We start from the raw sequence: 61833 nt of genomic DNA on the forward strand, positions 1-61833 counted from the left end.
TGCAGACGATTGTCCTGGTTAATGGGAGTCATCAAGATTCCAAACCACCATTAATGGCCCACACTTTGCATAATTACAATAGGCCCTCAGAGTTATATTTCATATTTCTAGTTTCAGATACATGAGTGGTACATTTATACAACTAGGATGACCACACTCAGTAGATTATAAGCTTTGTAATGATACCTTACAAGAGACCTTTTGCATGAAGCCATATTCCAGTTACATTATATTGAACTCGTTAGCCTATTTTCATAAAATCATATAGAGTGCAACATCACACAATGGATTTGGCCTGATGTGAGGGGTTCTCTCCAGATGCTGTTTTTAAACCGGTCTCAGAAAATAGCTCACGAACAAGAGAAGCGGCTAATCAAACCTGAGAGTGACAAATGGTGAACACCTGGGTTTCTGGAATGGTAAAGAACCCTTACCGTGGGCTTGGGTGCCATGAGGGTTCTCTAAGAGACGGGAAGCATCACCAAGTTAAGGGCTCCAGAGAAACTGGCCAATATTTTCAAACTTTAGGATGCCTGAATTTCAGCCCCTAAACCCACTTTTAAGCAGCTAACTAAAAGTGACCTGATTTCCAAAGGTGCTGAGCACTCAAAACTCCGAGTGAAATCAACAGGAGCTGTGGGTGCTCAGCTCCTCTTCAAATCAGGCCACTTAGAAGTTATTTAGGTGCCTAATTTAAGGCATCTAATTTTCAAAATGTAACCAAAGCCTATTTCATGCCGTTACAGGATGAGTTTTGCTAATAGCAGATATCACTGACTAAAAATCCAACACAAACAGTGAATCAATGGGAATGCTGTCATAAAAGGATGACATATCCCCTCTGGCTTGGGTAACAAATGAAGTAGCTGCCCATTGGTTCTCAGACAACCAATCAGAAAGTATGTTTTCTCTGTCTGCACTGAGGTTATAAAAGGCTGCAGGCTCAGACAGGGTCAGCATACTACTGTGGTGATTTCAAGAGGTGGCTTAGCCAAGCCACACTTTGTCAGGCCAGTCAGAATCAGGCCAGACCAGGAAGAAATCAAAGAAGGCAAAATAAGAGAGAGAAAACCAAGTGAACAGAGCCAGGAACAGAAGGAAAGAGAGTCAGGCAAGCCAAGCAAAGAAAGACACAGGCAAGTGGAGCCAAGCAAGGAAACATCCACTGAAGCCAAGCAAGTCAAGAAAAAAGCTAGGCAGGCCAATTCCTGAGTAAAGACTCAGGTAAACCAAGCAGAGAAAACAAAAGAAAGCCAAGAAAGTCAAGCCAAGTGTTGCTGGAACACTACAAGTCTGCAACATGTCTGAGACTGAGTCTGAGTCTGAGCACTCTGGTGAGACCTCAACCGCAAAAGACCCTAAGGCCAAAATCACCCGTTCTTCCCGGGCTGGGCTGCAGTTCTCTGTCAGTCGCATAGACAGATTGCTCCGCAAAGGACAATTTGCAGACCGTATTGGAGCTGGAGCCCCAGTATATATGGCCGCGGTGCTTCAATAAGTGACTCATGAGATTGTGGATATTGCTGGGGAAGTCGCTGCACGCAGCAAGAAGCGTCGGATTTCCCCACGGCACTTGCAGCTGGCCATTCACAGCGACTCAGAGCTCAAGAAACTGCTGGGAGGTGTCACCATCTCTCAGGGCGGAGTCCTGCCCTTAAATCAGCCTGTGGTTTTACCTTCCAAGAAGAGGAATGGCAGGAGAGCCATCAAGAGAAGGATTGCCCCTGCTCCTGACCCCTGTTAAGTGAGAACAGAGCAAAGGGGAGACTGCCACCCCAGATTTGGGAGAAATGACATTCACTTGATTGCAAGGCTCTTTTCAAATGCATCAGTCTGGTCTAATAAAAGCAGTTAAAATGCCTGGTCTTCTTTTGTGAATTAATTTCCTCTTTTACTATCCTACAATTTTAAGGGATCATTCAGTTGGTCAGGGAGCTGCATTGATAATATGGTATAAAAGCCTAGAAAGATAGAACTCAATCATTTCATTAAGAAATTTACATCAGAAATTGTCTAAATGGTGTCAAGTATCAGAGGGGTAGCCGTGTTAGTCTGGATCTGTAAAAAGCGACAAAGAGTCCTGTGGCACCTTATAGACCAACAGACGTATTGGAGCATAAATGTCTAAATCGTGTAGATTCTGGGAGGTGATTTCTGGGTTTTTTTCAGGCATTTCCCCAATAGATTGAAGATTAGGAACATTTTTCCCATTGTGAAGTTGATGTGTATTGCATGTTTTGTGAAAACAGAAAAAAGAACAAACTCATGACAGAAAAATTTAATCCATTGCACATGAAGGATAAAGCCTATGGGCCTGGTTTTTCTTTTGCTTTTGTTCTTTTTGTTTTGTTTTGTTCTTTTTTAGTTACCCCATTATAAAACCATTGACTCGTTTAGAGTAATATCAGATTTATACAGTATAAGTGATACTAGAATCAGGCTTTCTGAAATGATTAAATACCTGGAGGGGTTCACATAAACTTTGATCACCTTTTTAAAGGGAAAACATTACCCACTTGCCAGCACACAGGTATACAGGGAGACTTACAAGTAAAAGAGAGCCATCTGCAGACGATTGTCCTGGTTAATGGGAGTCATCAAGATTCCAAACCACCATTAATGGCCCACACTTTGCATAATTACAATAGGCCCTCAGAGTTATATTTCATATTTCTAGTTTCAGATACATGAGTGGTACATTTATACAACTAGGATGACCACACTCAGTAGATTATAAGCTTTGTAATGATACCTTACAAGAGACCTTTTGCATGAAGCCATATTCCAGTTACATTATATTGAACTCGTTAGCCTATTTTCATAAAATCATATAGAGTGCAACATCACACAATGGATTTGGCCTGATGTGAGGGGTTCTCTCCAGATGCTGTTTTTAAACCGGTCTCAGAAAATAGCTCACGAACAAGAGAAGCGGCTAATCAAACCTGAGAGTGACAAATGGTGAACACCTGGGTTTCTGGAATGGTAAAGAACCCTTACCGTGGGCTTGGGTGCCATGAGGGTTCTCTAAGAGACGGGAAGCATCACCAAGTTAAGGGCTCCAGAGAAACTGGCCAATATTTTCAAACTTTAGGATGCCTGAATTTCAGCCCCTAAACCCACTTTTAAGCAACTAACTAAAAGTGACCTGATTTCCAAAGGTGCTGAGCACTCAAAACTCCGAGTGAAATCAACAGGAGCTGTGGGTGCTCAGCTCCTCTTCAAATCAGGCCACTTAGAAGTTATTTAGGTGCCTAATTTAAGGCATCTAATTTTCAAAATGTAACCAAAGCCTATTTCATGCCGTTACAGGATGAGTTTTGCTAATAGCAGATATCACTGACTAAAAATCCAACACAAACAGTGAATCAATGGGAATGCTGTCATAAAAGGATGACATATCCCCTCTGGCTTGGGTAACAAATGAAGTAGCTGCCCATTGGTTCTCAGACAACCAATCAGAAAGTATGTTTTCTCTGTCTGCACTGAGGTTATAAAAGGCTGCAGGCTCAGACAGGGTCAGCATACTACTGTGGTGATTTCAAGAGGTGGCTTAGCCAAGCCACACTTTGTCAGGCCAGTCAGAATCAGGCCAGACCAGGAAGAAATCAAAGAAGGCAAAATAAGAGAGAGAAAACCAAGTGAACAGAGCCAGGAACAGAAGGAAAGAGAGTCAGGCAAGCCAAGCAAAGAAAGACACAGGCAAGTGGAGCCAAGCAAGGAAACATCCACTGAAGCCAAGCAAGTCAAGAAAAAAGCTAGGCAGGCCAATTCCTGAGTAAAGACTCAGGTAAACCAAGCAGAGAAAACAAAAGAAAGCCAAGAAAGTCAAGCCAAGTGTTGCTGGAACACTACAAGTCTGCAACATGTCTGAGACTGAGTCTGAGTCTGAGCACTCTGGTGAGACCTCAACCGCAAAAGACCCTAAGGCCAAAATCACCCGTTCTTCCCGGGCTGGGCTGCAGTTCTCTGTCAGTCGCATAGACAGATTGCTCCGCAAAGGACAATTTGCAGACCGTATTGGAGCTGGAGCCCCAGTATATATGGCCGCGGTGCTTCAATAAGTGACTCATGAGATTGTGGATATTGCTGGGGAAGTCGCTGCACGCAGCAAGAAGCGTCGGATTTCCCCACGGCACTTGCAGCTGGCCATTCACAGCGACTCAGAGCTCAAGAAACTGCTGGGAGGTGTCACCATCTCTCAGGGCGGAGTCCTGCCCTTAAATCAGCCTGTGGTTTTACCTTCCAAGAAGAGGAATGGCAGGAGAGCCATCAAGAGAAGGATTGCCCCTGCTCCTGTCCCTGTTAAGTGAGAACAGAGCAAAGGGGAGACTGCCACCCCAGATTTGGGAGAAATGACATTCACTTGATTGCAAGGCTCTTTTCAAATGCATCAGTCTGGTCTAATAAAAGCAGTTAAAATGCCTGGTCTTCTTTTGTGAATTAATTTCCTCTTTTACTATCCTACAATTTTAAGGGATCATTCAGTTGGTCAGGGAGCTGCATTGATAATATGGTATAAAAGCCTAGAAAGATAGAACTCAATCATTTCATTAAGAAATTTACATCAGAAATTGTCTAAATGGTGTCAAGTATCAGAGGGGTAGCCGTGTTAGTCTGGATCTGTAAAAAGCGACAAAGAGTCCTGTGGCACCTTATAGACCAACAGACGTATTGGAGCATAAATGTCTAAATCGTGTAGATTCTGGGAGGTGATTTCTGGGTTTTTTTCAGGCATTTCCCCAATAGATTGAAGATTAGGAACATTTTTCCCATTGTGAAGTTGATGTGTATTGCATGTTTTGTGAAAACAGAAAAAAGAACAAACTCATGACAGAAAAATTTAATCCATTGCACATGAAGGATAAAGCCTATGGGCCTGGTTTTTCTTTTGCTTTTGTTCTTTTTGTTTTGTTTTGTTCTTTTTTAGTTACCCCATTATAAAACCATTGACTCGTTTAGAGTAATATCAGATTTATACAGTATAAGTGATACTAGAATCAGGCTTTCTGAAATGATTAAATACCTGGAGGGGTTCACATAAACTTTGATCACCTTTTTAAAGGGAAAACATTACCCACTTGCCAGCACACAGGTATACAGGGAGACTTACAAGTAAAAGAGAGCCATCTGCAGACGATTGTCCTGGTTAATGGGAGTCATCAAGATTCCAAACCACCATTAATGGCCCACACTTTGCATAATTACAATAGGCCCTCAGAGTTATATTTCATATTTCTAGTTTCAGATACATGAGTGGTACATTTATACAACTAGGATGACCACACTCAGTAGATTATAAGCTTTGTAATGATACCTTACAAGAGACCTTTTGCATGAAGCCATATTCCAGTTACATTATATTGAACTCGTTAGCCTATTTTCATAAAATCATATAGAGTGCAACATCACACAATGGATTTGGCCTGATGTGAGGGGTTCTCTCCAGATGCTGTTTTTAAACCGGTCTCAGAAAATAGCTCACGAACAAGAGAAGCGGCTAATCAAACCTGAGAGTGACAAATGGTGAACACCTGGGTTTCTGGAATGGTAAAGAACCCTTACCGTGGGCTTGGGTGCCATGAGGGTTCTCTAAGAGACGGGAAGCATCACCAAGTTAAGGGCTCCAGAGAAACTGGCCAATATTTTCAAACTTTAGGATGCCTGAATTTCAGCCCCTAAACCCACTTTTAAGCAGCTAACTAAAAGTGACCTGATTTCCAAAGGTGCTGAGCACTCAAAACTCCGAGTGAAATCAACAGGAGCTGTGGGTGCTCAGCTCCTCTTCAAATCAGGCCACTTAGAAGTTATTTAGGTGCCTAATTTAAGGCATCTAATTTTCAAAATGTAACCAAAGCCTATTTCATGCCGTTACAGGATGAGTTTTGCTAATAGCAGATATCACTGACTAAAAATCCAACACAAACAGTGAATCAATGGGAATGCTGTCATAAAAGGATGACATATCCCCTCTGGCTTGGGTAACAAATGAAGTAGCTGCCCATTGGTTCTCAGACAACCAATCAGAAAGTATGTTTTCTCTGTCTGCACTGAGGTTATAAAAGGCTGCAGGCTCAGACAGGGTCAGCATACTACTGTGGTGATTTCAAGAGGTGGCTTAGCCAAGCCACACTTTGTCAGGCCAGTCAGAATCAGGCCAGACCAGGAAGAAATCAAAGAAGGCAAAATAAGAGAGAGAAAACCAAGTGAACAGAGCCAGGAACAGAAGGAAAGAGAGTCAGGCAAGCCAAGCAAAGAAAGACACAGGCAAGTGGAGCCAAGCAAGGAAACATCCACTGAAGCCAAGCAAGTCAAGAAAAAAGCTAGGCAGGCCAATTCCTGAGTAAAGACTCAGGTAAACCAAGCAGAGAAAACAAAAGAAAGCCAAGAAAGTCAAGCCAAGTGTTGCTGGAACACTACAAGTCTGCAACATGTCTGAGACTGAGTCTGAGTCTGAGCACTCTGGTGAGACCTCAACCGCAAAAGACCCTAAGGCCAAAATCACCCGTTCTTCCCGGGCTGGGCTGCAGTTCTCTGTCAGTCGCATAGACAGATTGCTCCGCAAAGGACAATTTGCAGACCGTATTGGAGCTGGAGCCCCAGTATATATGGCCGCGGTGCTTCAATAAGTGACTCATGAGATTGTGGATATTGCTGGGGAAGTCGCTGCACGCAGCAAGAAGCGTCGGATTTCCCCACGGCACTTGCAGCTGGCCATTCACAGCGACTCAGAGCTCAAGAAACTGCTGGGAGGTGTCACCATCTCTCAGGGCGGAGTCCTGCCCTTAAATCAGCCTGTGGTTTTACCTTCCAAGAAGAGGAATGGCAGGAGAGCCATCAAGAGAAGGATTGCCCCTGCTCCTGACCCCTGTTAAGTGAGAACAGAGCAAAGGGGAGACTGCCACCCCAGATTTGGGAGAAATGACATTCACTTGATTGCAAGGCTCTTTTCAAATGCATCAGTCTGGTCTAATAAAAGCAGTTAAAATGCCTGGTCTTCTTTTGTGAATTAATTTCCTCTTTTACTATCCTACAATTTTAAGGGATCATTCAGTTGGTCAGGGAGCTGCATTGATAATATGGTATAAAAGCCTAGAAAGATAGAACTCAATCATTTCATTAAGAAATTTACATCAGAAATTGTCTAAATGGTGTCAAGTATCAGAGGGGTAGCCGTGTTAGTCTGGATCTGTAAAAAGCGACAAAGAGTCCTGTGGCACCTTATAGACCAACAGACGTATTGGAGCATAAATGTCTAAATCGTGTAGATTCTGGGAGGTGATTTCTGGGTTTTTTTCAGGCATTTCCCCAATAGATTGAAGATTAGGAACATTTTTCCCATTGTGAAGTTGATGTGTATTGCATGTTTTGTGAAAACAGAAAAAAGAACAAACTCATGACAGAAAAATTTAATCCATTGCACATGAAGGATAAAGCCTATGGGCCTGGTTTTTCTTTTGCTTTTGTTCTTTTTGTTTTGTTTTGTTCTTTTTTAGTTACCCCATTATAAAACCATTGACTCGTTTAGAGTAATATCAGATTTATACAGTATAAGTGATACTAGAATCAGGCTTTCTGAAATGATTAAATACCTGGAGGGGTTCACATAAACTTTGATCACCTTTTTAAAGGGAAAACATTACCCACTTGCCAGCACACAGGTATACAGGGAGACTTACAAGTAAAAGAGAGCCATCTGCAGACGATTGTCCTGGTTAATGGGAGTCATCAAGATTCCAAACCACCATTAATGGCCCACACTTTGCATAATTACAATAGGCCCTCAGAGTTATATTTCATATTTCTAGTTTCAGATACATGAGTGGTACATTTATACAACTAGGATGACCACACTCAGTAGATTATAAGCTTTGTAATGATACCTTACAAGAGACCTTTTGCATGAAGCCATATTCCAGTTACATTATATTGAACTCGTTAGCCTATTTTCATAAAATCATATAGAGTGCAACATCACACAATGGATTTGGCCTGATGTGAGGGGTTCTCTCCAGATGCTGTTTTTAAACCGGTCTCAGAAAATAGCTCACGAACAAGAGAAGCGGCTAATCAAACCTGAGAGTGACAAATGGTGAACACCTGGGTTTCTGGAATGGTAAAGAACCCTTACCGTGGGCTTGGGTGCCATGAGGGTTCTCTAAGAGACGGGAAGCATCACCAAGTTAAGGGCTCCAGAGAAACTGGCCAATATTTTCAAACTTTAGGATGCCTGAATTTCAGCCCCTAAACCCACTTTTAAGCAACTAACTAAAAGTGACCTGATTTCCAAAGGTGCTGAGCACTCAAAACTCCGAGTGAAATCAACAGGAGCTGTGGGTGCTCAGCTCCTCTTCAAATCAGGCCACTTAGAAGTTATTTAGGTGCCTAATTTAAGGCATCTAATTTTCAAAATGTAACCAAAGCCTATTTCATGCCGTTACAGGATGAGTTTTGCTAATAGCAGATATCACTGACTAAAAATCCAACACAAACAGTGAATCAATGGGAATGCTGTCATAAAAGGATGACATATCCCCTCTGGCTTGGGTAACAAATGAAGTAGCTGCCCATTGGTTCTCAGACAACCAATCAGAAAGTATGTTTTCTCTGTCTGCACTGAGGTTATAAAAGGCTGCAGGCTCAGACAGGGTCAGCATACTACTGTGGTGATTTCAAGAGGTGGCTTAGCCAAGCCACACTTTGTCAGGCCAGTCAGAATCAGGCCAGACCAGGAAGAAATCAAAGAAGGCAAAATAAGAGAGAGAAAACCAAGTGAACAGAGCCAGGAACAGAAGGAAAGAGAGTCAGGCAAGCCAAGCAAAGAAAGACACAGGCAAGTGGAGCCAAGCAAGGAAACATCCACTGAAGCCAAGCAAGTCAAGAAAAAAGCTAGGCAGGCCAATTCCTGAGTAAAGACTCAGGTAAACCAAGCAGAGAAAACAAAAGAAAGCCAAGAAAGTCAAGCCAAGTGTTGCTGGAACACTACAAGTCTGCAACATGTCTGAGACTGAGTCTGAGTCTGAGCACTCTGGTGAGACCTCAACCGCAAAAGACCCTAAGGCCAAAATCACCCGTTCTTCCCGGGCTGGGCTGCAGTTCTCTGTCAGTCGCATAGACAGATTGCTCCGCAAAGGACAATTTGCAGACCGTATTGGAGCTGGAGCCCCAGTATATATGGCCGCGGTGCTTCAATAAGTGACTCATGAGATTGTGGATATTGCTGGGGAAGTCGCTGCACGCAGCAAGAAGCGTCGGATTTCCCCACGGCACTTGCAGCTGGCCATTCACAGCGACTCAGAGCTCAAGAAACTGCTGGGAGGTGTCACCATCTCTCAGGGCGGAGTCCTGCCCTTAAATCAGCCTGTGGTTTTACCTTCCAAGAAGAGGAATGGCAGGAGAGCCATCAAGAGAAGGATTGCCCCTGCTCCTGTCCCTGTTAAGTGAGAACAGAGCAAAGGGGAGACTGCCACCCCAGATTTGGGAGAAATGACATTCACTTGATTGCAAGGCTCTTTTCAAATGCATCAGTCTGGTCTAATAAAAGCAGTTAAAATGCCTGGTCTTCTTTTGTGAATTAATTTCCTCTTTTACTATCCTACAATTTTAAGGGATCATTCAGTTGGTCAGGGAGCTGCATTGATAATATGGTATAAAAGCCTAGAAAGATAGAACTCAATCATTTCATTAAGAAATTTACATCAGAAATTGTCTAAATGGTGTCAAGTATCAGAGGGGTAGCCGTGTTAGTCTGGATCTGTAAAAAGCGACAAAGAGTCCTGTGGCACCTTATAGACCAACAGACGTATTGGAGCATAAATGTCTAAATCGTGTAGATTCTGGGAGGTGATTTCTGGGTTTTTTTCAGGCATTTCCCCAATAGATTGAAGATTAGGAACATTTTTCCCATTGTGAAGTTGATGTGTATTGCATGTTTTGTGAAAACAGAAAAAAGAACAAACTCATGACAGAAAAATTTAATCCATTGCACATGAAGGATAAAGCCTATGGGCCTGGTTTTTCTTTTGCTTTTGTTCTTTTTGTTTTGTTTTGTTCTTTTTTAGTTACCCCATTATAAAACCATTGACTCGTTTAGAGTAATATCAGATTTATACAGTATAAGTGATACTAGAATCAGGCTTTCTGAAATGATTAAATACCTGGAGGGGTTCACATAAACTTTGATCACCTTTTTAAAGGGAAAACATTACCCACTTGCCAGCACACAGGTATACAGGGAGACTTACAAGTAAAAGAGAGCCATCTGCAGACGATTGTCCTGGTTAATGGGAGTCATCAAGATTCCAAACCACCATTAATGGCCCACACTTTGCATAATTACAATAGGCCCTCAGAGTTATATTTCATATTTCTAGTTTCAGATACATGAGTGGTACATTTATACAACTAGGATGACCACACTCAGTAGATTATAAGCTTTGTAATGATACCTTACAAGAGACCTTTTGCATGAAGCCATATTCCAGTTACATTATATTGAACTCGTTAGCCTATTTTCATAAAATCATATAGAGTGCAACATCACACAATGGATTTGGCCTGATGTGAGGGGTTCTCTCCAGATGCTGTTTTTAAACCGGTCTCAGAAAATAGCTCACGAACAAGAGAAGCGGCTAATCAAACCTGAGAGTGACAAATGGTGAACACCTGGGTTTCTGGAATGGTAAAGAACCCTTACCGTGGGCTTGGGTGCCATGAGGGTTCTCTAAGAGACGGGAAGCATCACCAAGTTAAGGGCTCCAGAGAAACTGGCCAATATTTTCAAACTTTAGGATGCCTGAATTTCAGCCCCTAAACCCACTTTTAAGCAACTAACTAAAAGTGACCTGATTTCCAAAGGTGCTGAGCACTCAAAACTCCGAGTGAAATCAACAGGAGCTGTGGGTGCTCAGCTCCTCTTCAAATCAGGCCACTTAGAAGTTATTTAGGTGCCTAATTTAAGGCATCTAATTTTCAAAATGTAACCAAAGCCTATTTCATGCCGTTACAGGATGAGTTTTGCTAATAGCAGATATCACTGACTAAAAATCCAACACAAACAGTGAATCAATGGGAATGCTGTCATAAAAGGATGACATATCCCCTCTGGCTTGGGTAACAAATGAAGTAGCTGCCCATTGGTTCTCAGACAACCAATCAGAAAGTATGTTTTCTCTGTCTGCACTGAGGTTATAAAAGGCTGCAGGCTCAGACAGGGTCAGCATACTACTGTGGTGATTTCAAGAGGTGGCTTAGCCAAGCCACACTTTGTCAGGCCAGTCAGAATCAGGCCAGACCAGGAAGAAATCAAAGAAGGCAAAATAAGAGAGAGAAAACCAAGTGAACAGAGCCAGGAACAGAAGGAAAGAGAGTCAGGCAAGCCAAGCAAAGAAAGACACAGGCAAGTGGAGCCAAGCAAGGAAACATCCACTGAAGCCAAGCAAGTCAAGAAAAAAGCTAGGCAGGCCAATTCCTGAGTAAAGACTCAGGTAAACCAAGCAGAGAAAACAAAAGAAAGCCAAGAAAGTCAAGCCAAGTGTTGCTGGAACACTACAAGTCTGCAACATGTCTGAGACTGAGTCTGAGTCTGAGCACTCTGGTGAGACCTCAACCGCAAAAGACCCTAAGGCCAAAATCACCCGTTCTTCCCGGGCTGGGCTGCAGTTCTCTGTCAGTCGCATAGACAGATTGCTCCGCAAAGGACAATTTGCAGACCGTATTGGAGCTGGAGCCCCAGTATATATGGCCGCGGTGCTTCAATAAGTGACTCATGAGATTGTGGATATTGCTGGGGAAGTCGCTGCACGCAGCAAGAAGCGTCGGATTTCCCCACGGCACTTGCAGCTGGCCATTCACAGCGACTCAGAGCTCAAGAAACTGCTGGGAGGTGTCACCATCTCTCAGGGCGGAGTCCTGCCCTTAAATCAGCCTGTGGTTTTACCTTCCAAGAAGAGGAATGGCAGGAGAGCCATCAAGAGAAGGATTGCCCCTGCTCCTGACCCCTGTTAAGTGAGAACAGAGCAAAGGGGAGACTGCCACCCCAGATTTGGGAGAAATGACATTCACTTGATTGCAAGGCTCTTTTCAAATGCATCAGTCTGGTCTAATAAAAGCAGTTAAAATGCCTGGTCTTCTTTTGTGAATTAATTTCCTCTTTTACTATCCTACAATTTTAAGGGATCATTCAGTTGGTCAGGGAGCTGCATTGATAATATGGTATAAAAGCCTAGAAAGATAGAACTCAATCATTTCATTAAGAAATTTACATCAGAAATTGTCTAAATGGTGTCAAGTATCAGAGGGGTAGCCGTGTTAGTCTGGATCTGTAAAAAGCGACAAAGAGTCCTGTGGCACCTTATAGACCAACAGACGTATTGGAGCATAAATGTCTAAATCGTGTAGATTCTGGGAGGTGATTTCTGGGTTTTTTTCAGGCATTTCCCCAATAGATTGAAGATTAGGAACATTTTTCCCATTGTGAAGTTGATGTGTATTGCATGTTTTGTGAAAACAGAAAAAAGAACAAACTCATGACAGAAAAATTTAATCCATTGCACATGAAGGATAAAGCCTATGGGCCTGGTTTTTCTTTTGCTTTTGTTCTTTTTGTTTTGTTTTGTTCTTTTTTAGTTACCCCATTATAAAACCATTGACTCGTTTAGAGTAATATCAGATTTATACAGTATAAGTGATACTAGAATCAGGCTTTCTGAAATGATTAAATACCTGGAGGGGTTCACATAAACTTTGATCACCTTTTTAAAGGGAAAACATTACCCACTTGCCAGCACACAGGTATACAGGGAGACTTACAAGTAAAAGAGAGCCATCTGCAGACGATTGTCCTGGTTAATGGGAGTCATCAAGATTCCAAACCACCATTAATGGCCCACACTTTGCATAATTACAATAGGCCCTCAGAGTTATATTTCATATTTCTAGTTTCAGATACATGAGTGGTACATTTATACAACTAGGATGACCACACTCAGTAGATTATAAGCTTTGTAATGATACCTTACAAGAGACCTTTTGCATGAAGCCATATTCCAGTTACATTATATTGAACTCGTTAGCCTATTTTCATAAAATCATATAGAGTGCAACATCACACAATGGATTTGGCCTGATGTGAGGGGTTCTCTCCAGATGCTGTTTTTAAACCGGTCTCAGAAAATAGCTCACGAACAAGAGAAGCGGCTAATCAAACCTGAGAGTGACAAATGGTGAACACCTGGGTTTCTGGAATGGTAAAGAACCCTTACCGTGGGCTTGGGTGCCATGAGGGTTCTCTAAGAGACGGGAAGCATCACCAAGTTAAGGGCTCCAGAGAAACTGGCCAATATTTTCAAACTTTAGGATGCCTGAATTTCAGCCCCTAAACCCACTTTTAAGCAACTAACTAAAAGTGACCTGATTTCCAAAGGTGCTGAGCACTCAAAACTCCGAGTGAAATCAACAGGAGCTGTGGGTGCTCAGCTCCTCTTCAAATCAGGCCACTTAGAAGTTATTTAGGTGCCTAATTTAAGGCATCTAATTTTCAAAATGTAACCAAAGCCTATTTCATGCCGTTACAGGATGAGTTTTGCTAATAGCAGATATCACTGACTAAAAATCCAACACAAACAGTGAATCAATGGGAATGCTGTCATAAAAGGATGACATATCCCCTCTGGCTTGGGTAACAAATGAAGTAGCTGCCCATTGGTTCTCAGACAACCAATCAGAAAGTATGTTTTCTCTGTCTGCACTGAGGTTATAAAAGGCTGCAGGCTCAGACAGGGTCAGCATACTACTGTGGTGATTTCAAGAGGTGGCTTAGCCAAGCCACACTTTGTCAGGCCAGTCAGAATCAGGCCAGACCAGGAAGAAATCAAAGAAGGCAAAATAAGAGAGAGAAAACCAAGTGAACAGAGCCAGGAACAGAAGGAAAGAGAGTCAGGCAAGCCAAGCAAAGAAAGACACAGGCAAGTGGAGCCAAGCAAGGAAACATCCACTGAAGCCAAGCAAGTCAAGAAAAAAGCTAGGCAGGCCAATTCCTGAGTAAAGACTCAGGTAAACCAAGCAGAGAAAACAAAAGAAAGCCAAGAAAGTCAAGCCAAGTGTTGCTGGAACACTACAAGTCTGCAACATGTCTGAGACTGAGTCTGAGTCTGAGCACTCTGGTGAGACCTCAACCGCAAAAGACCCTAAGGCCAAAATCACCCGTTCTTCCCGGGCTGGGCTGCAGTTCTCTGTCAGTCGCATAGACAGATTGCTCCGCAAAGGACAATTTGCAGACCGTATTGGAGCTGGAGCCCCAGTATATATGGCCGCGGTGCTTCAATAAGTGACTCATGAGATTGTGGATATTGCTGGGGAAGTCGCTGCACGCAGCAAGAAGCGTCGGATTTCCCCACGGCACTTGCAGCTGGCCATTCACAGCGACTCAGAGCTCAAGAAACTGCTGGGAGGTGTCACCATCTCTCAGGGCGGAGTCCTGCCCTTAAATCAGCCTGTGGTTTTACCTTCCAAGAAGAGGAATGGCAGGAGAGCCATCAAGAGAAGGATTGCCCCTGCTCCTGTCCCTGTTAAGTGAGAACAGAGCAAAGGGGAGACTGCCACCCCAGATTTGGGAGAAATGACATTCACTTGATTGCAAGGCTCTTTTCAAATGCATCAGTCTGGTCTAATAAAAGCAGTTAAAATGCCTGGTCTTCTTTTGTGAATTAATTTCCTCTTTTACTATCCTACAATTTTAAGGGATCATTCAGTTGGTCAGGGAGCTGCATTGATAATATGGTATAAAAGCCTAGAAAGATAGAACTCAATCATTTCATTAAGAAATTTACATCAGAAATTGTCTAAATGGTGTCAAGTATCAGAGGGGTAGCCGTGTTAGTCTGGATCTGTAAAAAGCGACAAAGAGTCCTGTGGCACCTTATAGACCAACAGACGTATTGGAGCATAAATGTCTAAATCGTGTAGATTCTGGGAGGTGATTTCTGGGTTTTTTTCAGGCATTTCCCCAATAGATTGAAGATTAGGAACATTTTTCCCATTGTGAAGTTGATGTGTATTGCATGTTTTGTGAAAACAGAAAAAAGAACAAACTCATGACAGAAAAATTTAATCCATTGCACATGAAGGATAAAGCCTATGGGCCTGGTTTTTCTTTTGCTTTTGTTCTTTTTGTTTTGTTTTGTTCTTTTTTAGTTACCCCATTATAAAACCATTGACTCGTTTAGAGTAATATCAGATTTATACAGTATAAGTGATACTAGAATCAGGCTTTCTGAAATGATTAAATACCTGGAGGGGTTCACATAAACTTTGATCACCTTTTTAAAGGGAAAACATTACCCACTTGCCAGCACACAGGTATACAGGGAGACTTACAAGTAAAAGAGAGCCATCTGCAGACGATTGTCCTGGTTAATGGGAGTCATCAAGATTCCAAACCACCATTAATGGCCCACACTTTGCATAATTACAATAGGCCCTCAGAGTTATATTTCATATTTCTAGTTTCAGATACATGAGTGGTACATTTATACAACTAGGATGACCACACTCAGTAGATTATAAGCTTTGTAATGATACCTTACAAGAGACCTTTTGCATGAAGCCATATTCCAGTTACATTATATTGAACTCGTTAGCCTATTTTCATAAAATCATATAGAGTGCAACATCACACAATGGATTTGGCCTGATGTGAGGGGTTCTCTCCAGATGCTGTTTTTAAACCGGTCTCAGAAAATAGCTCACGAACAAGAGAAGCGGCTAATCAAACCTGAGAGTGACAAATGGTGAACACCTGGGTTTCTGGAATGGTAAAGAACCCTTACCGTGGGCTTGGGTGCCATGAGGGTTCTCTAAGAGACGGGAAGCATCACCAAGTTAAGGGCTCCAGAGAAACTGGCCAATATTTTCAAACTTTAGGATGCCTGAATTTCAGCCCCTAAACCCACTTTTAAGCAACTAACTAAAAGTGACCTGATTTCCAAAGGTGCTGAGCACTCAAAACTCCGAGTGAAATCAACAGGAGCTGTGGGTGCTCAGCTCCTCTTCAAATCAGGCCACTTAGAAGTTATTTAGGTGCCTAATTTAAGGCATCTAATTTTCAAAATGTAACCAAAGCCTATTTCATGCCGTTACAGGATGAGTTTTGCTAATAGCAGATATCACTGACTAAAAATCCAACACAAACAGTGAATCAATGGGAATGCTGTCATAAAAGGATGACATATCCCCTCTGGCTTGGGTAACAAATGAAGTAGCTGCCCATTGGTTCTCAGACAACCAATCAGAAAGTATGTTTTCTCTGTCTGCACTGAGGTTATAAAAGGCTGCAGGCTCAGACAGGGTCAGCATACTACTGTGGTGATTTCAAGAGGTGGCTTAGCCAAGCCACACTTTGTCAGGCCAGTCAGAATCAGGCCAGACCAGGAAGAAATCAAAGAAGGCAAAATAAGAGAGAGAAAACCAAGTGAACAGAGCCAGGAACAGAAGGAAAGAGAGTCAGGCAAGCCAAGCAAAGAAAGACACAGGCAAGTGGAGCCAAGCAAGGAAACATCCACTGAAGCCAAGCAAGTCAAGAAAAAAGCTAGGCAGGCCAATTCCTGAGTAAAGACTCAGGTAAACCAAGCAGAGAAAACAAAAGAAAGCCAAGAAAGTCAAGCCAAGTGTTGCTGGAACACTACAAGTCTGCAACATGTCTGAGACTGAGTCTGAGTCTGAGCACTCTGGTGAGACCTCAACCGCAAAAGACCCTAAGGCCAAAATCACCCGTTCTTCCCGGGCTGGGCTGCAGTTCTCTGTCAGTCGCATAGACAGATTGCTCCGCAAAGGACAATTTGCAGACCGTATTGGAGCTGGAGCCCCAGTATATATGGCCGCGGTGCTTCAATAAGTGACTCATGAGATTGTGGATATTGCTGGGGAAGTCGCTGCACGCAGCCAGAAGCGTCGGATTTCCCCACGGCACTTGCAGCTGGCCATTCACAGCGACTCAGAGCTCAAGAAACTGCTGGGAGGTGTCACCATCTCTCAGGGCGGAGTCCTGCCCTTAAATCAGCCTGTGGTTTTACCTTCCAAGAAGAGGAATGGCAGGAGAGCCATCAAGAGAAGGATTGCCCCTGCTCCTGTCCCTGTTAAGTGAGAACAGAGCAAAGGGGAGACTGCCACCCCAGATTTGGGAGAAATGACATTCACTTGATTGCAAGGCTCTTTTCAAATGCATCAGTCTGGTCTAATAAAAGCAGTTAAAATGCCTGGTCTTCTTTTGTGAATTAATTTCCTCTTTTACTATCCTACAATTTTAAGGGATCATTCAGTTGGTCAGGGAGCTGCATTGATAATATGGTATAAAAGCCTAGAAAGATAGAACTCAATCATTTCATTAAGAAATTTACATCAGAAATTGTCTAAATGGTGTCAAGTATCAGAGGGGTAGCCGTGTTAGTCTGGATCTGTAAAAAGCGACAAAGAGTCCTGTGGCACCTTATAGACCAACAGACGTATTGGAGCATAAATGTCTAAATCGTGTAGATTCTGGGAGGTGATTTCTGGGTTTTTTTCAGGCATTTCCCCAATAGATTGAAGATTAGGAACATTTTTCCCATTGTGAAGTTGATGTGTATTGCATGTTTTGTGAAAACAGAAAAAAGAACAAACTTATGACAGAAAAATTTAATCCATTACACATGAAGGATAAAGCCTATGGGCCTGGTTTTTCTTTTTGTTTTGTTCTTTTTGTTTTGTTTTGTTCTTTTTTAGTTACCCCATTATAAAACCAGATTTATACAGTATAAGTGATACTAGAATCAGGCTTTCTGAAATGATTAAATACCTGGAGGGGTTCACATAAACTTTGATCACCTTTTTAAAGGGAAAACATTACCCACTTGCCAGCACACAGGTATACAGGGAGACTTACAAGTAAAAGAGAGCCATCTGCAGACGATTGTCCTGGTTAATGGGAGTCATCAAGATTCCAAACCACCATTAATGGCCCACACTTTGCCTAATTACAATAGGCCCTCAGAGTTATATTTCATATTTCTAGTTTCAGATACATGAGTGGTACATTTATACAACTAGGATGACCACACTCAGTAGATTATAAGCTTTGTAATGATACCTTACAAGAGACCTTTTGCATGAAGCATATTCCAGTTACATTATATTGAACTCATTAGCATATTTTCATAAAATCATATAGAGTGCAACATCACACAATGGATTTGGCCTGATGTGAGGGGTTCTCTCCAGATGCTGTTTTTAAACCGGTCTCAGAAAATAGCTCACGAACAAGAGAAGCGGCTAATCAAACCTGAGAGTGACAAATGGTGAACACCTGGGTTTCTGGAATGGTAAAGAACCCTTACCGTGGGCTTGGGTGCCATGAGGGTTCTCTAAGAGACGGGAAGCATCACCAAGTTAAGGGCTCCAGAGAAACTGGCCAATATTTTCAAACTTTAGGATGCCTGAATTTCAGCCCCTAAACCCACTTTTAAGCAACTAACTAAAAGTGACCTGATTTCCATAGGTGCTGAGCACTCAAAACTCCGAGTGAAATCAACAGGAGCTGTGGGTGCTCAGCTCCTCTTCAAATCAGGCCACTTAGAAGTTATTTAGGTGCCTAATTTAAGGCACCCTGCCTAGGTGCTCAGTATGATGGGATTGCTTGCACAAATGGTCACTTATGGCTGCTGTGGGATTCCCACTCTCCTTGTTATTGGGACAGGAGTAATAAAGGGCTGTTATCCTGGTTGTGTGAGTCAAGGACAGCAGAACTGTACTTGGCATTTCCTGACTGAGGGACTTGCTAGTCAGGGGACATGGATTCCAAAGCCCAGTGAGTTGAGAGAGGGTAGGGACAGATACTTGCACCTGGTGGTGCGGGCCTTGCCGAAGGACCCCAGACACCATTTAATCCTTCCTCTCATCACTGTGTGATAACAGAGCTAATTTAAACTCAATTGAGAGTCTTGGATACACACTGGTGCAAGTGCTGGAGGAACCAACTAGGGGCAGAGCTCTTCTAGACCTGCTGCTCACAAACCGGGAAGAATTAATAGGGGAAGCAAAAGTGGATGGGAACCTGGGAGGCAGTGACCATGAGATGGTCGAGCACAGGATCCTGAAAAAAGGAAGAAAGGAGAGCAGCAGAATACGGACCCTGGACTTCAGAAAAGCAGACTTTGACTCCCTCAGGGAACTGATGGGCAGGATCCCCTGGGAGAATAACATGAGGGGGAAAGGAGTCCAGGAGATCTGGCTGTATTTTAAAGAATCCTTATTGAGGTTGCAGGAAAAAAAACATCCCGATGTGTAGAAAGAACAGTAAATATGGCAGGCGACCAGCTTGGCTTAATAGTGAAATCCTTGCTGATCTTAAACGCAAAAAAGAAGCTTACAAGAAGTGGAAGCTTGGACAAATGACCAGGGAGGAGTATAAAAATATTGCTCAGGCATGCAAGAGTGAAATCAGGAAGGCCAAATCACACTTGGAGTTGCAGCTAGCAAGAGATGTTAAGAGTAACAAGAAGGGTTTCTTCAGGTATGTTAGCAACAAGAAGAAAGTCAAGGAAAGTGTGGGCCCCTTACTGAATGAGGGAGGCAACCTAGTGACCGAGGATCTGGAAAAAGCTAATGTACTCAATGATTTTTTTGCCTCTGTCTTCACGAACAAGGTCAGCTCCCAGACTACTGCACTGGGCAGCACAGCATGGGGAGGAGGTGACCAGCCCTCTGTGGAGAAGGCAGTGGTTTGGGACTATTTAGAAAAACTGGACGAGCACAAGTCCATGGGGCCAGATGCGCTGCATACGAGGGTGCTAAAGGAGTTGGCGGATGTGATTGCAGAGCCATTGGCCATTATCTTTGAAAACTCATGGCGATCGGGGGAAGTCCCAGATGACTGGAAAAAGGCTAATGTAGTGCCCATCTTTAAAAAAGGGAAGAAAGAGGAGCCGGGGAACTACAGGCCAGTCAGCCTCACCTCAGTCCCTGGAAAAATCATGTAGCAGGTCCTCAAGGACTCGATTCTGAAGCACTTAGAGGAGAGGAAAGTAATCAGGAACAGTCAGCATGGATTCACCAAGGGCAAGTCATGCCTGACTAACATAATTGCCTTCTATGAGGAGATAACTGGGTCTGTGGATGAGGGGCAAGCAATGGTTGTGTTATTCCTTGACTTTAGCAAAGCTGTAGCAAAGCACAGTATTCTTGCCAGCAAGTTAAAGAAGTATGGGCTGGATGAATGGACTATACGGTGGATAGAAAGCTGGCTAGATCATCGGACTCAACGGGTATTGATCAACGGCTCCATGTCTAGTTGGCAGCCCGTTTCAAGCGGAGTGCCCCAAGGGTCGGTCCTGGGTCCAGTTTTGTTCAATATCTTCATTAATGATCTGGAGGATGGGGTGGACTGCACTCTCAGCAAGTTTGCAGATAACAATAAACTGGGAGGAGTGGTAGATACGCTGGAGGGTAGGGATAGGATACAGAGGGACCTAGACAAATTAGAGGATTGGGTCAAAAGAAACCTGATGAGGTTCAACAAGGACAAGTGGAGAGTCCTGCACTTAGGACGGAAGAATCCCATTCACTGTTACAAACTAGGGACCGAATGGCTAGGAAGCAGTTCTGCAGAAAAGGACCTAGGGATTACAGTGGACAAGAAGCTGGATATGAGTCAACAGTGTGCCCTTGTTGCAAAGAAGGCTAACGGCATTTTGGGCTGTAAAATTAGGGGCATTGCCAGCAGATCGAGGAAGGTGATCATTCCCCTCTATTCGACATTGGCGAGGCCTCACCTGGAGTACTGTGTCCAGTTTTGGGCCCCACACTACAAGAAGGATGTGGAAAAATTGGAAAGAGTCCAGCGGAGGGCAACAAAAATTATTAGGGGGCTGGAGCACATGACTTATGAGGAGAGGCTGAGGGAACTGGGATTGTTTAGTCTGCAGAAGAGAAGAATGAGAGGGGATTTGATAGCTGCTTTCAACTACCTGAAAGGGGGTTCCAAAGAGGATGGATCTAGACTGATCTCAGTGGTACCTGATGACAGAACAAGGAGTAATGGTCTCAAGTTGCAGTGGGGGAGATTTAGGTTGGATATTAGGAAAAACTTTTTCACTAGGAGGGTGGTGAAGCACTGGAATGGGTTACCTAGGGAGGTGCTGGAATCTTCTTCCTTAGAGGTTTTTAAGGTCAGGCTTGACAAAGCCCTGGCTGGGATGATTTAGTTGGGATTTGGTCCTGCTTTGAGCAGGGGGTTGGACTAGATGACCTCCTGAGGTCCCTTCCAACCCTGATAGTCTATGATTCTATGATTCTGCGGAACTGCAACCACTGACACCTAGGTCTATGTATTAGACCTGCTTTGGGACAGTGTCTGTGATGCAAGAGACTGCACAGTGTGCACTAGCAGTGAGGTTCCCCCACTAACAGCTGAAATCACTGAGAGCTGTGGTAAGTGGGGGGCCCTGAAGACATCTTGGCAAGTGGCCAGCAGGGCGGCTGGCAGAGAGGCTGGGTGGCTGGTGGAGAGGGTTGGGGGAGAGCCCCGCAGAGAGTCATGGCAATTGGTTGGCGGGGTGGCGAGCCAGTGCCCAAGCAGTGAGGCTTGTGAGGTGCCTCTTTACCCCACCTTCCACCCAGGCTGGGTGGTCGACTTTGTGGATGCAACTCTGAACTCTGGGTCTGCACTAAGGACAGCAACTGTGAGTGGGGTACAGAGAAGGGATGGGTACGTTAACGGGACTTTTGGGTTGCTGGATTTAAGGACCCAAGGGGAAAAGGACACTGCCCAGCTTAGCTGGTGGTGGGTCTTTTGCTCATGGTTTATGTGCATAAACCCTGTTTGTGGTGTTTCCCCTAATTAATGTCGCATTATTTCCCTCCTTTTATTAAAAGTTTTTGCTACATTTAGACTCTGTGCGTGTGAGAGGGGAAGTATTGCCTCTTAGACGTGCCCAGTGGGGTGGGGTGTAATTGCCCTGAGTCGGGGCTTGAGCTGGTTTTGTGTTGTATTGTTGAAAAGGAAGGCCTGGATACTGAACCCGGCCCTTGTTGCTGCCAACTCTGACTGGCAGAAGGGTTACAATTATAAATTTGTATCAGAAAGCTCTCTGTGCCATAAGGGATAAACCAAGAGTTAGCAGACTGGTTTAATGTTAATGCTGGTGTCTGGCAAGGTTGTATCTTGTCCCTCATCTTGTTTCGAGTTGCTATTGACTTCGACAGTCTGTCAGTATGGTAATGGGCATTGTGTGGATAGATGCGGAGTTTGGAGACCTAGATTTTGCAGATTACATTTTTCTTATAAATAAATGAGTTCAAGATATGCAGTGAAAGACAGATGGTCTTGCAAATTTTGCCAAGCAAGTAGGTCTTATTATTAATCAATTAAAGACAGATGTTATCAAAATTAACTTATGTACCAATAATTTTATCTATTTGAAAGATGAAGCTTTGAAAAACTTAATAAATTAACATATCTGGGGAGCCTCATTCATGATATTGGTCATTGTGTTTGATGTAGAGCCCAGAATAGGTGAAGTGAATGCTGTATTTCAAACACTAACTACAATATGGAAGGCCAATGTGATTAGCAAAATCATCAGAACTTAAGATCTATATGGAGCAGAGTCCTGGAAAAATAATAAGTCCAGTCAATGCAAATTGAACAGACTTCAGGGCAGATGTCTGCATAGACAATTGAAAGTAAAATGGGTGAACAGAATAAGTAGTGAACAGGTCCTAGAATTGGCACAACTACCTGTGGCAATACAAGTAGAAAGGTGGAAGATATGGACATACTTGGGACATCTTTTAAGAATGTTCAATAAGAGACTTCCCAGACAGGCCTCTCTCTGTCAACTTGGGGCAAGAGACAAAGACTGACCTAGAGGTGCTCACTTTAGCTCAATAAAGGCTGAAGTGGCATTATTATAGCTGAATATAAAAGACCTTGTCATAACTATAAAGGGAAGGGTAACAGCTCTCCTGTGTACAGTACTATAAAATCCTTTTACCTGTAAAGGGTTAAGAAGCTCGGGTAACCTGGCTGACACCTGACCCAAAGGACCAATAAGGGGACAAGATACTTTCAAATCTTGGTGGGGGGGGAGGCTTTTGTTTGTGCTCTTTGTTTTGGTTGTGGTTCGCTCTTGGGACTGAGAGGGACCAGGTTCTCCACATCTTTCTAAACAAGTCTCTCATATTTCAAACTTGTAAGTAAACAGCCAGGCAAGGCGTGTTAGTTTTCCTTTGTTTTCTCAACTTGTAAATGTATCTTTTACTAGAGTGTTTATCTTTGTTTGCTGTACTTTGAACCTAAGACTAGAGGGGGGTCCTCTGAGCTCTTTAAGTTTGATTACCCTGTAAAGTTATTTTCCATCCTGATTTTACAGAGATGATTTTTACCTTTTTCTATAATTAAAAGCCTTCTTTTTAAGAACCTGATGGATTTTTCCTTGTTTTAGATCCAAGGGGGTTGGATCTGTATTCACCAGGAGTTGGTGGAAGGAAGGAGGGGGGATGGTTAATTTCTCCTTGTTTTAAGATCCAAGGGGGTTGGAACTGTATTCACCAGGAGTTGGTGGAAGGAAGGAGGGGGATGGTTAATTTCTCCTTGTTTTAAGATCCAAGGGGTTTGGATCTGTATTCACCAGGGAATTGGTGAATGTCTCTCAAGGCTGCCCAGGGAAGGGAATTAGCTTTGGGATGGTGGCAGCGGACCAGATCTAAGCTGGTAGTTAAGCTTAGAAGTTTTCATGCAGGCCCCCACATTTGTACCCTAAAGTTCAAAGTGGGGAAGCAGCCTTGACAGACCTGGAAAACAACCCCAGCACAGGGATGTCTGGCACTGTTTGATGTCTGCCTTCTGCCCAGTTCGTGTGGGAAGAATGATGAAGATGATGCTGATGCTTTCAGGCTAATCAACTGGATCCTTTAATTTCGAGTCAAGGGGGCTAATTTTGAGTGGCACAGAGATTTACAATCCCCTTCCACACACACAGTTGTTACCAGTAGCACTTGATGAAAAAAAAGGGTAGACCTTTCCATGAAAAATTTCATTTTTTGAGACAATTCCTGTGTGACATCAGTTTGTGATGTTGCTCCTCACAGATCAGACTACTATGAGAACACGTAATGCTGTGGCATCGTCAGGTATGACCGACAGCCATAAATACGTTTGCAATAGATTTAGCTAGGTGAGAATGCATTGTGGGTCCTCTGCCTTCCTCTCCCCCAGAGGTAGAGGGTGGTAGAACAACCCCGCACACTGCCAAGGCAGCCCTCTGGGAAAGCTTTTGTCAATTTCACTAACAGAAAATGAAACTGGCAAGAGCCTTCTAGGCAGGCAGCCACTTTCTTTTCCTCAAAATAAAATCTCTTTTTGGGAAAACTAAAGTCTTGATGGAAAATTTCAGTTTTGCAAACAGAGCATTTTTCATCAGAAAAAACTTTTCTTCCAGATCTAGTTACCAGGACCCAGATTCCCATATACTAGATACCACATACTCCCAGATCCTTGTCTGCAGTTTTGGCCTCTTGGGTCCATTAGCAACTGGGGTACATTAGTACTCTATATGGTGGATCTTTGAATCCTCAGATCTGAGAGTAGCACTGGAAGGGACCCTAAAGCTTTGCAGTAGTGACAGCAGCCTGTGAATTGCTCATTGCTGCCAGCACCTGCCCCTGACTCAGGACCTGGATCTATGCAGGAGGAGACTATCCCAAATAATACCCCTTTCACATTGCCCCATAACAGAGCTGAAGGAAGGGGGTGGGCAGGAAACATCTGGTGCACACATTACTACCCAGAAGAGAAGAAATTAGGGATACTGCCCAGCAGAGCCCATACACAGATCAATATCTCTCTTCTCCTGGGGCAACCTCTGGGGTTAAACAGGGGCTTGGCCAATATAACGGGCTTCGGCCTCACCTCCGCTGGCACCTCCTGTCAGTAGCTCTGGGAATTAGATCCATCCTGCCGTTGAGCACCCTCTGAGGGTGGTGTCTTGCGCATTGTCTGCTCTGCTGTGGTGTCTGGGACCTACATCGCTCTCTGGCTTGCGGCGTCCTCTTCTGGACACAGCCCTCCGGCTGTGCCCCTGCTCTGTTCCCCACCCCTTCTGGGGGTATTGGCAGTCCTCAATCTGCACCTGCCTTCGTGGCCACCTGCCACCCCAAAGTCTAGTCCCTTGCCCCAGGGACAAGGCGCAGTCTATCGGCCACGCTCCCTCGTAGCAAGGTGCAGTGTAAGGAGGGAGGGAGGGACCCAGGCCCACCTGCTACTCTGGGTCTTGACCCAGGGACCCTATAGCAGCCGCCTATCACTGCCCTCCTTCACTCCCCTCTTCTGCCTACATTCCATGGGGCACTTCCTCTTGACCCTCTCACCTTCTCGGCCCTTTCTGTCAGGGCCGCAGCCTGGCAGGTAACAGGCTGGAGTTCATCCTCTGCTCCCCTGAGCCTGCCCAGCACTGCTCTGTCCAAAGTGCTACCTCCTCACCTCAGGAGCCAGTCCTTCTCCCTTTGCTAACCAGAGAGAGACTGATCTCTTCTCTGCTAGGCAGCCTTTATATAGAGTCCATCCTGGCCCTGATTGGCTGCCTTCAGTCCTCTCTGATTGGCTGGGTTCTGTGCAGGCTGCTTCCAGCCTGATTTAACCCCTCCTCCACCAAAGTGGGGCAGCCGTCCCACTACAGTCAATCAGAGGGCCACATGGTACCTCACTCTGGGTCTCTTGGGCAGTATTTCCTGCAGTGCATACTCTCCATATGCTCCCTGGCTGAGCTTCTACCTGACCTCCTGGTGACACTGTGGGAATATCAGCTGTCCCAGGCTCTACAGACCCAGGGTCTTGTCTCCAGCTCCTTATACCTGCTCCTTTTGATGTTCATCTGCTGGTGGAGCTGGAAGGTCTGCCCCCTTTGGTACTGTGATGAGGTAATAGGACAGGACAGGACACTTATACAGAGCTCTCTGGATCTCTTGGTAAACTGTTCCACACAAACAGCATGCCTTTTGATGGGGTCAGATGCAAGGAGCAAAGGCCATACATATAGTACAGAACTGTATTTTGGAAAGCAGCAACTCTGAAAAGGACTTGGAGTTACGATGGAGAACCAACTGCCCAGGATCTCCTAGTGCAATGCTGTGGCTGAAAGGGCTAATGGGATCCTTGGATGTACAAACAGGAGTGTATTGAGCAGGAACAGGGAGGTTACATTTATCCTCTATACAGAACTGTGAAACCGGTGAAGCTCAAATGTCTGGTGTCCAGCTTCAAAAAGGATAGTGAAAAATTGGAAAAGGTTCAAAGAAGAACTGCAACAATTATTTGAGGACTGGAAAACCTGCCTTACAGTGAAAGTCTTAAAGGGGCTCTGTCACTCTTACCAAAGAGAAGGCTGAGAGGTGATTTGAGCATGATCTATAGGCACCAACCTGGGGAGAAGATAGGAGATAACAGAGGGGCCTAATCTAGCAGACACAGGCAGCACAAGATCAATGGGTACAAGTTAAAGCTTGATAGATTGGAATATTGGAATAGCCTTCCGACGGATATAGGGAATCCTTTGTCACTTGAAATCTTTAAATTAAGTCAGGCTGTCTTTCTAGAAGATGAGGCTTACACTCTCAATCACTTCACTGAAGTTCACTGTATCTGAATTTTGAAATGATAAATGTCACTAAATTGTTAAACAATGTAGCACTAGAAATTCAGAATTCAGGTGGTGCAAGCTGAGTTTCAGTTCTGGGATGTGTGCACTTAGAACAACAGTATTGTTTAATTGAACAAACATGATTATGCCATTGTGTGGCAAGTGGTCCTTTGCTGGGCTAAGATACACCAAATGTGTCCAAAAGCCTATTGCATTCAGGATCTAGCAATGAGTTTCTGGTTACTTCTCCTTTTAGGACAGAGAGATCAGAGCTTTCAAACAGATTTTTAAATTCAGCAAAGCAAACTTACAATGGTCTTAGAAATCTCTCTTCAACAGGAAGCTGATTTTCTTCAATGCAACTACTGCCAGCCCCATAGCAGCTTGCTTCCTCCTTCTATCTGATCCAAGCTAGTTTCCTAGGAAGCTAATGGCCCCCAGCGGTTTCTGGGTCCTTCTGGTTAACCCTTGCTTCCCTATTCCTGCCTACCCTGGAATCATGAGATTTTCTGACCCAGCTAGTGTAACCTCATTTTACTGGTTAAGACCAAGGCAAATATCTCATAAATCAAGGCCATTATAATGGTGACATGACGAGATGCTACTCTAAGGATTTATATTAAATAAACTGTGATACTTACAGAGGAAATAACCATTTCCGTAGCTTTGCTATCCATCCTTCTTCTCGTTCTCCAATCCCAAGAGTACAATTACACAGGTAAAGTGACTGCTTACTACAACAGTTCTTTACACAGAATGAAAGAGCAATTTCATCCATTGTTGTAAGCCTGATGCTTTCCAATCTAATTTCTTGGAAATTATCCACTGCGCTTTTTGCAAACTCTTCTTCCTGACTCTCATACAAACAGTGAAACAACTCAATCTGGTCATGCAGTTCCCCATAGGTCTTAAAAGGCAGAAGGGGGATGTTTTTAGCTTCTGCTTTAAACCACTTCAATAAATCCAGCTTTATTTCAGATGATGTTTTACAATGTAACTTTTTCTCTATGTCAGTTAGTCTGTCTTTATTTAATAGACCAAACAGGAAACGTACTGTTAACATAAAATAATTATTTTTAGATATTCCATACATGTTTAGCATGTGGTTCACATCTTTCTTAGAAGTCAATGATTTTTTCATTGTCTCTTCATCTTCCTCCAGCACATAGAACATAGCTGCAAAAAACTCTTGGAAACTCAAGTGAATGAAGCTGTAGATACTTTCACATTCTGTATCTTTTTGAAAAATATTTTTATTCAGAAAGAGAGACTGAATGTTAGACAAGGATAAATTGTGTTTTTTCAGGTCACCTTCTTCAAACAGGATTTTCCGTTCTAAAATTCCCTCTGCCGCCAATGAGCAAAGCTTCCACACGGTAGTTTTAGACTCTTGTATTGAGTCAGTGAAATGATCACTTAGCAGAGTGGACAGAAAGAGCAAATATACCGATGTGATTGTTTTTGAAGTTTGTGCAAGATCTTCCCCTCTTTTCATCTGTTGCTTCATAACCGTGCAGATGATCCAACACACAATGGGGACAAAGCACACGGTGAAGAGCATTTAATTTTCTTTGACAAAATTAAAGGCTTGTGCTGCTTTCTTTTCATCACAAAAGAATTTATGAAAATATTCTTTCCTGTCACGTCCAGAAAATCCCATTATCTCTGCATAACATGGAAATTTCAAATTCTGCTGTAGTTTCTCCAGAGCAGTTGGTCTTGTAGTGATCAGTAAGAAGGATTTTTGAAGAACTTTCTTTCTCAGTAAACTGCACAGTACGGTTTTCACTGGCTTCTTCTCAAATGGGCCAGTGCACAGACTAACTTCCTCAATATCTAGCAAGGAATTCAATTCATCGAAACCATCTATTATAAACAGGAGTTTTTCTGGCTTCTTAAAGATTTCTTTAATTGGTCCTTCTCCATTAGGACAATTGTTTAAAACCAAATCAGCAACACTTTTCTGTGCAGTAACACGATTTATTTTTCTACAATTTATATAGAAAACATAATCAAACTTTTTTCTGATAGAGTTTTCCAGCTGCCCAGTCCAACATGATCTTTCTTGCTGTCATTGTTTTCCCAATTCCAGCAGCTCCCATCAGCACAACAGTTCTTGGGCTTTGTCGATTTCTACCAGTGTCAAATAAAACACTAATCTGAGTGAGACTGGTTTGTTGAGCCATCAACTCTGCGTGTCTCCTTCCTCTGGTGATTATTTCATGTTCTTTCTCCTCCCGCTGCCGATGTTCCTTTACAATAAGCAGTGTTGTGTATCTTTTGTCTAGACTCACATATTCACCCAGGAGAGCATTGCTGTCTTCTATTAGTTGGTATTCTCCTTGTATATGTTCTCTGTACTTCTTCTGGTAATCTAATTCAATGTCAATGGCATGAAGCATTAGACATACTGCAGACAGTTGTTCAAACAAAGGTCATGTGAACTGCCATTCATTGGTTATGTCCAGAAGTTGGACAGGACAAGATATTGGTGGCATTCTACTCTTTCCATTTTCCCCATGCCCCCTTTCACCCAGCATTCCCACCATCATGTGACTTGACATTTTGCTACAATTTTACAGGTTAAAAAGTCTCTTGTCTTTTAAAGTCTAATTATTTTGTCCTTGATCCTCTATCATCTTGGTTCTGATTCAGCAATGCTCTTAAGCACAGATTTAAGTTCCATTACAATAAATGAGATTTGAGCATGTGCTTAAAGTAAAGAATTTTCTTAAGTGCTTTTCTGAATAAGGATAATTTGGCTCATTCCTTTTTTTGTTCCTTCTGATCTTTTCTTTTAGTTTCTGTGTTATTTCTCTATTCTCCTCCCCCTCCCCCCAGTACCCTTTGTCTTCTTTTGTTATTTCTATCTACTTCTCTTCTTTTTCCCTGGTTATGTTTTCTCTCCTCTCCTGTTTGCTAGCTCTTTTAATACATTTCTATTTTTCTCAATGCTAGATGCTCGCCTCTCCTTCACCCTACATCACCATTCCCTGCTACTGTCACTCCAAACATTGACAGGTTTCAGAGTAGCAGCCATGTTAGTCTGTATCCACAAAAAGAACAGGAGTACTTGTGGCACCTTAGAGACTAACAAATAGTTAGTCACAAGTACTCCTGTTCTTTTTACTCCAAACATTGAAAGACAGGATTAGACATTGGTGTTTAGTGTGGGCCTGTCTCTAATCCTAAATAGTGCAGTGTGGGAGGTGGAGTGTCAGTGTTTCAGTGGACAGCTGACTTGCTTATGAAGGTCCTGTCTCCTCTATGGGCCAAGATCCCTAGCTTGACTACATCTTCCATAGTGCCCTATGGTTTTCTCTCTTGCTGAGCAACAATGGTGCATTGTGGGAGATGTAGTCCATAGGGGGAGCCTGGCCCATATTGGAGAAAGGGGTCGTGAGGCACATGAACTATGACTCCCCTACAGCACTCCAGCAACATTTCCGAATGCTATTGTAACCCACACACCTCCTGGGTGTGGTGTTCTGTCCCATGTAGTGGCATTGAGAACACTTGGAGAGAGAGAGAGAGAAAATGAGTCTTCTCTACAACCTTAGCTAACAGCCAGTAGTTGGCTTTTAGCTCATGCAGTAGAAGTTCATGCACTACACTTCAGAGGTCCCAGGTTCAATCCTGCCCGCCGATGACTGGGATCTGTCGGGACCACACTATGTTAAGAATTGTGTTAAAAAGCCATCCTTTAAAACGTTTTAAACCATGGGCACCATTAAACCAGTTTACAGGCTGTGTGCATAGGGCCAAACCATATGAGCACACTTTAGAAAAACAAAAATGTGTTCTAGCCTGAGTAGGAGCACACAGACCAACCACAATGCATTAAATGATTTATCACTATTCACATGTGATAAACCATTTCTAGAAATGGTCATTACACAATTCCTAATACAGTGTAAATTGACCCAATAAGTGCACAGCAAATGGCATCTTCATACATGCAGGGCTGCTTCCTGTCAGTGTGGAGTTAGTCCCGCTATAATATTTTGGACATAACAATTTAGTATATTTGTTCATTCTTTGTAGGTCAATAGTACAGTTCTTTAATTACATTTATTGTTGTCCTCTGAGTTCCCCTCGTTTGAGATGCATCTTTCTGTCATAACTGGACTAAGAAGTGAATGCAGTATTGTAAGTGCAGTCTTACCAGAGCCTTTCGGAGAGGGATGATCTTCTCCCTGCTCCTTGGCATGATGTATCTCTGCACATGGTCCCAGATCCCATCGTCTGTCATTCTCTCTTGTTTCTTCTTCAACTTTTGCTGTTTTCTCCTTTTCCTGTGATAAAACTAACAAGGGAAATTAATTTCAATAATACCATCGCGTTTAAGGCCAGAGGGACCACCTAATCATGTAGTCTGACCTCCAACCAACACCCCCCAGCCCCTGAACACTAAACCCAACAACCAAAATGAGACAAAAGTATTACAGCCCACAGGATACTAGACTATTATGTGCCACAGGCAGAGGATAGCCTGACTACATCTTCCATGATGCATCATGGTTTTCTCTCTTGCTGAGCCACCATGTTGCATCATGGGAGATGTAGTCCAGAGATGGAGCCTGGCCCATAGAGAAGAAAGGGGTCATGAAGCACCTGAACTATGACTCCCATACAGCACTCCAGCAGCATTTCAGAATCAAAATTGTTCTGTTTTCATAAGAAAAAGATTTTGTTTTTCCCATGGAAAGCAGGCAATTTTCACAAACAAAATTTGTTTTGACAAAGCCAATTTTCTGTTGACAATTGGCTGTATCCTATTGGTCACACTTCCCTTGCATGCGAGAGAGTTTATGAAGATTGTGGTTGCTAGGAATAAGGGATTGAATGTCTCTTTGATCATTGCTGGCCAGAAGCAAGGCTTACAAAAGTTTCCTGAGCCTGAAAGCATGTCTGTTTCCTGAGCACCAGTCTCCCCAAAGCATTTCTTTGATCCAAGAATTCACCAAACATTGACTATTGAAATGCAGGTGTCACTTATTTTATCGATTATGATTTTTCAGTATTTTTGATGTTAAAATAATGTAAAAAGTCAAAGTTTCACAAATGTAAAAAATATTTAATATGTGTCCCTTAGCAGTTTCCCTCTTCCAGCAAAATCAGAGTTCCCCACTGCTGCTGTCACCACAAGAGGTGCCACGCAATCCCAAGGAGGCTCAATGATGAAGATATTGCAAAAAATCTCTCTGAGACGTGCAGACGTGCCCTCCCACCCTGTCCTGCTCCTCCCATTCCCTGGCAGCACAGCTCCAATAGAGCCACATTGTCCCAGGGATCCACCTGTATGGACGAAGCTCTGGTAAACAGCCCATACAGCCCCAGGTCAGTTAGTGACGTGTCCAGTGGGACTTGGAAAGGAATGTGTTTCTCCCCCACCTCCCTCCCTGGCCATGCTCTGGCCTTAGTCCTACACCTCAGCTTTCTGCCCTAGCTCACCTCCCCTTCTCTGTGGATCCCATGCCCACCACAATTGCACCAGCATGCACGGAACTGACCTCCGGGCTCTGGAAAGGGTTAACCCATAGGTACATCTTAGGTACATCTCAAACAGAACAGATTTTGTTGTTAAAGCATGCTGAGTGTATTTTTAGGTCCCTTCAGCTTGTTGCTACGGAAGTTCAGACAGCTACCCTCATCCTTTCACCCCTAGTGATTAGTTTGAGATTTAAAGGCTGTCCTCACAGGAAAAAAATTTAGAAACAACTAACAAAAACAAAAAGACATGAGATCTCCCTGATTCTACAGCTGGTGGTTAGTTCTAAAATGATCTGAGCTTGAGGGTTGTTCTAAATTACACCAAGTGATTGTGATCTCAAGGGGCCAGTATAGCTGCAGGATTCACTGGAATACAGTAGTGCTCGTTCCACGACCACGCCTCCTCGGCTAGGGACTGCACGAGATGGTGGCACAGGAGCAGCCTAGGCCAGTTCTCTGCTAGCTGGGGATTCCCCTTCCACTTTCTGCTACACTTCTTGTGCCATCAGACCACAGCAAAGCAGTAGAACCATGGGGTATCTGGGCTGCCAGTTCCCTCAAATTGCTTGCTCTTTCCCCCATTTCTCTTTCTCAGATTCTCCACTGAGATCCAATCTGAAAACTGAACAGGAATGCCATGCCATTTATCTAGGGTGACCAGAAAGCAAGTATGAAAAATCAGGACAGAGTGTGGGGAGTAATAGGCGCCTACATAAGAAAAATCCCCGAATATTGGGACTGTCCCAATGAAATTGGGACATCTAGTCACCCTACATTTATCACATCTCTTTCGTCTGATGTGGCTTGTCAGTATAGTATCCATATAGCAACTTGTGTGTTCCCTCTCGTGCCGGAATGTCCAATTTTACATGCGCACTAGGAAAATCCTGCATCCCTGCTTTGGATCACTCCAGCTCCCACTGGCTTTCCCTTCTGTCCTGGAACCTACTCGGTATTATTAACTGACTACAGCTGTTAGTGCTTCTGCTGTATCTTTTTTGTTTTTTGGGTGGGGGAGGGGGAATATTGAAGAAGAGTTTCCCAGGAGTCACAACAACTTTAGGCTCTTTACCGGTCTTTGTTTCCTCCATGAATTTAGCAGCAGACTGTCTCAGGTCGATCTGATTGAGGATTTCTGGGGTTACCTCCATCACATCTTCCCCACAGTAGTCTAACCGGAGAGGCACAACATCTAACACATTGGTTTCTCTGGCTCACCATGGTGGATGTTGTTTTCCCTCATCATCAGATAGATTATGAGTATAAAAGATTTAAATACAAACTGAGAGATTGCCCAGTCGCTGCACAAGGATGTGTCTGCCTGACAGAGCTCACAGTCTACAACAAATAAATACCCTGCATTGCACTATGGAGGCTGCTAAACTCACACCCTGGGGGCTGTCCAGGGCAATGAATGCCAAAGGCCTCTTGGGAGAGCCCCACTGCCAGCCCTGGAGTGTTCCATCCCAGGGACCCCGGGCAGAACCAACCCAGCTGAGCTCCACTGTCACCATGAGTGAGAGGAAGAGGAATGACTATAACAGGAGATTGAGTTTCACTCACAACAGAGCACATGGAGTCTAACTAAAGAGTGGATCCCCATTGGCACTCATGTGGGACACAGCGGAGAGGCTAACAAAGGGAGTTTGACTGGGAGTTCACCTAGGGAGAGCTCTCTGAGACTTTCATCTTTCAGGGTTCTCTGAGGAGTTGCTGCAACAGCTGAGGAAGCTCTTAGAAGGACGTTAATATGGATGGTGAGCGATCAGCTGTTGTGACCTGCACAGGATGTGCCATGTTTGTCTTTCTTCCACAGGACAGAAGCGACTTTGTCTGTATAAAGTACAAATTGCTCTCCATATTGGAAGAGAAGGTTCAAGGTCTGGAGAAACAAGCATCAACCCTGCATTGCATAAGAGAAAAATGAAGATTTCCTGGACAGACGTCAGGATATGCTTCTACGGGCACAACATTCTGAAGAATCAGAGCAGGCAGCGCAGTGGGGACAGAAGGACGGTGAAGAAATTTGGCAGAATGTGACCTCCAGAAGAAGAAAGAGGAGCATCCATGTACCAGCAATGCAGATACAGGCGAGCAACCGTTTTCATGTTCTCTCCACAGGTACTACAGATGCTCCCCGGGTTACACAAGACCCAACTTACGCAAATCTGCACTTATGGAAATAGTTCCATAAGCTAGAAATATGAGGGGTTTTGTTTGTTTGTTTTGCATAATAGTCAGGTATACATTTCCGACTTAAACAAAATTTGAGTTACGCAAGGTGTTCCAGAACGGAACACTTGTGTAAGTTGGGGAGCGTCTGTAATGTGGAGAGTGGACTAGATGATACATCTGAGGGAAGGGAGCAGAAGGAGACTCCACTGATTGGAAGGCATGAGATGCACTGTTCTAGGGATGGGGGTTCCCGACCACTGCTCCCAAGAGAAGGAGGCAGGTGGTGGTCGGGGACTCCCTCCTCAGGGGGACTGAGTCATCTATCTGCCGTCCCAACTGGAAAACCGAGAAGTGTGCTGCTTGCCAGGAGCTAGGATTCACGATGTGATGCAAAGACTGCCAAGACTCATCAAGCCCTTGGATTGCTACCCCTTCCTGCTTCTCCACGTGGGCACCAATGATACTGCCAAGAATGACCTTGAGTGGATCACTGCAGACTTTGTCGCTCTGGGAAGAAGAAAAGGAGTTTGAGGCGCAAGTCATGTTCTCGTCCATGCTCCCCGTGGAAGGAAAAGTCCCAGGTAGAGACCATCAAATCATGGAAGTCAACGAATGGCTACGCAGGTGGTGTCAGAGAGAAGGCTTTGGATTCTTTGACCATGGGATGGTGTTCCAAGAAGAAGGAGTGCTAGGCAGAGATGGGCTCCACCTAATGAAGAGCGGGAAGAGCATCTTTGCAAGCAGGCTGGCTAACCTAGTGAGGAGGGCTTTAAACTAGGTTCACCGGGGGAAGGAGACCAAAGTCCTGAGGTAAGTGGGGAAGTGGGACACCGGAAGGAAGCACGAGCAGGAGAGCGCAAGAGGGGAGCAGGGTCAGTGCTACCATTTAGGCCAACTAGGCAGTTGCCTAGGGCGCCAAGATTTGGGGGCACCAAAAAGAGGCCCCCCCCCCTTTTTTTTTTAAGTGGCCGCTGCGCTGGGAGGGAGAGGGAGTCTGAGCCGCCAGCAGGCAGCCCAGGGGTTCCCCGGGTCAGCGCGCCACTGGCAGCCCAAGGGTTCCCCTGGGTCAGCGCGCCGCTTGGATCCCCGGGTCGGAGGGGTGTGGAGCTGCCCCAGGGGGGTGCCTCAGGGCGGGGGGGAGCTGCTGCAGGGCTCCCCAGGCAGGGGGGGAGCTGTCGTGGGAGGGGGCGCCTCAGGGCAGGGGGGGAGCTGCCGCGGGGGGGCCTCAGGGTGGAGGGGGGGCGGGGAGCTGCCGCAGGGCTGGGGGGGGCGCAAGGTGGAAGTTTCGCCTAGGGTGCGAAACTTCCTTGCACCGGCCCTGGAGGGGAGGACTCCTGCCTCATACTGAGAAAGCAGGATGATCAGCGAGTTATCTTAAGTGCCTATACACAAATGCAAGAAGACTGGGAAACAAGCAGGGAGAACTGGAACTCCTGGCACAGTCAAAGAATTATGATGTGATTGGAATAACAGAGGCTTGGTGGGATAACTCACATTACTGGAGTACTGTCATGGATGGATATAAACTGTTCAGGAAGGACAGACAGGGCAGAAAAGGTAGGGGAGTTGCATTGTATGTAAGAGCAGTACAACTGCTCAGATCTCCAGTATGAAACTCCAGAAAAACCTGAGAATCTCTGGATTAAGTTTAGAAATGTGAGCAACAAGGGTGATGTCGTGGTGGGAGTCTGCTATAGACCACCAGACCAAAGGGATGAGGTGGGCAAGGCTTTCTTCATGCAACTAATAGAAGTTACTAGATCACAGGCCCTGGTTCTCATGGGGGACTTCAATCCCCAATATCTGCTGGGAGAGCAATACAGCAGTGCACATACAATCCAGGAAGTTTTTGGAAAGTGTAGGGGACAATTTCCTGGTGCAAGTGCTGGAGGAACCAACTAGGGACAGAGCTCTTCTTGACCTGCTGCTTACAAAGAGGGAAGAATTAGTAGGAGAAGCAAAAGTGGATGGGAACCTGGGAAGCAGTGACTATGAGATGGTTGAGTTCAGGATCCTAACACAAGGAAGAAAGGAGAGCAGCAGAACACAGACCCTGGACTTCAGAAAAGCAGATTTTGACTTCCTCAAGGAACTGCTGGACAGGATCCCCTGGGAGAATAACATGAAGGAAAAAGGAATCCAGGAGAGCTGGCTGTATTTTAAAGAATCCTTATTGAGATTGCAGGAACAAACCATCCTGATGTGTAGAAAGAATAGTAAATATGGCAGGTGACCAGCTTGGCTTAACAGTGAAATCCTTGCTGATCCTAAACACAAAAAAGAAGCTCACAAGAAGTGGAAAATTGGACAAATGACCAGGGAGAAGTATAAAAATATTGCTCAGGCCTGCATGAGTGAAATCAGGAAGGCCAAATCACACTTGGAGTTGCAGCTAGCAAGAGATGTTAAGAGTAAAAAGAAGAGTTTCTTCAGGTATGTTAGCAACAAGAAGAAGGTCAAGGAAAGTGTGGGCCCCTTACTGAATGAGGGAGACAACCTAGTGACAGGGGATGTGGAAAAAGCTAATGTACTCAGTGCTTTTTTTGCCTCTGTCTTTACAAACAAGGTCAGTTCCCAGACTACTGCACTGGGCAGCACAGCATGGGGAGGAGGTTACCAGGCCTCTGTGGAGAAAGAAGTGTTTCGGGACTATTTAGAAAAGCTGGACGAGCACAAATCCACGGGGCCGGATGCGTTGCATCCGAGGTTGCTAAAGGAATTGGCGGATGTGATTGCAGAGCCATTGGCCATTATCTTATGAAAACACATGGCGATCGGGGGAGGTCCTGGATGACTGGAAAAAGGCTAATGTAGTGCCTATCTTTAAAAAAGGGAAGGAGGAGGATCCGGGGAACTACAGGCCAGTCAGCCTCACCTCAGTCCCTGGAAAAATCATGTAGCAGGTCCCCAAGGAATCAATTCTGAAGCACTTAGAGGAGAGGAAAGTGATCAGGAACAGTCAGCATGGATTCACAAAGGGGAAGTCATGCCTGTCTAACCTAATTGCCTTCTGTCATAAACATACAGCTAACGGTACCATAAAATCCCTCTTTACCCTGTAAAGTGTTAATTCCTCTTTTACCTGTAAAGTGTTAAGAAGCTCAGATAACCTGGTTGGCCCCTGACCAAAAGGACCAATAAGGGGAGAAGATACTTTCAAATCTGTGGGGGAAGGTTTTTGTTTGTGTCTTTGTTTTGTTCTCTCGGAGTCAGCAAAGGAACCAGGGCAGGGTAAATACATCTCCCTAAGCCATATCTGGACTAAGCAGCTAATATTGCAGAAATAGTAAGTAATAGCAAAGAAATGCGTTAGATTACCTTTTGTTTTAGCTTGTGAATTTTCCCTGTGCTAAGAGGGAGGTTTATCCCTGTTTTTGTAACTTTAAAGTTTTGCCAAGAGGGGAAATCCTCTATGTTTGGAATCTTTTTGTTACCCTGTAAAGTTATCTTCCATCCTGATTTTACAGACATAATTCTTTTGTCTTTTTTTTAAATAAACTTCTTTTAAGAACCTGATTGTTTTTCAGTGTCCTAAAGACCTGGGGCGTTGATCTGTGCTCACTTTGTAACCAATTGGTAAGGATATTATTCTCAAGCCTCCCCAGGGGTGTAGGGGGTTGGGGGGAGATTTTGGGGTGAGGTAGGGCTCCAAGTGGCCCTCCCTGAATGTTTGTTTAAATCACTTGGTGGTGGCAGCGATCAAGGACAAGGTGGAACTTGTGCCTTGGGGGAAAGTTTTAACCTAAACTGGTAAAAATAAGCTTAGGGGGTCTTTCATGCGGGTCCCCACATCTGTACCCCAGAGTTCAGACTGGGAAAGGAACCCTGACACCTTCTATGATGAGATAACTGGCTCTGTGAATGAGGGGAAAGCAGTGGATGTGTTATTCCTGGACTTTAGCAAAGCTTTTGATACGGTCTCCCACAGTATTCTTGCCAGCAAGTTAAAGAAGTATGGGCTGGATGAATGGACTATAAGGTGCAGAGCCAGCTCCAGGCACCAGCCTAGCAAGCAGGTGCCTGGAGCGGCCAATGAAGAGGGGGGTGGTATGTCCGGCCCTTCGGCAGCAATTCGGCGGCGGGGCCGTCACTCCCTCTGGGAGCAAAGGACCTGCCGCTGAATTGCCACCGTAGAATGAAGCGGCGGTAGAGCTGCCGCCGATCGCGGCTTTTTTTGTTGTTTTTTGCTGCTTGGGGCGACAAAAATGCTAGAGCCGGCCCTGATAAGGTGGTGTGACAAAGTTCCTCCTCTGCCTTGGTGGGTCCTGCACTTATTGGCAGATTTGCTTGCCTCAGAGATTCACAGCAGCCCTCAGTTTGGCCACTTTCATGGCTCAAATCTGCCATTCACTAACCTCATCATTGGCCAGCATGGGGAAAAGGAAGAAGAACAATCCCCGCAGTCTCTGCTGATCGACCAAGTGGGTCAGGGAACAGACCAGAGACCTTCCCTCTGGTGGAACCCACAGTCCAGGTCAACTCCTCCTATGTCTGATCAGGAGTTGGGAGGTTTGGGGGGAACCCGGGCACGCCCTCTACTCCGGGTTCTAGCCCAGGGCTCTGTGGACTGAAGCTGTCTAGATTGTCTCCTGTAACAGCTGTGGGACAGCTACAACTCCCTGGGCTACTTCCCCATGGCCTCCTCTCAACACCTTCTTTATCCTCACCACAGGACCTTCCTCCTGGTGTCTGATAACGCTTGTAGCCCTCAGTCTTCCAGCAGTATGCCTTCACACTCTCAGCTCCTAGTGCCTCTTGCTTCCAGCTTCTTGCATGCGCCTCACTGACTGAGGTGAGGTCCTTTTTAAACCCAGGTGCCCTGATTAGCCAGCCTGTCCTAATTGATTCTAGGAGCTTCTTAACTGGCTCCAGGTGTCCTAATTAGCCTGCCCGCCTTAATTGGTTCCAGCAAGTTCCTGCTTGTTCTGGAACTGCCCCTGTTACCTTACCCAGGGAAAAGGGACCTGCTTAATCTGGGACTAATATATTTGCCTTCTGTCACTCTTCGGTAGCCATCTGGCCTGACCCTGTCACAGTGGATAGAAAGCTGGCTAGATCGTCAGGCTCAATGGGTAGTGATCAATGGATCCATGTCTAGTTGGCAGCCAGTATCAAGCAGAGTGCCCCAAGGGTTGGTCCTGGGGCTGGTTTTGTTCAATATCTTCATTAATGATCTCGAGGATGGCATGGATTGCACCCTCAGCAAGTTTGCAGATGACACTAAACTGGGAGGAGTGGTAGATATGCTGGAGAGTAGGGATAGGATACAGAGGGACCTAGAGAAATTAGACGATTAGGCCAAAAGAAATCTGTTGAGGTTCAACAAGGACAAGTGCAGAGTCCTGCACTTAGGACGGAAGAATCCCATGCACTGCTACAGACTAAGGACCGAGTGGCTAGGCAGCAGTTCTGCAGAAAAAGGACCTAGGGGTTACAGTGGATGAGAAGCTGGATATGAGTCAACAGTGTGCCCTTGTTGCAAAGAAGGCTAACGGCATTTTGGGCTGTATAAGTAGGAGCATTGCCAGCAGATTGAGGGACGTGATCGTTCCCCTTTGTTCGGCATTGGTGAGGCCTCATCTGGAGTATTGTGTCCAGTTTTGGGCCCCACACTACAAGAAGGATGTGGAAAAATTGGAAGGAGTCCAGTGGAGGGCAACAAAAATTATTAAGGGGCTGGAACACATGAATTATGAGGAGATGCTGAGGGAACTGGGATTATTTAGTCTGCAGAAGAGAAGAATGAGGGGGGATTTGATAGCTGCTTTCAACTATTTGAAAGGGGGTTCCAAAGAGGATGGATCTAGACTGATCTCAATGGTACCTGATGACAGAACAAAGAGTAATGGTCTCAAGTTGCAGTGGAGGAGGTTTAGGTTGGATATTAGGAAAAGCTTTTTCACTAGGAGGGTGGTGAAGCACTGGAATGGGTTACCTAGGGAGGTGGTGGAATCTCCTTCCTTAGAGGCTTTTAAGGCCCGGCTTGACAAAGCCTTGGCTGGGATGATTTAGTTGGTGTTGGTCCTGCTTTGAGCAGGGGACTGGACTAGATGACCTCCTGAGGTCTCTTCCAACCCTGATATTCTGTGATTCTATGATTGTATGAAAAGCAGCCAAGGGCCTTTGGAACTGCAGCTCTCCGGGTTTGCTGGCTCCTTGGCTGTTTGTACTGCACTGAATTTGTTTTGTTTGTTTTCAATGAAAAATAGCCTTGAAGATAAAGTTCCTGCTTGGAATTCCAGAAGGGTCTCATGGGGCCAATCAGCGGTTTGGTGAAAATCTACTGGGCCAGACTCTCTGCTGTGATCAGTTTCCAATTCTATGTCCCAGCTGCAGCACAGGTTAGAGCAGCCTGTGAGCTGTTTTAAACTCGCACCAGCTACCAATGGTCCACAACGAACAGACCCCCAGCTGGAGATGCACTCTAGTTTTTCCTCCTCCTCCGTTCTCTGTCTGTGACATTCTCTCTGCACCGCTTTGTTAGCTCCACACCCACTGGGGACACCCCCACGCTGGGGATTTCCTCAGTTGGAGAGTTACAGGCAAGGCCGGCTCCAGGGTTTTTGGCGCACCAAGCAGCGGAAAAAAAAAAGCCGCGATCACGATCTGCAGCTCTACCGCTGCCGCTTCAGTCTTTGGCAGAAATTCGGCGGCAGGTCCTTCCCTTCAAGAGGGAGTGAGGGACCCGCCGATGAATTGCCGCCAAAGAGCCGGACATGCCACCCCTCACCGTTGGCCGCCCCAAGCACCTGCTTGCTGGGCTGGTGCCTGGAGCCGGCCCTGGTTACAGGCTTACTCTGCTCCCCTTGTGCCAGCGGAGTGGTGAAAAGGGAGTGGAGTAGGTCAGAGAATCTGCTGTGGGCAATTCTGCTCTGAGTCCCCCTCATTTCCAGCTGGGATTCAGAATTTGTCATTCCTGCCATCAGCCTTTCTCCTTCTGCTGCTGCCCTGGGGGAGACTCCCAGGTTTTAGAGTATTTTTAGATTTCTTACCTTTCTTTCTTTCTTTCTTCTCTGAGTTTTGCAGCAGCCTCTCTGAGGCTGATCTGAGTGAAAACATCTATAGTTACATGCACTGCATCTTCTGCACCATAGAATGCCATCAGGAGGTTCTTAGTATCTATCTTGTCGGCATTCTCCAGCTGACCCCAGGGGATGTTACCTTTCCCCTTAAAGTCAGAGTGTAATAGTTTGTCTTTAAATCTTTTGAAGTCTTTCCGAGGAAGGTTGTCAAGGGCACGTACAAGCAGGTCACTGATGCTGCTTTCGTTTTCCATCACCAGTATCGGGGGGGGGGGGGGGGGGAAACCTAAAATACAATGTAAAGTCCCATTATTAATAGTTAATTTGGAATAACAACTCTTATTCCTATGTAGAGGGAAGAAATGTAGCCTAGTGGTGAGAGCAGGTCACTGAGGCTTATAACTCCTCAGTGCTTTTCCTCCCAAGTGACTCACTGGATAGCTCGTTTTGTCTTCCTGGGCTTTAGTTTCCCTATCTGTAAAATGGGGACAATTGTGCTCCTCTAGCTCACAGGGGGTGTCATGCAGCTTAGTTACTGTTTGTAAAGCCAGCGGAAGTTTTGGGATGAAAGGTGCTATAATATATTATTTATCATCTGAATGGATTTCCAAACACTGGGGTGGGGATACCTAATACAGAAAATATCCTAGCACAGTCTTGAATCTGTGCATCAGAGTCCTGGAGTATCAGGACCTGTGTACTGAGAACCAGTCCTAGCTTGGAAAGCCTCAAGGGTATTTTGAATGTCAGTGCAGCAAGGGAAGGATCATTTCTGACATACTGATCAGCCCCCATAAATCGAATGGATAAACTATAACGACATCAGATTGAAATTAGCCGAACCCAAGGCAAAATGCAGAGAGTGATGAACTTACCATTAGCCTGAAAGCTTCAAACTAGATCTGGTGGCCTCGCTTGATTTGTTTCTCAGTTTTCTCGGTGCTCAAATACAGATGTACACACAGAAAAAATCTAGGAGGAAGAACAGCAAAGCTTTGAGCAAATGGCTATTTCCTCAGCAAAGAAACTAAAACATCTCCAATTAAAGCTGATCTTCAATGCTTTCTTGATTTTTATAATGGGCCTCATACGACAGCATATTGCCCAGTCGCTGCACAAGGACGTCAGTTAGTGACTTGCCTCCGCTCACCATGGGATATTAGGAAGGATCTCAAATGGCAAATTAGAGGATTTAAACTAAGATGTGCATCATTTATTTTATTTTTTCTTTGTTGAAAAATTAATGGCATGCGTAGCCCTGTAGGGCACAGAGAGGCATACACAGCCACAGCCCCATGTACCTACTGGTATCATAAAGTTGCAGGAACAGCTAGAAAGACACAATTATAAAAACAAAAAATATTTTCATGTAACCAGTTAAATAGGTTCTGTTCAGAAGGTTTCATGATCTCAGGCCTGTAGGCAGCAAAGAGGAAGGAGCTGTGGGGAGGCTACAAACTGGAGATGAGGTTTTCAGAGGCTCTTTCCTAGAAAAATCTGAAATACAACATGCAAGAGCCTGCATTTTAGATGATTTTAAGGCAATGCTGATTCTCGCTTCACCTTTGGACATGTCTGCCCCACTCATGCTCTCTCTCTCCATCTATTAGATGCATTGTGGAGAGATTCTGAAGCCTCTGGCAATCCCGACATGCTGCTCAGGCTCTCACCCCCACAAAAAAAGAAAGAAACAAGTGGAGTGCTTATAGTTTACAGGGAAAGTAGATCAGTCAGTGGAGGTGGAGCAATAGGGATTCACAACATTTTTCTTCCTTAAGGTGTAAATACAAGACATGTACCTGGAGATTAAATAAAGACACAATTATGAGTTTACAGCCACTCTATTTCTAGGAGAAAACAAACAGCTCAGACCTCCTCTTCTCTCCTAATAAGAGATTTAGAATGTCTTCATAAAGCTGTATCTAATATGATTTAGTTCAACTGAAATATAATGCAGTCTGTGCTTACCATGCATCGCTGAAAAGAGCTGTTTTGGAGTGAATTGGACTTTTAAAATTCATCCCCAGAAGGAAGCTTGTGGCTCACGACTGTCGCAACAGAAAACATGTTCACATTTACAAGCAGCCCCTGTTTCCTGTCTATTCACTCAGCTTGAAATAATTTCACCTTGATTTTATCGATACGCTGGGAACGTTCTGTTCCTCTTCTGTGTTTTCTTCATGGTGCTCCTTCTGCAGTGCAATAGGATGAATTTCACCACCAAGACCCTTTTGGACTGCGTACGTGTAGGAAAAATAAGGGAGGACGGGAGTAATTAGCTTGTGACACAGGGACATGTCTACACTGCAGCTGGGAACATGTTTCCCAGTGCAGGTAGACAGACATGTGCAAGCTCTGCTCAAGCTAGTGTGCTAAAAATAGGGGTGTGGCCATGGTGGCACGAGCAACAGCTAGAGCTAGCTGCCTGAATATGTTCCCAGGTTCTTGGGCAGGATTGTACTTGTGTGCCAGCTCAAGCAGAGCTGGCATGTATCTGACTATCCGCATTGGGAATTACACCTCCCAGCTCCTGTGTAGACATGCCCAAAAAGTGTGTTTCTTTTGGGCTTGTTGTACACATTTGGTCACTAATGTAAGCTTTTGTGCTTTCAGTTCAGTGACACGGTGCAGTCAGACTGTGTCAGTGGCTGTGCAAGTGAAAAAGAACCCGAGAGGTTGAAAAATGAGAGGAGCAAAACTGCCATGGTTGACCCTGACTTGGCCAGGCTATGGTCTTAAATGAGCCAAATGCCTTCACCCACAAACAGGAAGTGGGCCAAGCACCTGCCTGCATCATCTCTCTAGACTTTGAGGGCAGAAGGGACCATCATGATCATCTAGTCTGACCTCCTGCACATTGCAGGCCACAGAACCTCACCCATCTGCCCATGTAATAGACCCCTAGCCTATGGCTGAGTTACCGAAGTCCTCAAATCATGATTTAACAACTTCAAGTTACATCGAATCCACCATTTACAGTAGTTTAAACCTGCAGGTGACCTGAAGCTGGGATGAATGTTACAAAGCCATCGGTGTGATGTGCACACAATGTTTGTGTGGAGAACAAGGGCAGCAGCTTGTCATTTGCCATAGACCCCCCCAGCAGTAACAAGCAGCACTAGAGAGCCAGCGTTCCAGATGGAGGCACACTACAGCCCTTATTCTGCTAAGTCTTACTTAGATTTTAAATATAAGCATCGGATGGAAACTGAGAACAGAACTCATTTAGACTTCAATCCTGCAAAGGCTTCTGTGTACACGCTTAACTTTATGCATTTTAACCACCATTTTTTCATGTTCTCTGTGTGTGTATGTATGTATATATATATATATATATATATATATATATAATCTTCCTACTGTATTTTCCACTGCATGCATCTGATGAAGTGGGCTTTAGCCCAGGAAAGCTTATGCTCAAATACATTTTTTAGTCTCTACGATGCCACAAGTACTCCTCGTTCTTTTTGCTGATACAGACTAACACAGCTACCACTCTGAAAAATATTTATAAGCATTTGATCAAGAATGGAGTGCGTAACCCATATTGGTCGTCTCCAACTGGGTTAGGCAGGTATTAGCAATGAACCCTTTCAGAGATTACTTTTTTATACCCTTTAACCAGTGATATCATTGCTAATTATCAGACCTTAGCTAAGGCTAGATGAAGAAGTTTCTTATGCAGCCAATTATTTATTACACTTGGTTCCAAGTTAACCGTGTTTTATTTCTGTTACTTCACCAAACCAAAAATAAGATAACACTGGTATTTTCAAAGGTCAGTACAAGTTTAACACAACAACTCTTCTTTCTCATGATCCCATTCTTTTTGGTCACATCCTTTGGGCCTATTTCTCATGCTAATAGCTCAGCTCAGTTTAAAACCATAGTTCACCCAAAACTAATGTGGGCCTATATTCCCACAGCTACGTACAATGCAGAAAATTAAAGCACATTTGTAAGTCTTCACAGTACTAAGCCGAAGAGAGCTCTGTTTTCAGCTTCCACCAGATAATTGTATTTAAAATTATTTTTCATTCTAATGGAAATGTCACTCCACAGCTCTAGGTGTTTTTCAAAATGTCAAATGTGCCATACAAAATAAGTCACCATATATGTACGTTGTATAATATAATAAATATTGTTTTGTGTTGTAAGATAATATATTCATTATGACTTGGATAATGGAGTGGAGAGTCTGCTTACAAAATGTACAGATGACACCAAGCTGGGTGGGGCTGCCAGCACACTCGAGGACAGGATGAGAATTCAAAACCATCTTGACAAATTAGAGAATTCGTCTGAATTCATCAAGATAAAATTCAATAAAGTTAAGTCCAAAGTACTTCACTTAGGAAGGAAAAAAAATCAAAATGCACAACTACAAAATGGGGAATAACTGGCTAGGTGGCAGTACTGCAGAAAAGGATCTGGTGGTTCTAGAGAATTACAAATTGAATATGAGTCAACAATGGGATGGAGTTGCAAAAAAGGTTAATATCATTCTGGGATGTATTAACAGGAATGTCATATGTAAGATACAGGAGGGAATTGTCCCACTCAGCACTGGTGAGGCCTCAGTTGTGTCCAATTCTGAGCGCCACGCTTTAGGAAAGATGTGAACAAATTGGAGAGAGTCCAGAGGAGAGCAACAAAAATTACCTGAGCTATGAGGAAATTTTTAAAAAATTGGCATCTTTAATCTTAAGAAAAGAAGACTAAAGGGGGACCTGATAACAGTCTTCAAATATGTTAAGGGCTGTTATAAAGAGGATTTTGATCAACTGTTGTCCATGTCCACAGAAGGTAGGACAAGAAGCAATGGGCTTAATCTGCAGCACAGGAGATTTAGGTTAGATATTAAGAAAAACGTTTTAACTATAATAGTAGTTAAACACCAGAATAGGCTTTCAAGGGAGATTGCCGAATCCCCATCATTGGAGGTTTTTAAGAACAAGTTGGCCAACACATGTGGATGGTCCAGGTTTACTTGGTTCTGCCTCTGTGTAGGGGGCTGGACTTGATGACCTCTTGAGATCCCTTCTGACCCTACATTTCTATGATTCTATGATTGAGAGAGTACCAAAACATGACTTACTCCATGTGATGGGTAACTTTAATGTTAAATTAGGATGTGACAACCAAGGAAGGGAAAGAGCAGTGGGGAAGTGTAGGTTGACAATCATCAACCAAAATGGCAAAAGAGTCATTAAATTGTGCTTGGTGTCTGAGCTAGTTGTTGCAAGCAGCCTGGTCTTCCATAAAGACGTACACAAAGAAACATGGAATTCGCCAGATAGCAAAACAAAACAAAAACCAGAGTGGTCACATCTGCATCAACTTGAGATACAGGTCATCTGTCCAAGACACAAGGGAATATTAAGCAGCGGATGGCAGCGGTGACTAGAATTTTTGCATTACCAAACTGAAATTAAAACTAAGAAAGATCAACTTTAAACAGAAAGTGGCAAAGAAAGTCAACAGTACAGAACTGAAGACAAAAGAGTACGGTGAGAAATTCCAGCTTGAACTAACCACAGATTTGTGACACTTCTAAGACACTGACTGGGTTTGAAAAGAAACAGACAGTTTTCAAAGACAATCTGATTCAAGCTGCAGCAGTCACAGTTGCCAAGAAACGTGTCTCATTGAGGAAAGAAAAGCACTGAAAGGAAATCTCCTGAATGCTAAGACCCAGGAAATTGTGGGGAAAAGAAAAATAGAACAAGAATGCAGACAAAGCAGCGAAAAGCAATGCAAGGAAAGATTAATGGAGATGTGCTGCAGACCAGGCAGCTGAAGCTGAAGCTGCTGCTATGCTAGGAAACCACAGAATTATTTACTAAGTCTCTAAAACATGGCGTGGAAACTTCAAAACAGGAAGTGGTCAATGAAAAGCAAAGATGGAGAAATGCTTACAGCTCAGGTAGAACAAAAAACAGCTTAGCAGAGCATTTCAAAGAAGTCCTTAACAGAGACAGCTCTACTTTAACCCCAGAGTTCAATGAAACATGCAAATCTGATCACCTTAATATTAACATGGGTCCAATAGAGATGTCAGAAGCACAAGCTTCAGTCAAGAAGTTGAAAAACAATAAAGTGGTGGGAGATGATCAAACCACAGCAGAAATGCTAAAAGTGCCACCCTTCTAATGAAATTAGCATGGTTAGTCAATGAAGCCTGGGGAAAAGAGACCTCTCCTGACCAGTGAAAATGTGGAACTATTGTCAGAATATCTAAAAAGGGTGAACTGACTACACAACTGGATAGGAGTTACACTACTCTCTCTTGTAGAGAAAGTTTTCTGTAGTGTGATAGTAGACAGGATGAAAGAGGCAGTGGATGCAAAGCATAAGGAAGAAGAGGCTGGATTCAGGACTAAGAGATCCTGTGTAGATCAGATATTTACACTAAGGACCACCATAGAAGCACGTATAGAATGGCAGGCTCCACTTATTATCAATTTAACTGATTTTCAAAAAGCATTTGACAGTTTGCAAAGACATCCACTGTGGAATATTCTTCAGCTATTAGCTATACCAACACTGGCATGGTATGGGTAGATGGAAAATGCCAAGATGACCTAAACTTTGATAAGGATATTGTGCTACTCAGTGACACCACCGAAAAGCTACAAACAAAGACAGACATTCTGGCAAAAACAGCAGGTCAAACAGGGCCCAAAATCAGTTATGCCAAAATAAACATCCTTGAAACCCAGACACCAAGCAGTTATACCATATTAGAAGGCAAAACCTTCAAGAAAGTTGAACAGTTCATCTGCCTGAGCCATCAGAGACCTCAAGAAAGAAGTGACAATGTATGAAAATTAAAGCTATACAGCATTAGAACAAAACTGAGGATTTATAATTCAAATGTGATCTCAGTGTTAACGAACGGCCACAAAAGTTGGAGACCTACTGAAACATGAGACAGAAAACTAGATGGCTTTGAAAATAAGTGCCTATGAAAGATTGTGGGCGTTGGATGGAGAGACATTATCACCAATGAAGAGAACAAAGAAATCACCAACCAGCAGCTCGTCTCCACTAGAATGAAAAAGAAGCACTGGATGTATTTGGGGCACATGCTCCAGATGCCAACACACAGACTATCGCATGAAGCTGTCAAGTGGAAACCAACTGGTGTGAGGAAATGAGGGAGCTCAAGAGAAACCTGAAGAAGAACACTTAGCAGGGAGGGCAGAACAGTGGATCTCAACACCACAGAGCAGATGGAAGCAGGAGCAAATGACAGAGGGGGATAAAAACATTTGATTGCCAGCCTGTGCCCCAACACTGGTGCGACAAAGAGATAATAATAATAAACTATCTTCAGAAAAATTAATATTTACCCACCATACCCCTAAGAATATAATGACTCCACATTTATATCTTGATTTGTAATTTATATAGGAAAGTGCCTATGCCAAGTATTAGGCACCTTTGCCATACGTACATTAAAAATACAATTGCACAATGAAACCAAACCAGTAGCTGTTCCTCACTCCTAACCAGAAACAAACCAATCAATGAGCATCAATGATGGAGATATGGGTGGTTAGAGCAGGAGACAGTAGTCAGGAACCAGAGCCCAGGGTCAGAACCAGAACCAGAGCCAGAGGTGACATGCTAAACCCTGAAGTCAGGGACAGAATCAGTGTACCTGAAGTGAGGCAAGGCTGGGGCTAAGGCAGGAGCAGGGCTGGGGCCAAGGCAGGGAACAAGCAGGTTCAGAATGGGTGAATGCTTTCAGCAGCTGCTGCTACTGGGCTGAAGAGCCAATTCTGCTGACCTTACCAACCAATCAAACAGTGCAGCTAATCAGGCAGCCCGCTACAGGCCAATTGTGCTTGTTAGGTGGCCTGGAGACTGGCTCTGCTGCAGGCCCTGACTCCTGACAAAGAGAACAGGCCCAAACAATAACCCACTTCATCCTCAGAAGGCAGCCTTTATCAGGAGGAGAGAGTATTTACAGTAGAGGTAAGTAACATGAATTCTTTGAGATGTGTTCCCCTATGGGTGTTCCACCTCAGATGTGCTTGTGCCCCATGTGCCTTCGAGCAGAGAGTTCTTTCCAGAAGTATCCATGCGGTCTGCACATGTGCCCTAGCTATCCTCATGCCCTGTATTGAAGGCATGTAGGGCAGAGCCAGATGAGCCACCACTTCAGTTCTTTCTGTACCAAGGAATCACCACCTGGGTAGGGGACTCCAAAGCAGAGAGGGGAAGGAGGGTGGGTAATGGAGCACCCATAGGGACATGCATCTTGAAGAACTCAAGTTACTATTCAAGGTAGAAAGCAACAGAGGGTCCTGTGGCACCTTTAAGACTAACAGAAGTATTGGGAGCATAAGCTTTCGTGGGTAAGAACCTCACTTCTTCAGATGCAAGAGACTTGCATCTGAAGAAGTGAGGTTCTTACCCACGAAAGCTTATGCTCCCAATACTTCTGTTAGTCTTAAAGGTGCCACAGGACCCTCTGTTGCTTTTTACAGATTCAGACTAACACGGCTACCCCTCTGATACTATTCAAGGTAGGTAACTTCTCTTTCTAGTGATGTTACCTGTGGGTGCTCCATGCCAGGTGATTTCCAAGCAGTAACTCTACTGAGGAAAGAAGGGCTAAATAGACTCCTTTAAAGTAGATTGTAGCACAGTTAATCCCACAGGAATGAATTAGAGCATAAGTAGCTGCCTTACTAATGTCCACAATGGGCATTTTAGACAGCCTATCCTCTCGTTGAATGAATTCTAATATTAACAAGTGGTTCTACTTCCAGAAGTTCATGAAATGCCGCTTGCATCCTATAATCCAATTAGACAATCTCCGAGAATAGGCTGGAGTCTTTCATTCTCTAAGTTATCACCATAAAAAGTCTTGGAGAACTTCCTAAAAGGTTTGGTCTTCTGAATATAAAAAGCTAAAGCTCTCCTAAAATTTAATGTGTGTAGTGCAGCCCCTTTTACATTAGCATGAGATTTGGAGAAAAATATCAGAAGGTGGATTTCTTGATTGATATGAAGTCCTGTGATGTCTTTGGGAAAAAAATTCAGATGCTGATGAACTGAAACCTTATCTTGATCATGTATCAGACTGGGGAAATGGGATGGTTGATCATACATCCCCCTAGTCCTTCTTCAAGTCTTGTCCCTATGGGTGCTCCACATCATGATATGCCCACTCCTGTGCACTCTTCATCAGAGATTTTAGTCAGCAGTGTCACCAAGTCCTGGTCTGCATCCTAGACACCCTCATGCCTTAATACAAGGGTAGATACAGAGGGACAGACCCACCAACACTCCACTTCCTTCTCAACCACCTGGGGCTTGAGCCTGAGCATCTCAGTGTCATTTTTTGGTAGCATGTGACTTGCTACATCTTTCTTGATATTTTATTTCTTCTCAGTATTTTCTTTAATTCAGTTAATTTAGCACAGTCTGTGCTTTGGGGGGGGGGGGGGTCTTGTGCCCTGTTCTCCCACCTCTATTTTTTTGCCCACTTGGGCCTTCTTGTTTTTTCTGGGGCCTTGAACCCTGGTCTCAAGTACAGGTTATGCCCAGCACTCCGGGCTTCAAACCCTGCTAAACCTGACTCTGCTGCCTTGGGGAAATCTTCATACCCTCAAAATGTAAGATCTGCTCAGGATTTAAGAGCACTGAAGAAACTGAAGAAAGACAGATGAATTCCTGTTGATGGAGCAATCTTTGAGACCCACGGGGTCCAAGTCACTCACCTGTACATCAGAGCAGCCATCTGTCTCTGCCTCTTTGGTAACCAAACGCTGTGGGGTCTAAGGTACCTCCCACTACTTCGAAGAAGAAAAGACCCCATTCCACAGAGCAGGATAAGAGAAGGTGAAAATCACTCCTATGGTTTGGATCTCAGGGGAACTCCCAACACAGTAAGGGTACTGCTGAGGCTCCAATTCTTTCCAGTACCGACACTGTGGCACCGTCCAAGATGCCACATACTGAGAAGTCATCTAGAACAGGGGTTCCCAACCTTTTTCTTTCTGAGCCTCCCTACCCCCCAACATGCTATAAAAAGTCCATGGCCCACCTTTGCCACAACAACTGTTTTTCTGCATATACAATCCAGGGCCGGTGTTAGGGGGTAGCAAGCAGGGCAATTGCCTGGGCCTCCATGCTGCAGGGGTCCCCGCAAAACTAAGTTGCTCAGGCTTCGGCTTCAGCCCCAGGTGGCAGGGCTCAGGGCCCTGGACTTCAGCTCCGCACAGCGAGGCTTTGGCTTTTTTCCCTGAGTCCCAGCAAGACTAAAACTGGCCCTGTTTGGCAGACCCGCTAAAACCTGCTCACAGCCCCCCAGGGGGCCCCAGACCCCTGGTTGAGAACCACTGGTCTAGAGCAGTATCGTCTTTGGCACTGGACTCTATGCTTTCCAAGCACAGAGACTCTAAAACCAACCTAGACTGCCAACGCATACCGGCAGTACTTCGGTACCATCCCTGGTACTGCTTGCCATATTGACTCCTGAGGGCCTGTACCTCGGGCAGAAGGGGCGGGGCTCTGGGTCAGCCTTCCCCAGCCAGCCCATCTGCACTGCCTGACCCCACCGCCCGGGGCTCTGGCGGCGATTTAAAAGGGACTGGAGCACCGGCAGCTGTCGCGGTAGCAGCGGTGGAGGACGGGAGCCCCGGGCCTTTTTAAATGAAAGACTCCAGTCTATTCTCAGAGATTGCCTAATTAGATTATAGGATGCAAAAGGCATTGTATGAACTTCTGGAAGTAGAACCATCTGTTAATATTAGAATTCATTCAACAAGAGCATAGGCTGTCTAAAATACCCATTGTGGACATTAATAAGGCAGCTACTTATGCACCAGTTCATTCAGGACAGTATTAGAATTCAAAACTATCTTGACAAATTGGAGAATTGGTCTGAATTCCTCAAGATGAAATTCAATAAAGATAAATCCAAACTACTTCATTTCAGAAGAGAAAAAAAATCAAATGCACAACTACAAAATGAGGAATAACTGGCTAAGTAGCAGTACTACTGAAAAGGATCTGGTGGTTATAGTGGATCACAAATTGAAAAGCACTGAAAGGAACTCTGAATGCTAAGACCAAAGAAATAGTGGAGAAAGAATGCAAGAATGCAGACAAAGCAGCGAAAAGCAATGCAAGAAAAGATTAATGGAGATATGCTTCTGCTATTCTAGGAAACCAAAGAGTCAGTATAGTCACTAAAATAGTGTTTGGAAACTTCAAAACGGGAAATGGGCCAATAAAAATCCAAGATTGAGAAATGTTTACAACTCAGGTAGGAAAAAACAGATTGGCGTAGCATTTCAAAGACAGACCTACATGCAAATCTGATCAACTTGATATTAACATTGGTCCAATAGAAATGTCAGAAGCACAAGCTGCAGTCAAGAAGCTGAAAGACAACAAAGTGGTGGGAGATAATCAAACCACAGCAGAAATACCCATGGGCCATGTCCCGTGGCTGCAGTACTCCAACCCCCCCTCCTCCCACCAGGAGATACAAAATACTGTTGAGGACCTTCCTTTTGATGGACCCAAGTTGTTTAGTTCTCTCGAAGACACTACAATCTCTGGGCAGTTATACACCTAAAGCAAAAGGAAAATACAGAAGGTTGCAGATGGCTCAATGATCTCTTCTGGTCCACTACCAGCTGTGCCATCAGGAGAAAAGCCAGACTCCCTAAGAAAGGACCCATCTCTTCAGGAACCTCCCAACCACCAACAGCCTCAAAATGTCAATTTTGACCCCCTGGTCAAGGGTCACAAACTACCTGCTCTAGATCGTATGTTATATCAGCGCCCTGCTTTCACCTGTATGAGGATCGTCTTTCCCATTTTCTACCTTCCTAGGAGCTCATCACCTCAGACAGATGGTTTCTGAAGCTGATTTCCACAGGCTATTCCATCCAATTCAGCTCTTTCCACCCCCTCCACCTACCTTTCTCACAAGGACCCCTTGAAACAGGAGGTACCCTCCTAACACTGGGGTGATTGAACCCGTTCTACCGGACTTCATCAGAAAAGGGTGCTATTCTTGTTACTTCTTGGTTCCCTAAGAAAAATGGGGGGAGAGAAAAAGGGGGAGACCAATTCTGGACCTCAGGACTTTAAACACCTTTGTCCGCTCTCAACAGTTCAGAATGGTAACGCTAGCAACAATAATTCCCTCTCAGATCCAGGAGAGTGGTTTGTTTCCCTTGACCTTCAGGATGCTTATTTTCATGTTGCCAATCATTCCTCACACAAGTACTTTCTATATGTTGTGGTAGGCAGGGACCACTACCTATATCCTGTCCTACCCTTTGATCTCTCCACGGCCTCAAGGGTGAAGTTCTTTTTACCAAAGTTCTGTTGTCCACAGCAACCTATCTTTACAAGATGGATATAATTGTCTTCCCCTGCCTGGATAATCGGTTCCTCAAAGTCTGCTCACTTCTCAAAGTGCAGCCAGCAACCAGCAAGGCCCTGCTCTGTTTCATTCTCTGGGTCTCCACCTCAGTGTGGGAAAGTCTACCCTAAAACTCTCACAATGTATAGACTTTATCAGGGCCACGTTCCATTCCTCTTCCATCAGTGTACTTACTCAGGGACAGATTTACCATAATGTCAAACCTTGTTTCAACAATTCAGCAGAGCCCACAAACCACTGCAAAGGCTTGTCTACAACTTCTGGGCCATTTGGTAGCCTGTATGTTTGTGACTTTCTTTGCTAGACTTCGCTTAGATAAGTTCATGGAGGATAGGTCCATCAATGGCTATTAGCCTGGATGGGCAGTGATGGTGTCCCTAGCCTCTGTTTGCCAAGAGCTGGGAATGGAAGACAGGGGATGGATCGCTTGATTATTACCTACTCTGTTCATTCCCTCTGAAGCACCTGGCATTGGCCACTGTCTGAAGACAGCATACTGAGCTAGATGGACCTTTGATCTGACCCAGTATGGCCATTCTTATGCTCTTGGTGTCTCCAAGCATAGTTGAGCCCCCAACAGATACAATTTATCCAAGAGGTTGTCCATATCCCAGATGGTTCTCAATTCTATGAACTGGTGGAAGGACCCAAAAGAGGTATGTGTATAAATTCTGTTTGTACAGCCTCCTCCCATAAGGATTATCACTATGAGCTCTCTTATCCCAATGTACCGGGGTGGGGGGTTGACAGGCCAGGTTCTGATGAAGATTTAAAGGATTTCTCCTTGAGAAACATGTGTAGCTTTCTCTCTCTCTCTCTGCCCCCCCCCCCATTTTGGGCATTCTCCTCTTGAAGGACCTATATATGCTGCACTTAGAAGGGATATATGATTCCTCTAAACAGTAAAGGCAGGTCATGTGACGATCACTTAAGCAGATACATCCCCTACAAATGTCATACACCTTGCAGCTAGGAAATCTAGACCTTTCTTCTCTAAAAATATAAAGACTTCTTACCCTCCCAAGCAGCAGAGTACCGCTGTTTTTCTCCCTGCTAGCATGGCTGGTAAACAAAGAGGCTCTCTCTCTCTCAGGAAGGAGGGTTAAGGGAAGTACTAGAATAAAATAAGAAACTTCCCCATAAATATTCAGATATAATCCTAAACATTATCTTTAACTAACAGACAATCTAACAGTAAAAAACCCACCCACCTACAAAACACTGGACACCTGGACCCAGGGTGGGATTGTACTTGGCCCACCAGCCTCAGCAACTGTCCATGCCACTACGACCACACTGCTATTTTTACTGCACTAACGCAGTAGCTCTGCTCAAGTGTCTGTCGACCTGCCCTGGGAAAGGTCCTTTCAGCTTTTTGTGTAGATCCCTTAAAGAACTAGCTATCCTGACTGCACAGCACTCCAGCTCGGGCAAAAGGCACTTGAGATGGAACCAATGCGGCGCTTGGTCCAGCTCTGCTCTGTATACACTCAGTATATGGCATGAAGACAGTTAGGAAGCATGCATGGACCACATGGACACTGCTCACAAGAAAGTGCTGATCAAAGGCACATGGGGTGCATGCGCACCTCAAGTGGCTCGAGCACCCATAGGGACTATCAGTAGAAAAAGAATCCTTGGTTATTGGCTGATCAAATGCAAAAATATTTCCCTCAGGAGACACTTTCCTGGGGCTAGGGGGAAAAGAAAATCATTTCTCTTTCCCTTAAATCAAACTAATCCCATTAGCCAGGAAGAAAATAACTACACCTCTACCCCGATATAATGCGACCCCATATAACCCGAATTCAGATATAACACAGTAAAGCAGCGCTCCAGGGGGTGGGGCTGCAGACTCCAGCGGATCAAAGAAAGTTCAATATAACGCGGTAAGATTTTTTAGCTCCCGAGGACAGCGTTATATCGGAGTAGAGGTGTACTAATGTAATTTAGAAAGTCACTCTGAAATTCCTGTAGAACTCTCTTCTGTAATGTTCTTTTCAACTGTCTTCATTTCTTGCTGGGCAACAACTTGCTCACTTACCTGATGTTTGAATATTATCCAGGTCATCCAGGGTGTCCAGAAACTTATTTGACTCTTCTGGGATATTAAAGAATATATGTTTCCTCCATGTATGGTCTGCAATTTGGCTGGATGAGTGTGTGCAAGTTTGATATCTGTTTCCTTTCCCGCATCAGAAGAGAATGTATCTTATCATAGGACTGAAAGGGACCTCGACAGGTCATCTAGTCCAGTCTCCTGCACTCATAGCAGGACTAAGTATTATCTAGATCTTTCCTGACAGGTGTTTGTCTAACCTGCTCTTAAAAATCTCCAACGATGGAGATTCCACAACCTCCCCAGGCAATGTATTCCAGTGCTTAACCACCCTGACAGTTAGGAAGTTTTTCCTAATGTCCAACCTAAACCACCCTTGCTGCAATTAAAGCCCATTGCTTCTTCTCCTATCCTCAGAGGTTAAGAAGAACTATTCTTCTCCCTCCTCCTTGTAACAACCTTTTATGTACTTGAAAACTGTTATCATGTCCCCTCTGTCTTCTGTTTTCCAGACTAAACAAACCCAATTTTTTCAATATTTCCTCATAGGTCATATTTTCTAGACCTTTAATCGTTTTTGTTGCTCTTCTCTGGACTTTCTCCAATTTGTACACATCCTTTCTGCAATGTGGCACCCAGAACTGGACACAGTACTCCGGGTGAGGACCAATCAGTGTGGAGTAGAGCGGAAGAATTACTTCTTGTGTCTTGCTTACAACACTCCTGCTAATACATCCCAAAATGATGTTCGCTTTTTTGCAACAGTGTTACACCATTGACTCATATTTAGCTTGTGGTCCACTATGACCCCCAGATCCCTTTCTACAGTACTCCTTCCTAGGCACTCATTTCCCATTTTCTATGTGTGCAACTAATTGTTCCTTCCTAAGTGGAGTACTTTGCATTTGTCCTTATTGAATTTCATCCTATTTACTTCAGACCATTTCTCCAGATCATTTTGAATTATAATCCTATCCTTCAAAGCACTTGCAACCCCTCCCAGCTTGTTATTGTTCATATCTTTATATATTATGGCGTTCAGTACTCTAGGAAAGCTCCAGAACCTCTTCTCTATCTTGGAACTGTAAACATTTAGGGCTAGATTATTCCCAGCCCTTACATAGCCATTCAGGAGAACAGGAATTCCCCCATGTTAGGCAGCCGCATCAGGTGTATCATGTATCCCCACTGCAGTTCTTGGGAGAGCACAGGGTTTGTACTGGAGATATTCTTCCCCAGAAGCAAGCGTGTGGGGAGTAGGAAGAGTTGTGGTTGCATCTCCTGTACATCACACAACAGAGACCATCTCCAGGAGAGAGAGACCTGTTGAGTTGAGGAGGGAGATGTCCCAAAAGGAAAAACAGGCTGCAACAAGCAGCAACCCTAAAGGCCGTTGCTAATAGAGAAATGGGAAGTCTTGTTTCCTTTTCTAAATGAGATAAGAAGGGTAAAATGTCTCCCTACAGGTACCATGCAATCTATAACTTTCCAAGGGAAGAATAGTAAAAATATTGCAACAGATCAAAATTTCAACTAGAGAAAAGTCTGGCCATCCCACATATAAACAAACTTGTTTTGGAGAGGGGAGATTTGGGTCTCAATTGCTTCGAATACAGGTTCTGGGGTGTGGAAAGTCTAAGACAGAAATCCCTTGTGGAGGCCAAATCCAAGCAGTAATACTTAGCAGATGTGTGGAGAGAGGATCTTGTTGCTGCTTTGCAAATGTCCAGCTTTAGTTGTAACAAAAAGAGATGAATTCATGACATGGTCCTCTTTGTAACAGCATTGCTCGGAGAATTATTGTCAATTAAACAAAAAGCTAGATGGAGTGACAAAGTATCACTCTTAATATGAGATATACATGAAGCAGGTTATAAAAACCAATATTCTGTGATTAATATTTTCAATTCTTCACCCACAAAATGTAAAAAGTACAATCTTTTCAAATTTAAGATTGGAAGGGATGATTGAGGCTGGCTATCCTAGAGGGAAAGAATCAACATTGCCTTGTCCAGCCTGTGCTTTCCCATGATTTCTATTGGATGCTTTTTAAAGTGGAACTTTAACACTGAATTTTCATCTTTTAAAAAATTGGGGGGAGGGGTGGCTTTTTTTTAAAAGAAAAAGTTGCTGGTATATTTGCAGACTCTAAAATATGTTTTACTGATGTCTCTTTCCTTGCAATATGAAGGAATTTTGCATAAGATGTACACCAAATACTTTTCTAAATCTGTTTACTACATGTTTGCCAGTACATTTCACCAAGTTGCAGGACAAAACATACGATCTCTGGAGTCCGGGAGTTATTTTTTGTTTCAATTTCTATGTCCAGTCTTGTAACCAAACAGGAAAAAGCTTCACCAGTGTGACAGAACATTCCCCTGTGTCCACCCCCCACACACTGCTATAATAATATTTGTACATAGTATGCCTTGTGAGATATCATTTGAAAACTCATAATTTACTGGACAATATTGCCCTGATAAAATATGTGTGGCAACACCGTATGTGAAGTTATAGGATTCCCCTGTATGACGTTAATAGCACATGGTCCAAACCACTGCAGAAGTTGGTAAATAGGTCCATCTCAAATGAAGGAATGTGTACTCTGCTTAATTTGCATTGAAGCAGCAAACAGAGTCATCATAAGAACATAATAATGGCCATACTGGGTCAGACCAAAGATCCATCTAGCCCGGTATCATGCCTTCCAACAGTGGCCAATGCCGGGTGCCCCAGAGGGAATGAACAGGCAATCGTCAAGTGATCCATCCCCTGTCGCCCATTCCCAGCCTCTGGCAAACAGAGGCTAGGACACCTGTGACAGGTTCGATCACAGAGCCCACCTTGGGACTGTTACCTGATGTGCTGAAACTACCTCTAAGCCTGTTTTCCCTGTCAGCTTGGGACCCCAGAACCCTGTCTTGTTGAGCCGGACACGCAAGCCTGCTGCAACACAGACCCGGGGTCTGAACCACGCCCCTAAAGCTGCAGGCTTTAACTGAACACCACTCAGCAGGTACTCCTGTCTCCAGCACTCAGACACCCAGCTCCCAATGGGAGCCAAACCCCAAATTAAAGCTTTATACAGAGTAAACTCAAATTGTCCGCCCTCTACAACACTGATAAAGGGATATGCACAGCTGTTTGCTCCCCGGGTATTAATTACTTTCACTGGGTTAATAAATAAACAAAAGTGATTTTATTAAATATAAAAAGTAGGATTTAAGTGGTTCCAATAACAGACAGAACAAAGAAAGTTACCAAGCAAAATAAAACAAAACACTCAAGTCTAAGCCTAATACATTAAGAAACTGAATACAGCTAAATCTCACCCGTAGAGATATTCCAATAAGCTTCTTTCACAGACTGGACTCCTTCCTAGTCTGGGTCCAGCAATCACTCGCACCCCTGTAGTTACTGTCCAGTTTCTTTCAGGCATCTCTTGGGGGTGTAGAGGCGATCTCTTGAGCCCGCTGAAGACAAAATGGAGAGGCTTCCAGGGCCTTTTATATTCTCTTTTGTGGGCGGAAACCCCTTTGTTCTTCTGTGCAAAATCACAGCAACAAGATGGACTTTGTAGCCACCTGGGCAAGTCACATGTCCATGAACGATTCAGCTGTTTGCAGGCCGACACCATTGTTTACATGTTAGTTTGAACGTTTCATGGAAAGCTGAGATGTGGATTGGCGTCTCCCAAAGTCCATTGTCAGTTAAGTGTTACTTGACTGGGCACTTGCTGAGAATAGTCCTTTCTCAAGAAGCTGACCAAATGCTTTACTGAGGCTACTTCGAATCAAACACATTGAGATACAAGTACATAGCCAATATTCATAACTTCAAATACAAAAATGATACACACATACAGACAGCATAATCATACCCGGCAAATTACAACCTTCCTATAGACACCTTACTCGACGTCTTTGTACAAGATTTGGTGCAACTATAGGACCTTGGTTGCAACAATGATCTATATGGTCACAGTTCATGTCAATAACATCACAACACCATCCCTGCCCATCCTTGCTAATAGCTATTGATGGACCTATCCTCCATGAATTTATCTTGTTCTTTTTTGAACCCTGTTATGGTCTTGGCCCTCACAACATCCTCTGGCAAGAAGTTCCACAGTTTGACTGTGCGTTGTGTGAAGAAATACTTCCTTTTATTTATTTTAAACCTGCTGCCTATTAATTTCATTTGATGACCCCTAGTTCTAGTGTTATGAGAAGTAGTAAACAACACTTCCTTATCTACTTTCTCTACACCAATCATGATGTTATAGACCTCATTCATATCTCCCCTTAGTCGTCTCTTTTCCAAGCGGAAAAGTCCCAGTCTTATTAATCTCTCCTCATATGGAAGCCGTTCCATACCCCTAATCATTTTATTGCCCTTTTCTGAACCTTTTCCAAGTCCAATATATCTTTTTTGAGATGGGGCGACCACATCTGCACACAATGTTCAAGATGTGGGCATACCATGGATTTATATAGACACAAGATGATATTTTCTGTCCTATTATCTATCCCTTTCTAAATGATACCTAACATTCTGTTCGCTTTTTTGACTGCCACTGCACACTGAGTGGATGTTTTCAGAGAACTATTCACAATGACTCTGAGATCTCTTTCTTGAGTGGTAACAGCTAATTTAGACCCCATCATTTTATATGTATAATTGAGATTATTCTTTCCAATGTGCATTACTTTGCATTTATCAACATTAAATTTCATCTGCCATTTTGTTACCCAGTCACCCAGTTTTGAGAGATCCTTTTGTAGCTCTTCAGAGTCTGCCTGGGTCTTAACTATCTTTAGTAATTTTGTATCATCTGCAAATTTTGCCACCTCACTGTTTACCTCTTTTTCCAGATCATTTATGAATATGTTGAATAGGACTGGTCCCAGAACAGACCTCTGGGGACACCACTATTTACGTCTCTCCATTCTGAAAACTGACAATTTATACCTACCCTTTGTTTCCTATCTTTTAACCAGTTACCAATCCATGAGAGCACCTTCCCTCTTATCCCATGGCAGCTTATCATGCAGGAGAAGTAGACAAAGAAACCTCAAACAAGTGAAGAAAAACAGCAGGAAACATCCTTTTCCATAGACTTTTTGTCTATAGGATCTTAGCTGGAAATATTTTTCAAGAGAGAGACTGATATTATAAAAAGGAGGATTAAACACCTCAAGGTACCTCCGCCCCCTTTCTCTGCCCATCACATTCATGGCACCTGAACCGACAAGACAAAGGAAGCAGTCACTGAATTCTGGGAATAAGGGGTTCTGACTTAAGAAGTCTGGTCAGTGAGACTGCTGAAGCCTGTGGTGAGAAGACTTGACTTTGGATCTAATGTAGCTTCTTAAGTAAGGCAACAGTAAACATTTTATCTCCATTTTTCTTGTAACCATTTCTGACTTTTATGCCTCATTACTCATACTCATTTAAAATCCCTTTGTTGCTAATAATCTTCTTTTATTGTTCTATCTAATCCAGTGTGTTTAAATTGAAGTGTTTGGGAAACGCCACCTGGGGTTGCAAGTTACAAGCATATTAATTATTATTATACTGCATTAATATTGCTTTGGGAACTTTAGAATTAGTTCAACAACTAAAGTGAATTTTAAGCTACTCCATGAATAGGGAGATTTCCTAGAATGGATGCAGCTGAAAGAAATCTGAGCTAGCTCTATTACTGCCATAATACAATGAACTTGTACAGTTAGGTGACTGCTTTGAGATTCAGAAATGTGCCGATCTGCAGCCTGCCCAGGTGCCTGAAGGATTCATTTATGTCTTTCAAAAGGAGCAGAGACCTGAAGAGAGAAATGTGTCACAACTGTCACTTTTAAGAATAAAGAGTTTCAGATTTAGTGTTCGGTTGCCACTGGTCAACAATTTACTAATACTGCAAAACCTGGGTGAAATTCATTGTGCTGTGCTGGTTGCACTCCCAATGCCAGTATGGCACAGCGTCAAGAGTGT

At 44.0% G+C, this 61833-nt stretch overlaps 1 pseudogene; it reads right to left on the reverse strand.

Moving 5' to 3' along the window:
- Positions 1-27303: 27303 nt before the first annotated feature.
- Positions 27304-41610, reverse strand: LOC135878171 (NACHT, LRR and PYD domains-containing protein 3-like; annotated as a pseudogene).
- Between the last annotated feature and the right edge of the window lie 20223 nt (positions 41611-61833).

The sequence above is a fragment of the Emys orbicularis genome, chromosome 4 (genome assembly GCF_028017835.1).
Source record: "Emys orbicularis isolate rEmyOrb1 chromosome 4, rEmyOrb1.hap1, whole genome shotgun sequence".
Classification (NCBI taxonomy): domain Eukaryota; kingdom Metazoa; phylum Chordata; order Testudines; family Emydidae; genus Emys; species Emys orbicularis.